Below are 70,742 nucleotides of genomic sequence, written 5' to 3'. Positions count from 1 at the left end.
AATGATTGACATGTTTTTTATTATACAAATAATCCTATTACACCATTTTAGTATAAAAATTCTAGTACAACAATATTAAGGCCTGATTTGGCATGTCTTGAAAAAGATAAAAAGTCAAAACGTTACTTAAAAAGTTAAAAAGTTATCACTATTCACAAAAAAAAAATACAAAAATAAATAAATTTACACAAAAAAATATAACTCAACTTTTTGCTGAAGTGATGGGTTGTCCGCGTGACTAGTTTGCTGTACTGATCTTAGAAATGATTGCCTCCTTCACGAGCAACCATTTAGACTGTACTGTTCGGTCCATGAGGGCACCACGAGTCACATTTTGATAATCTGAACCGTTCAATATATGTAGAAATCGTTGAGTACTATATGCTTGTAAAAAATCAAGTTGATTGGATATCGCTAACTATATGATCAAATCAGTTTTGCATAAAAAAAGGGATGGTGTTATAGTTAACTGGTGAACAAAAACTAATTCGATCAATGTGATTTTGACATCCGATCAATGTGATTTTTCACAAGCATATAGTACTTGACAAGTTTTACATATTGAACGGTTCAGATTATCAAAATGAGACTCGTGGTGGGTCCCACGGGCTGAACAACACAGTCCAAATGGTTGCTTGCGAAGGAGGCAATCATGTTCTTATCTCATACACTTTGCCCGGAAAAAGGTGTGTACAGCCTATTACACTTACTTCTCCTATACACTTATTTATACAATTTTTTATTACACATTTTTTTGTAAAAAGATAAAAAGTTAACTCAAACACCCATCTTTTTTTCCTCAGCTTTTTAGTCCAAAAAGACAAAAAGTAAACTTATTTAGGACAACCCAAACAGCTCTTAACTAACAAAAATAATTATAAACAAAAAATAAATAATGATTGGTAGAGAGGAGGGAGAAACGATTCACAAAATATAAAATACAAAAATAAAAAAATGGTCATAGATAAAAAAAGATAAAAATAAAAAATAAAACCAAGAAGAAAAAATGGTGTACCTAAAAGATAAAAGAATATGCTTAAAGAATACAATAGATTAAACATAAACTAATCTCCAAATTGTCTTATAAAAAGAAAGTTAAAAAATAATGAGTTTCATTATTTCATGAATGTAATATTTATAGAGCGAGGAAGATATAAATGGCTTGGAAAAAGTATAATGATGATGACTGGGGTTGGTTTGGGAAGTTGGTAAAAAGCTGGCTTTTGGCTTTTTACCAAGTTTTTTGGCTTTTTTGGAAGTGATTTGGGAAGTTGGTAAAAAGCTGGCTTTTTGCTTTTTAGTTTAATATTTATTTATGGTGTCAAATCAAACTAAAATGACCAAAATACCCTTACCCAACATAAGAGAGTTATTTTTTTATTTATTTTTCATAGGCCCTAATTTGTAATTTTAGGGCTGCGTTTTTAGCACTTGCCAAATGGCTTTTTTGGCTTTTTTGGCAGCCACGTTTTTGGACATTTTACCATGTTCCCAAAATGGCACTGAGATTTTTAGATAGAAGAAAGAATTGGTTAGGGTTTGTTTGGCATGAAGGTTTGGGTGGGGTTGGGGTTATTTTAGTCACAAAAAGACAAAATAGACTTTTTAACTCAATAAGACAAAATATCATATCAAAACCATAATCATTTTATTTTTTTTCTCACAAAAGTCAAAAAGTTCGTCCCAAACAAAACTTTTTAGCCTCAGGTTAAAATAGCCAAAAAATCAAAAAGCTAACCCATATCCCAAACGAAGGCCTAGAGAAAGAGTACACAAGAATAGTTTTTGTCATCTTTCCTTTTCTAAATTATAAATCATGGAATCATTATAAAAAATAATAAATTATGAGATTTTAAAAAAAAGTTATATATAGTGTAGATATGCTTAAATTTATTTGGGAATAAAATTGTGTTTAATTGTCGAATAGAGAGAATCTAGATATAAGGTTTAATTTTTATTTTATGTTAGGTTTAATTTTATGTTTATATAGATTAGACTAGTTGTGAAAGAGAAGATTGTATGAGATTTATATTCTTTTTAAATAAAAGCTTGAATTATTTTGAAAATGAGTGGAAGGTTGAGAATTGTGTGTTTTTGTTCTTTCTTTTTTTTCTTTTTATCGGCAATATATTTGCATTAAATAATTTTTGAAGGTTAATATTTATGTCATTGGAATAGCCAATAGATGTGTTTAATTTTTTTTTTATAAAATTCAAAAATTCAAAAAATTAGATTTAAGGTTTTGAAACACTTAGGACCTCTAAGATGAAAAGTCACTTTGGTATAATATATAGCATAGATAAATAGATTATGAGATTTAAGAAAGAGATAAATATTAAAGGAGAGATTTTTGGAACTTGTAATTCAATTATTTTTTTTAAATCTATAGTTACTTTATTAGCTAATAATATTATTTTTAAATATTTTTAAAATTACAAAAATTAGCAATTTTAGTTTTTTTTTTTAATCTATAGTTACTTTGTTAGCCAATAATACTATTTTTAAAATTACAAAAATTAACAATCGTGGTTTTACGTTGTTTATTTAATTTATAATTTTTTTTTGTAAAATATATAATTATTTTGTTATGAGATGAGATTTCTGTGTGTGTTTTTTTTAATATATAATGTTTTTTTTTTTAATGTATAGTTACTTTGTTATGAGATGAGATTTAGGAAATGAAAAAATATTGAGGGGGAGGGATTTTAAGAACTTGTAATTCAAAATTTTAAGTGAATTATTATTATTATTATTATTATTATTATTATTTTTAATTTATAATTACTTTGTTAGCCAATAAAATTATTTTTAAATATTTTTAAATCACAAAAATTAGTAATTGTTGAATGAGATTTTGGAGCTCTCACAAGTCTTTTCACTAAAAACCTCTTTGTCCTTATATAATAATAAATAGATATGGGTAGATAGATTGTGCAATTTTTAAGTGTATAAGTGTATATTATATACACTTGTTCAAATTTTTGCAAATATATATAAATTAATTCATAAAAATTATAATTTATATATATTTGTAATAACTTATACGATTTTGTGAAATAATTTATATATATTTATAAAAATTTACAGTGCATATGGATGTACTTTATATACCCAAACACTTTCCATATTAACATTTTGTTCATATTTATATATGAACATTCATCTTGATTGTTTAAAATTTTAAAAATATATTTTTATTATTTTTAAAAATACATTTTTTTTTCTTTTTTCATATACATATATATATATATATATATTTTTGAGGGGGAGGGCAGGGTGAAAATATTTTGTAACAAAACAAGGTGATTAATTAATGTTAGGAAATTATTTCATTGCTCTTGAAAATATCACGTAGACAATGTCAAATGTAATAAAAAAAATTTACGAGTAAAACATGTGTTGGTTACATATTTTGTATAAGCCAATCAAAACTTAACACGTAGCATGAGGAGGGTAATTTGGGTAGTTAATATAAGTTGCCAATAAAAGTCAGAGACGTGACAATTCGTATTGGTAATAATGGATCTGCGTAGCACTGGAACAGTCGAGAAACACAAGATGATGTGGCCTAACGGTTACTCATAAATTTAAATTTAAAATTAAAAGGGAAACCTAACTTCAAAAGTGGCATAGTGGGACTGACTGTGAGAGAGGATGTTCAGCAATCATAGGAGGACGCTTCAACGGTTGGAAGCTCACTTCGATGGTTACCACTGAGAAGTATAAATAGAAAAGAAGGCCCTCAAAATGAAGGACCCTGACTCAGATTCAGAAACCAGTTTATTTACTTCATTTTCTTTCCAGTTTTGCATTTCCAATTTTTTACATTTCTAGTACTTCAATTCCTGTATTGTACTTCATTTCCTAGGAGTAGTTTTTCAGTAGTTTGTTGCTGTAAACTTCGTCGAGACTGGGTTATTGTAACTTCATCGTAAGTTTTCATTTGCTTACCGAAATTCGATTTCTGAATTATATTTATTTGTTACTATTCATAATTTTCTCCTAAACAAGTCACTAGTAAAATTCCTCTTCATTGAGGCTGAAAGAATTTCAACACAATCGCTTGATAATTGGTTGTCAATTATAAATTCTGTAAGAACTAACTGATCCTTGTTGACACACTTAAATTTACATTATTAATCTTTGAAAGCCAAAAAAGCCAACATATATTTTTGACACGTCCAATGGGACTCTAAAATGGCTAGACGTATGAGACAAAGAGAAAATGAACGCCTGGAAGAAGGTGTGGAAGGAGAGGTAGAACTACCTAATCTAGAGAATAATGTAATAACATATCCTATGGAAGCACCTATCTCATCAGTATCTATGGTCAAACATACTGGCACCTCGGAACATGCACTACATGTTCAGAATATTGGACGAGGCTATAGAATTAGACCATCTACTGTTCCGTTTACCCAGCCAACGAATCCGTAGGGAGGCTTGGTAGATGCCATGTGATGGCAGTTAATGTATACAATGGAAAGATTGACAACATTCTTTATGGATTGAATGAATTCTCATCAACCAACTGTCACAAGACATATAGAGGAAAATTCAAATGTTCTTTAGCAAAATTGGCTAAAGATAAATAGTCTATGTAAATTAATAGACATACTAATGGTCAGACTACTAATCAAAATTATGAAAGACCATCACCTGTACCTTAGTCATGGTATGAGCCTCCTTTGAGGCCTTTGGTAAATCAAAATATGCCATTACCTAACAGCGAAGCCATACAAATTGGTGGGTGTGGGCCAACACAAGAAAATAGCATGAGAATGTTTCCAAATCCCATGTTCGAAACCATGCCTGGCACAAGGGGGTTCACTAACCCTCTGTTCGAATTCACATCTGGGGGGTTGGAAGGGTTTCCTGCGGCTGGGAGAGAAACAACACCTGTTCATTCTCTTGCAACACCTTTCGCAGGACAGGTCCAGAGAGGTCAACCATATCCTCAACAACAACTAGTACCACAAGGACAACCATTCTTAAATATACCTTTATGGACCAAGAAGACCTCAAGCACATGGAGTCCTGCCAAACCCTGTGTTTGCTCCTCCAGTAGTAGTCCAACAAGTACAAAATATGGTTCTTAGGAACCAAATTGCTAATGTTGTCAAAGAGATGTGTGGACCCATGGCTTGGGGGGTCCAAACTCCTGTATATAGAAAGTCATACCCAGAATGGGTGAATAGGGTACATGAATATCCAAGGGGGGTTTAGAATACCAGATTTTGCTCTTTTTTATGGAAATAAAAACCAGTCAACAGTAGAACACATTGCCAGATTTACAGGCCAATGTAGTGAATTCACCAATAATGATTATATGAAATTGAATCTCTTTCCAAATTTTTTAACTGAGGCAGCCTTTGCATGGTATATTAACTTTACACCTGGCTTTATCCAAACTTGATAGCAAATGAAAGAGGCATTTCATGTTCAATTCTTCCAAACAGAGCGTGAGGTTTCCATGGCAAATTTGGCAAGGCTGAGCCAAAGGCCTAATGAGAAGGCTGCTCAATTCATTACCAGATTCAAAAGAGCACGAAACAAGTGTAGAGTCCTTTTATTAGAGCCTGAATTTGTGAGATTGGCTCAAAATGATTTGGTTAGGCTTCGAAAGAAGTTCGATTCAACTGCGTTGAGAAACTTAGTGGAATTAACCTATAAGGTGTCTAGATATGAATCTTTATTTGAGGAAAAACAAGATCGAAGTAATGCATCATATAAGACCTATTATAGGAACCCTAATTATGAAATTGATGTAGTAGAAAGTGTAGGAAAAGAACCTATGACCTGTGAGACATTAATTCAGAAGAACAGTACAATAGAGCAGCAGTTTAAAAAGAAAGATTTTCATAGGAAGTATTCTTTTGATTTAACAAAAGTAGATGACATTTTTGATCATTTGCTTGCAGCAAATTTCCTAAAGATACCAAAGGGAGTTAAGATCCCTACCCCATAAAAACTTAAAGGAAAAATGTACTGTAAATGGCACAATTCTTAGTCTCATTCAACTAAAAACTGTATTGTTTTTCGGAACAGGATCCAAAAACAGATTCGAAAAGGGAGGCTAAAGTTTCCAGCTAAGGTAGAGAAAATTATAGGAATTGACACCAATCCGTTTCCAGAGATTGGGGAGGCTGCAACCAATGTTGACATGCCAGATTTCCAAAACCTGTCCTTGAAGGAATTAGAGTAGGTTAATGTGCAGATGTATGTTGCCAGCTAGACTACTTTCAAGAAAGATACTAGTAGTGCACCAGCAAATGGACAGAGCTTTACAGACCAAAAGGATGACTCTAGTGAGGAAGCACTGGATGATGATTCTTGAAGCAGCTGTCATGCAAAGGATGAGTCCCAGGTGCAGGTTAAGTTACAAATGGCTGAGAGGGCTCCCAATTGATGGGAAACAGCATTACAAGGATGTACAGAGACACCCTAAGCCAACCAACACCTACAACAGAAGGCCATACCCAACTGGTCCTAGACAGTAGCCATTTTTTGTTGGACCATCGCCGCTAGAATGCAATCCAAGGGTAAGAGACCTCTATATGAGTTCAGACCACCCAATTACTACAAGATGAAAGGCAATTATCCCGAGAGAATGCCTGAATTAGGCTCAAGTCAGGGAAGCAAAGTCAGTGATTAGCCTCCAAAGTCAACTTCGAATAAGATGCTGGGCAAATACCCTAAGAGAAGGCCTAAATTAGGCTCGAGACAGGGTGCTAGCGCTAGTGATTGGCCTCAATAGTTAACTTCAAAGGTGGCTTCAAAGATTGGGAAAGCAAGTTCAGCAACTGAACTAGTGAGTCATGGGTACCTGGGGTTCCAGATTGGTTTGTCATGTAGAACAAACCTAAGAAAATACCTACTTAGAGAAATATTTTTGGAGATAAGGGCAGGATGATTAAACGTCCCTTAGTGGCTCTAAATAATTGGATATTATTCAAGCACCAAAAGACAAAGGAACCAAATATGGTTCTAGTAATTTCTAGGTCTCAAAGGAGGAAGATCCAACGAAGGTACACCCAGTACCAAATGGATCTGAAGGAAAGTGGAGAGAGTTCTTCATTGGCCCAGTCAAAAGGCTAGACAAAGAAAAAAGAAAGTTCAAAGATGGCTTCTCAAATCAAAAGAAGCAACAGCAGAGAGCAGTTGGCTAAGGTTTACACTAAACTGAAAGCCAAGAAAAGATCCAACTTAGCAGGTCTTGAAAAGGCCTTGATGGAAAGCGACAGTGAGACAGAAAGAGAAGTTGAACTAGGCTAAAGGAAAGAATTGACTGAAGATGAGATGTTTGAAGCCTTCATGGCTGAACAGACTTTTTTGGTCGAAAAGCCAACATGAGCAGATCACAAGCGAGTTGATTCAAAGAAAACCACCAGTACTGAGGTACCAGAGTGTAGTATGGAGGATGCCTCCCAAGCTTCAGAACAGGCCCAAACGGAAGAAGAGCAATTGCAGCCAGTAGTACAGTTTGGCTCATTCCCTCCAGTACCAGTGAACATGGTATATGTGTTGTCACAGGAATTCCAAGCTGAAGAGGAAGACCAGGAACGTCAGGAAAATGACCCCATTCCAGTTTCTAGTGAAGATTCGCAAGTCAGTATGATTCAAGATAAGTCAGAAGTGGCCAAACCAATGGAAACTGACGAAGAAGGTGAGAAGGTGACCATTAACCTCTCATATCCCTTCGAGTATCGCACAATATCTATGACCTAGCACGTTAAGCCCTTGTATATTAGAGCTTACTTCAATGGGATAGAGATGAACATGGTGTTAGTGGACAATGGTGCAGTAGTAAACCTGTTTCCAAAGTCCTCTTTGAAGAAGCTGGGAAAGAGAAATCCTAGGTTGATCCCCACCAGTACAACCGTTGCTGGTTTTGCTGGAGATAAGTAAATGGCTCAGGATATTTTATCCATTAACCTGAGTATGGGAACCAGAGATTGCATGACAGCATTCTTTGTTATAGACAGTAATGCTAAGTATAATGCTTTACTTAGCAGGGACTGGATCCACACCAACAAGTGTGTGCATTTCTTTTTACATTAGAAGATGATGATAGCTCTGTGTCATGGGGAAACAGAGGAAATCAGTACGGATCTGCAGCCTTTTATTGCTTGTGCTGATTTTGCTAAGGCCAAGCTATACACTGAAGGGGTTGTACCACTCAGTGTGTTGAGGAAGCCTGATGAAGCAGCCGAAGTGACGGCTGATAAGAAAGTAACGCACCTGAAGCACTTAGTGCATGGGAGTGCTGAGAAGAGTTTGTCAATAAAGATGATGATGATGCCTGATTGTAGACAGAAAGATCAAGACCAACAAGCCAATCCATTGACTTTAATCGAATTTTCAGCATTGGACATAAAGGCAATAGTTCAGAAAGTACAGGGGAAAAAGCAAGAAGCCATAATAGTTGGCTATAGTCAGATGCACCAAGTGGTCAAACCTTTGGCTCTTGGTAAATACTATACATTGGACATTGAAAATAAAGTCCAGTAAATACAAGAAGATGTTTTATGGACAGATTTTGTCTATGAAGAAAAAAGTACAGATGTTGAACCAGAAAAGGTAGGAGCAGAACAAAATAGAAGGGTTGCTTCAAGGGTGGAAGAAGGTAAAGAGAGAGCATCAGTGAGTGCTCAAGTACAAGACCCTTTAGAATAAGTCAACCTGGGCGAAGATTCAGTGCAACAGCCCACTTACATCTGTGCTTAGTTAAGTCCTTGTGACAAGAACCAGTTATTGGTGGTCTTAAAATAATATAAGGATTGTTTTGCTTGGTTGTACAATGAACTGCCTGGATTGGACAGGTCATTAATAGAACATAGGCTCCTTATGAAGTCTAATTTCAAGCCATACAAGCAGAAACCAAGACAGATGAGTCCTGAAGCGGTTCAGAAGGTGAAAGAGGAGATTCTTAGGCTCCTTACCGCAGGCTTCATTAGAACAGTCAGATATGTTAAATGGTTGTCCAACATTGGCTCTGTTTGGTAGAGTTGTGACAAAGTGATTATAGATTATAGATTATAACTTAAAAACTTATAGTTGTGAATATAAGCTGATTTTTAACTTATAAATTAAGCTTCTCCTCTCCCACTCAAAGAATAAATTGATTTTTAACTTATAAAAAGCTATAATCTGTATTGTTAAGCTGAACCAAACACAGCAAAATAGCTTAAATTAAGCTAAAAGCTGAAATAAGCTTGAAATAAGCCTTACCAAACAAGGTCATTGTGCTTGCGGTAAAAAAAAAATGGTAAAATGAAGGTATGTATAAATTTTAGAAATTTGAATTTAGCAACCTCAAAAGATAAGTACCCCATGCCCATAGTAGATTTATTGGTGGACAGTTCAGCAGGACACAAGATTTTGCCTATGATGGATAGATATTTTGGTTACAACCAGATCTGCATTGTAGAGGAAGATGTCCATAAGACAGCATTTAGGTGTCCTAGGAATATTGGCACCTTTGAATGGGTTAAAATGCTATTTGGTTTAAAGAATGCTAGGGCAATATATCAGAGGGTAATGAATGCTATCTTCCATGATCTCATTGGAGGATACCTAGAGTGTTACATTGATGATATTGTTGTGAAGTCTCAGTCTATAGAGAAGCACTTGACTCACTTGACAGCAGCTTTCGAGAGAATGAGAAAGTTCAAGTTGAAGCTTAATCCTCTCAAATGTGCTTTTAGTGTATCAGTTGGCTTGGAGTATGTAGTGCACAAGAAGGGAATACAGATTGATCAGAATAAAGCCAAAGCCATCATTGAGGCCAAACCTCCATCAAGTAAGAAAGAATTACAAAAGTTCATTGGTCAGATTAATTTCCTTCAAAGATTTATTTTTAACACTACAGGAAAAACTAAAGTATTTTCTTCTTTGTTGAAGCTGAGAAATGAAGAAGAATTTGTGTGGACAACTGAGCATCAAGCTGCTTTTGAAAGACTTAAAGCCTACTTGGCCAAACCTCTAGTGTTGATGCCACCAAGGAGAGATAAACTCTTGAAGTTATACATTGCTGCAACAGAAGATTCATTGGGAGTTTTCCTAACTCAGGACAATGAAGAAGATAAGGAGCAAGCAGTTTATTACCTTAGTAGGTTTTTAAATTCTTGTGAATGTAAATACTCAGTTGTAGAAAAGTTGTGCCTCGCATTGTACTTTGCAGTAATGAAATTAAGATATTATCTTCTGCCTATTGTCGTCTTGGTAATTGTAACCACAAACTTGGTTAAATACCTATTATCTAGACCTATGCTAAGAGGAAGAATTAGCAAATGGATGTTGACTCTTTTAGAGTTTCATCTAGAATATATCCCCTAAAAGGTAGTAAAAGGGCAAGTATTGGCTCACTTTTTGGCAGATCATCCGTATCAAATAGAAAGCCAGGAGACAATGGATCTTAGCATGGTCAATGTTAAGCCCTGGTAAATGTGGTTTGATGGATCAAAGGCCAATGGTTTGATTGGAATTGGTGTTGTAATTAAATAATCACAGGGGGTAGAAACCACACATGATTTCAGAGTTGATGAAATCACTTGTTCCAATAACCAAGCTGAATATGAAGCTTTAATAATGAGACTTGAAATATTTATTGGATTACAAGCTCATGCAATTGACATATTAGGAGACTTTCAATTGGTAGTTAACCAAGTAAAAGGAATTTTCAAATGTCAAAGTGCAAGCATGTTGCCATATTATGTTGTTGCATTACATTTGCTTTCTCAATTTTAGATAGCAAATGTGACTTATGTCCCAAGGTTTATGACTAACAAAGCCAATGATGTAGCTCAGAAGGTTTCGAATTTCAGAAGAAGGGATGACACTCAATTGAACATAAGTCAAGCAACGTATCAAAAATTAATACCACCTTTAGTTAAAAGGGGCATTATGTTAGAAGTCAATCATAATGACTTACAAGATCAAGATTGGAGATATCCAATGATGCAGTACTTGATTGGCCCATCTTCGAAGGCCAGCAGAAAGATTAAATTATAGTCCATGCAATATATAGTGTATGGTAATTCTCTGTATAAAAGGGAAGTAGATGTGTTATTATTGGAATGTCTAGGGCCAAATGAGGCATTGATAGCTATGGCTGAAGTACGTGAAGACATTTGTGGTGCCCATCAGCCTGGTGTGAAGATGAGATGGTTGCTTTGAAGGCATTTCTATTATTGGCCAACCATCCTTAATGACTGTATAGAATATGCTAGAGGTTGTCAGGCATACCAAAAACATCGCATGATAAGACATGTGCTAATAACTGATTTGCATGCAGTTGTGAAGCCTTGACCATTTAGAGGTTGGGCTACATATATGATAGGAAAAATACATCCACCATTCTCGAAGCACCATTGTTTCATTCTAGTGGCCAAAGATTACTTCACTAAGTGGGTCGAAACTAAACCAGATAAGGCTGTGGATCAAATTGAAGTTATTGGATTTATTAAAGATCGGATTCACAGATTTGGCATCTCACAGACCATAACTATAGATAATGGGGCTATATTTGATGAAAAGTTGGTAAAATCTTTCACAGCAGAATTTGAAATTAGCCTTATTAATTCTACCCCTTATTATGCACAAGTAAATGGTTACGCAGAATCATCCAATAAGTTCTTGAAAAAAGGAATACAAAGAGTTATAAAAGACAATCCTAGGGATTAACATAACTTGTTGTTAGATGTATTATGGGCTTATTGGACTTCTCTAAGGTCAAATACAAGAGTCACTCTTTATGCCTTAGTGTATGGGCATGATACAGTTTTGTCTGTGGAAATTAACATTAAGTATTTAAGGCTGAAAGGCCAAGACCAGTTAATTTCTGAGCAATATCATCAAAGCATGTTCTTGGAAATAGAACATGTGGATGAGGTTAGAATCTTGGCATTGAACAATATCCTTTTCCAAAAAAAAAAAAGGCAACCATAAGTTATAATAAGAAAGTCAAGCACATCAGCTTTGATGAAAGTGACTAAATATGGAAGACAATACTTCCAATAGGCATTAAGTGCCATAAATTTGGCAAATGATCACCTAATTGAGAATGACCATATCGGGTTCATAGAGTCTTGTCTGGAGGAGCCTACCATCTAAGGAACCTGAATGGTTATGTGCATCCCAAGAAAATTAATGGCAGGTACTTGAAGCCTTATGATCCAACTGTGTGGGAGACACAAGGAGTGTAGAGAGTGCTAAATAAAATAATGAGAGAGCATGAGACACTCAGATAGATAATAAAATGTTTTCATTTCATAAAGAATTAAGTACATGTAGCCATAAATTCGCCTAGAAATCAGTACAATGCTTCAATTGTTCCTTTACAATTGATTCTTTACTCCTAAGCGATGGGAACAACTGAATGGCTATAGTCATATCCTGTTTACGATTAGCTAGCCCTTGATTGGTAATTTGCAACTTTTTAGCAGTACGATCTAAGGCTAGGTTAACTGCTGCTAACTCTTCCTCTAACTGGGCCTTTTTCTTCAAGAGTTGAGTTCGAGACTGAGAAGCAGAGGAATGTTGTCCCTTTAATTCAGATATCTCAGCATGTATATGGGAAACAAATTCCTTTTCCTTCAGTAGCTTCTCTTCTACAGCTTTAGCAATATGGTAGATATTGACATAGAAATCCATAGTAGCTGTTGCCTGGTATAAGTGGCTTGAATTAGCCACGTTGGATTGCTCAATAACTTTGCAGCATTAGAAAAAACTATTCTTAATAATAGTTATTTGTAAGGCTTCGAATGGAATCCTTCAGAATAATGTCAACAATTCCAAACAGGTGCCCAAGTCCACTGGAGGCGAAGGAACTCTGCTGATAGTAGAGGAACTCTAAAAAATTTCCATGAGGGAGTCAGCAAGGACTAATGGTTTAGCTTCACTGCTGGTTGATTGAACAGAGGAAGGCATGTCAAATAAGCTAGCTAGCCTGGCTTCAAAAGTATCCATCTCCTCTTTTGACATTGAAAGTACAGAGGAATCATTAGTGGAAGGAAGAGATGGTTGCACAGGGATTGGAGAAGGAGTGCGAGGTTTCCCAGCAGTGTCTATAGTCCTGGACACCAGCAGGTCAAGGGAAGAGGGGTTGGGGCTGGATGGTGGACAAGAAATTGGTGAGCTACTAGTATCTTCTCTGGGAGTTTCAGCTATCACTGAGGATGAGGTGACAATTAGGGCCCTCGCAGGTGATGAAGGAGCAGCCAAGACTATAAGAAGAGTAAATTGGGCTAAGGCAAAGGTTAGATGAGGTAGATATGGAGTTAAGCCCGAGCATAAAGAAAGAGGGATGCTTGGCCACAAAGAAGGTATGGAAAATGTAGGGCTGGGAAGTGGAAGTACTGTCTAGATGTGATCTACACTTAAAGGCACTTTAGTGTTGTTCTTTTTTCTCCTTTTTGAGGTTGCCTCTAATGACCTTTCATTTTCAAGCAAAACAGAAGAAGCCAGTGTCGAAGGATGGCGAAGTGGAATAACTGTTGCTGCGAATCAAAAAATAAGAAGCAATGGTGAGCTTTTATGCTAAAATCTTGGGAAAGGAAATTACCACAGGGATTACGAGAAATTACCAGCCTTAGAAGTGGTGGTGATGGTTGGAGAACTACGAAGAATATAGTGTGCTCAGCAGTTTGTTGCCTCATTGCAGTTTTCCTTCAAAGTGCATTGGCAGCAGCAGTTTCATCCCTTAGTATCTATTGCTGTCTCCTCTTCTCAGACCTCTAGAAGACAATTATTTCCTTGGATTGTGCTCTCTCCACTACCTTAGCAGCTACCTTATGAGTAGGGTCCTCAGTAAAATCAAAAGGGAAGACTGTTACCTTTTTCTTTTTTCTTTTTAATGGCACTTCTTTCTCCTCCTCTGCCTCCTCCTTGTCCGTATGAGTTGCAAATACTTTTTCTTCTTCAAGGTCAAACAGGAGTTTTCTTTTCTTTTGCTGTTGTTGCTTGTTCCTGAGAATGGTTAAGGCTTGAGCTCTCTGAGGAGAGCCTTCCGGAGAAGTTCTTGCATCAAATAAAAGCCATAAACAAATAAACAAAATATCATAAAAAGAAATGAGAAGGGAAAAAGGAAATGAGTACCTTTCTTCGAAGTAGCCCTAATGACTCTAGGAAGAGGAGCTGACATAGCAAGAGTAGGAGTTGGGATAGCATGGGAAATGAGAGTAGTAGTAGAAATCCCAGTCTCTTTGGGTTTAGCTTAAGAGGGCACATCTAACTGTACTAACAAATCCTGAGGGGAAATGGCCAAGAGCACCTCCATGTTGGCCGCCCACCAATTCTGGTACTTTTTCAGTGCAGTGCTTTGTGGGATGAAGGGAGTGAATTGAAATTCGATCAAGTCTTGAATCAATTTGGAGGTTGCTTCCTCCAGCCTGGTTCTTTGCACTTTTAGCTCTCTAGTAGCAAGATTGGGGTTAGTTTGGCTGCATAGAGGAATAAGGATCCCCTGGGTAAGCCCAAATTGCCTAGCAAATTGAGCAGCGCAGTACGTTTCTGTTATACATTTGTAAGCTCGAGGATGTAAGGTGCTAATAAAAAGCTCCCTTGGAGTTAAGACAAAAGCCCACATGCCCCTGTGTTGAAGTTGGGAGCAGTTTCTGTCTGCTAAGAAAGTACTCAACCATGTTGGGCTAACATCGGCTTTGGAGGGACATAAAAAGGTGCGAGAATGAGGGGAAGATGGAAGTTGGTGGAAAAAAGTGAATTAGTAAGCAAAATTGGAAGGGTAGAGTGAAGCTCTAGCGTATTTTACTCTATAAGTAGTAGGGTTTGGTACCAAAAATCTCAGACATCTAGAGTGTAAATCAATGAAGTAAGCAAAGACCCAAAATTGCAATATCTAGAGTGGCTCCCCTTGGTTGGTATTCAAAAGTTTTTTACAAAATTGGGAGCATGCTCTATATACGTAGCCTAAAACATATGGAGCTAGGGGTATCTTCTTCCCCAAAGCAAGAGCCTTGGCAAGAGGGGCAAATTCAGGCATAATCATCTGAGAAGAAATGCAAAATAAATATTTGCAAAGCCAACATAAAAGAAAAGAGAAGAACTCTCGGTCTATTACAAGGCCCTCCCTTTGGTTTTCAGAATTTGCGAAATCACTAAAGGAGGAGTTAAGAGGGGGAATGAAAAAAGACACATTAAGGTCGGGGTAATCAGGACCAAAAAGAGTGCTAATGGGAAATAACCCTAAGAGATGACATATATCAAGAACAGTAGGGGCCATTATACCACATCGAAATTAGAAAAAATTAAAAGATAGATTCCAAAAACAGAGTGCAGCAGGTATGAGAAAATGGTCTTCAGAAATAGAAAACCTGGCTAGTCGAAGGGAGTCGAAGAGACAGAGTTCTTGAAGGTCCAACATCCTAGTAGGAACAACTCGATCATACCATTCCTCCCATTCAGGCCTCAGAGTGGGCCAACAACGGTGGAGTCGGTTCAACCTCTAGCTCCCCCAATCAAGGCCGCTCTTGTAAAAGAGGCAATGATCCTTTAGACGCGGGTATAAGGCAGGGAGCTGAGCAAGGGCTTTCCAGAAAATGGGTCCAAGCACGTATTCTTCTTGAGCATGGTGACAGGGAATGAGGATGCGTCTATCGACAACACACTGTTTATCGGCTCTGTATTTGTCACATTCCTCATTAATGAGTCTCCTCAAAGCCACAGATGGGCTTACACGCTCAACGACTAGTGCTTTTAGAGAAGAAGAAGCTATTATCGAAGAGTTGAAAGAAGAAGGTGGATGAGGAGTGAAAAGTTGTAGACAAGAGCAGTAAGGGTTGAATAGGTAAAGAGTGAAGAAAAAGGGTTTTAAACCTTTCCATCCAAAAATTGCCAAGTCGACCCAATGGGTCAAATAGACCCGAAATAAATTATTTGATGGTTTTGACTCATGTGGAATTAAAACTCTAGTTTTAAAACACAAGAGGTCTCAAAATCACATCATAGAGAGTCTCTTTCAAGAGTAAGTTTTGGGAGAGAAATATATTTTAAATGTTCAGCTTGGCTTCGAAAACCTGTAGTTAGCTTCAAAACCAGTTTCCTTCCAAGATCTTTAAAGCTTATGCCTTAGAAAGACATTAGTTACGGCTTGTTCTCTTTGAATTTATAAGCTTACTCTTAGGACATCTTTATAAGGAAATATCCTTTGAAGGAGTCTCTAGAATGCTTATCTTATTTAAAGTTTTGGGTTCTGAAATAAGTAAGCACTACAAAACCAATTCTTGGTCAAGTAGTGAAGAAATCCAAAAGACTTACATTTACATGAAAATTTCATCCTTGAATTTTCTATCTGAGAGAGCTCTTCAAGCGTAAGCAGTGTAATTTCTAAGGAAAAATTCCATACTTCAAAGCACTTAAACTTGGTTTCGAAGCAAGATTAGTAAGTTCAAAGCTGTTATTCACACAGATTATGTTAACTATACAATTGGAACATAACACCAGACCATAACAAATGAAATTTGAGAAGCCCAGCTTTATTGATAAGTAATATTTACATTGGGGAAACTTACTTGGCTACATTCTCAATTTCGTAAAAATAAGGAATGAACAAAGTCACAAGATCATGGAACTTTGTCTAGGAAAATTCAATAAACACATATTCTTTTTCTAACCTATCTTCTATCATATTTAAATTCGGTTTATCTAATTAATGAGCCCTTAGTTAGAAAAAAAGTTGCTGGGCCTTCATTTCAAATTTTGTTTGTTTAAGTGTCTTCTCCATCTTGTTTATTTCTCCATCTTCAGGGTGTATCACCCATAGTGGCATCTTCCTCATACTCTGGTTCTTGGTTTTTAAAGTCTTCATATTCTTCGAGAAGATTTTCTATTTCATACTGAATTTGAATGCGAGTAGCAGAAGTATTCTCCAATAACTCACTGGTAATAAAAGCATTTGTGTACTAGTTGAGTAGAAAGGGAAGTTGATCTAGGAAAGCATGAAGTTCAGCTTGGACCACAGGATTGAGGATTTGACTTCGAGAAACAATATCACAAAACCATAATAAGTTCTTGAGAGGGATGTCATCTCGAAGGACTTCGAAGGATAAATGGGAGAATGCGGCAAGCAGAGTCTGCGCTTTGTACTGTTGGTAAGGAGTAGGAGGAACTGGAGCTTGGTAGGGAGCGAAATGCTGGCTCTCAAAAAGAGTGAATTTCAGTTCCTCAATCCAGTTAGGATTGGAGGGTAAGGGAGGAGCAATTGGGTTCCCTCCAAATGAAGGTGAGAATTCAGGCCTATTCATGCATTCTAGCCAATTAGAATAACAAAGTTTTGCTTTTTTAGCTAAGAGTGTAGGACTGATTCCCAAGGCTTCAGTAGGGTGTGGAGTCCTTCGCACTATTTTGGATGGCAAGGTAGAAGTATACCATGCTGAAAGCAGGTTGTTTTCAAGGCTGTGAAGACGGTCGAAGGGAACGTATGAATATACTACAGAACTGCACATGGTGGGGTGAATTGCAGTGGGATCATCAAACTCAGGAAATCGATGGTGTATTCGTTCTCTTGTTTGAGGTTGAGTGGGTGTGGGCCAAGCGTCCCAGCCAGTATTTTTAGAAGATGATGAAGCAACTTTATCCCATGCAGAAAGTTTTGGGGTGGAGGAGGAACTTCCAATATCCATTTTTGCAAGTTCTTAGTCCAGAGAATTGTAATTAGTAAATTCTTGGTCCAAAGGTTGATAATTTGTAAAAGTTTCCATAACTTATATGAATGGGGGTGGATAAATGCGGCCAATAAATGCATGAAGATTCTTTCGAGGGCGGTCATCATTGTCAAATGTCTCCTCGTATGCTCGATCAATGTAAGAAAATGTTGGTTTGGCTATTAGAGATGTATCAGTCTCTTCGTATTCGGAGAATATAGAGGGAATATTTAAAGTGTGGGGAAGGATTTAATGAAGGTCAATGCCTCGTTTCTAAGAAGATGGTTATACTTCAGCCAAGTTTATGCACGTCCTAAGATGTAGACAAATTGCGCTGGTCCACTAATATCACAAAATATTGGGTATATTAGTGCGGGGGTAATGTTGGCTACATATTTTGTATTAGCCAATCACAACTTAACACGTGGCATGAAGAGGGCAATTTGGGGAGTTAATATAAGTTGTCAATCAAAGTCGGACACGTAGCAGTTCGTATTGGTAATAATGGATCTATGTAGCACTGGAACGGATGATAAACACAAGATGACGTGGCCTAATAGTTACTCATAAATTGAAATTCAAAATCAGGAAGGAAGCCTAACTGCAAGAGTGGCGTAGTGAGACTGACTGTGAGAGAGCATGTTCAGCAATTATAGGAGGACGCTTCGACGGTTGGAAGCCCACTTCGACGGTTACCACTGGGAAGTATAAATAGCAAAGAAGGCCTCAGAATGAAGAACCCAGACTCAAATCCAGAAACTAGTTATTTACTTTATTTTCTTTTCAGTTTTACATTTTCAGCACTTCAATTCCTATACTGTCCTTCATTTCTCAAGAGTAGTTTTTCGGTAGTTTGTTGTTGTGAATCTCGTCGAGACTAGATCGTTGTAACTTCATTGTAAATTTTCATTTGTTTAATGAAATTCAATTTCTGAATTATATTTTACTTGTTACTATTCATAATTTTCTCTTAAACAAGCCACCAGTAAAAATCCTCTTCATTAAGACTAAAAGAATTTCAACACAATCGCTTGATAATTGATTGACAATTATAAATTCTGTAAGGACTAATTGATCTTTGCAGGCAGACTTAAATTTACATTATTAACCTTCGAAAGTCAAAAAGGCCAACAACATGTTAACTCATTTTTATCATATATATATTTTGATAGCTAAGTGTTTGGATAAATTTGTGCACACCTCAACTAATCTTAGAACCTTAAAGTTAATGACTAAACAAACCTCGAGTCGCCCCTTAAATGACTTATACTTGAAACCTTAGATCTTATTTTTAAGTTTTTACCACTCAGTCAACCCTTTGGGGTTTATTTTTGTCATATAGTTAAGAAATAAAAATAACTCACCCAATGTGTTACAATTTCTCATCAACCAAAATAAAATATCATATAAACAATACCACATGATAAATATCTAATAATCTTCCCTTAATGGTAGTGTTTAGAATATGAATATACGGGTTAGCATCCCCTAGATTTCAACTCACAATTTATTTCAAGCGAACATACAACCAACATAGGTCATAGTCATACATTAATTAATACCAGATTCACTTGATCAAATTGATCTGTCATTAATATTATGATGTTTGGCTGCTCATACAATAGCATAATCTTGATAGATGATTTTCATCAAAGAAACTTTCCTTCTCAAACTAAATTTAGAAACAAAATTTTAATAATATTAGCTCTAACCAAAATTGAATTTTACATCAAAAAAGACTACAGCCATTGAAAGTTTATCAGACAAGAAAGCAAATACCATTCAGAATTAATCTAACTTCACAAAAAGTAGTAACAAAAACTGACAAATGCAGCAATGCCACTTAGAATGCAAAGTCGGTCTAACCTGCTTTCATTCCTCATCTTCTCTTCCTTCAACTCGCTCTGCACTTTCGAGTACAGATGGCACGATTCAAGGGCTTCGCTGTAATTCTTGCTCCTCCGGCAGCTCAGCGCTTCTTTGAGGACAAGCAAGCTGTTTCTTCCATTAACATGAGCACCTTCCATGTCTCCCAACTGCATGCTTAGCTCTGTCAATCTGAGACTCGTCTGAACGTCCTCACCTTCTGTATGGACCACCCTGAACTTCATAAGAAGGATGCATTCTACAACCTGACATGGAAGAATGTCTTTTGCAGGAAGAATCGACCCAAAGCGAATCAAGAAATCCTTGTCTGTTGGCCAATGTCTTTGTCCACCAAGAGGGCTCCAGCTTGAAAGATTGGCAGCCTGATTTATTTTTCTATTCACTACAATCCAACTAAGCCTGAGTCCATTTCGGAGATCTTGCCAGAGCTTCCCATCTTTCCTCTCTCTTTCCATGGATGCAATTTGTGGCAGACCATCGGAAACTGAAAGGGTAACTTCACCGTCATGGTCATCGTCTCTAGCATAGGTAAGAAGATCAATCCGAAAAGGACAGTTGGAAAACCAACCATTGAATCCATTTGCATTTGGGATGCCCCAGAGGACTTTTGAGCAAATTGTTCTGTCTTTGTATCTGATATCGACAATAGAAACAAAATCTGAGGGTGAAATGCTTTCAAACTCATCCATGTCACCATAGTATTCAGCCTCAGACCATTCTTCGGGGTATTCAAGATAGTCATTCCATCTAAACTCAGGAACTTCCTTGTTTACAATAAGGGGGAAGCAATCTGCATAGAACTTTTCAAACCCGCCAATTGATGATATTAGACTTTTGACATCTTCCCTGTTGGTTGAAGGCCACATAGAAGAACACACATTTTCCCATAATCTTTCTTCTTTCGAGATAGAACGGAGTGCTGCACAAGTACATGCTGCACTAGCCAAAGTTGCACCATCAAGACGCCTCAGTATGTCGTAGAAGAGATCACTGCTCAATGATGACATACTTTCAACTTGTGCAACTAATGCCATGGTCCTTCGATAATCTTAAAAAAAAAAAAATCACAAGAAAAGTATTGAGGAAATGTACAAATGTGCACAACTGTGCAACAAGAAATATATTGACAATCACAAGAAAAATATGAAGAAACATACAAATGTGCACTACTGTCCAACAATAAGTATCTTGCAATCACAGTATATTCCAACTTCCATGTTGTACAATATGTTGAATACTTGGCACCAAACATAATATAATAATGGCTGGCCATACAGTTCCCAGTTTTATTTTCAAATTAGAAAACATACTAGAAGATCTTTGAGCCTTGCAAAATAATTGTTGTACATCCTACAACTTGGTCCTTGGGCCGAATGCCCAATGATATAATCTTCTCTAATATCATTTTTTATTTCTTCCTATAGCCATTTCAAGTAAATGGCCTTTGATAGAGCCGCGTGAAGAAGGATTCATGTAGCAGACCCCATTTGATGGGACTTAAGGCTTGGTTTGGTTTGGTTATAGCCATTTCAAGTAAATATAGCATGACATGGAGTAGAAATAGCCTCTCTTTTTTTTCCTAAGATGTAGTACTCAGGAATTAGGACCACAAAAATTGAGTAATAACTGCTATTGGGAGGCAACTAAAGTTCATATATTTTTCAGAATAATAGAGAGTCAGTTTTAAGTTCACTTTGAAGTAATGAAACCCAATCACAATCACTGCTATCTTGTTTCTGGGGCTGCGATTAGAATCTGATACCTGCTAAGAGGCTACATAGAGCCACTTGGAAACACCATCTGCAGCAGATAAACACAGATTTCTCTAAAAATCGGTATTATCAATTTATCATATTCATTTATTTAGGATCCCTCAAGTTCCAGTAGAAATTGTTATCTCAAATCTAAGTTGTAAACATGCCCACAATACCTTATGTTAAAACACTACGAAAAAAGATGAGATCAATGGAAAAAAATTATCGTGCGTACTCATGTACATGTGAAACTAGCAAAGAGGCCATTCAAAAAAAGTTTTCCTCATTCAAAGAATCTACCAAAGCTTTGAAGGTTCTGTTAATCAACATTCAAAAGAATGAGAACAAATTGTTTCCCAAACTTTTGACAATGGATAGCAGTGGAAGATACTCACGAGTCACGAGTTAAATATATGATTGGGCCTAAAAAAATGCTTGCATTTCTACTGGATAAAAAGTGAGGAAAGGATGTCAAAGGCAAAAAGTACATCTGCATAGGCCATAGCTGAATTCAATATGTGGGAGTTAAGGCTTTGTCGAGTTGGATGGCAAACCAAAATGAATTTCAATTGAGAAGAGAATAAGTTTGAATCTGGGGATAGTAGATCACAAAATTCCACATAGTCTGGCCCTTGATAACAAATATAAGAAACAAAAAGTCTTAAGAATAAATAGGCTATAATTTAAATAAACAAAAATATACCCAGTGCATGAAGCACTGGCTTACAGCAGGACCTGGGAGAAGTATAGATAGACAACCTTTCCCCCATTTATTAGCGGAGAGGCCGATTCCAACAAATGGGTTATAATTAAATAAAGAATTTGGAGATCTTTCAACTTTGTTGTTTAAGTGGGGTGGTACCTGAACAAGTTTTTTTTAGTACCTTATCTAGTAGAAGTGACTGCCAATTAATGTATTGGCAGTACAACTTAAGTAAAGTACAAAAAATGTTACTGGCCCAATTCAGCAAACAAAAATAGGCTAGCAGACTGCCTGCCAACCATCTGAACCACCATTGCATCTCACTCCGAGAGTCAGCTGATAAAAATCAACTCCTAGAGGCCATTCCTACTATTTGAACTTATAAAAGAAGTGTCAGGAAAAACTAAAAAGTTGAAAAACTACCCAAAGACATGCCAAATAGAGAAGTATAGTAATTCCTATAAGCTTACTATGTCACACACCCCTCATGCAGTTCTATGCTGATAGCGGCAAGAGGTCATCTTCTAGACTTGTAAGTTGTAACCAAATAAAGCCCAAAAGTAATCTGGAGATTTCAAGAACAAACGACAACAGCCAAGAGTTGAACCAATAAAGGGGGAAAAAAATGTGTGTATAAAATTTTCATGACTCACAAATATATCATGATTGTCTTAGACAGTAGAGAGGTGTATGTATTTCATTATTCTCATTCAAAAGAAAATATAAGAAAATCTTTGATGCAAAGAAAGGTATAAGAAAATAATACGAAAATTATTTATCAAAAAAATGAAAGTAATTATATTTCTAACGAACAAACTGAAGTCCCCACCAATTTATAATTCGTTGCAAACTCAAAAATCAAAATACAGTTAATGCCTGTGGAGTTCATGATAAGTCACAAATTCATTAGTACCCAAGAATTTACAGGCAATAGAAAGAGCTAGGAAATCTATAAACTGTATGCCTATAGAAACACGAGTACCCCAAATGTAAAATATAGAGAGCATCTGGTTGGGGTTTGTTTTGGAATTGAGTTTTTTAGATTTTTTTTTGATATTTTACAAAAAGACATGAAAAAAATAGAGGGCATAGATTGACTTTTTTTTGTTGTTGTTATTTTAGAGAATTGCCAAACATCCCCTTTATGTATAATGTATATACTATTAACACTAACAGAAACAAAGTACAAAATAACAACAGCAACCCAAATATTAACCACATTTAGCAAAAAACTATCATCACACAAACTTCTTGATTCTTGAAGAACCACAGCAAAGCTCATATGTGAAAATTTCACAAAAAAGATCAAGATTTCAGAACTAAGAATCAGAGAGAGAGAGAGAGAGAGAGAGATTGCTGACAGACCTCAGAGAATGGGTAACAGAAATTGAGGAAGTGAATTAGGCGAAATTGAGAGCTGATCTGAAGGAATTGGAGAGTCGAGAGAGTTCTGCTTTCACGAGAATCAGATTACGGGTCACTTTCCCATTGTAATTGGGAAATTTCTAAAGGAATCCATTGATGAAATTGTGAAGCTTTCTCGTGATTTGGGCTTTATCTCCGATGAAATGATGAGAGAGAGAGAGTAGATAATTGTGTGTGTGTGTGTTCGTCATTCTTGTCACTGAATACTACTTTATTATATGATGAAAAATATTTGTGACTTTTTTTTTTTTTTTTTTTGAGACCCCACCGTCTCCGGTTCGTGTGGATCAATGATGTGTTTGTATTATTTTTTTAAATAAATTATATTGACATTTTTTAAGTTTATATTTATTACAATTTTTCTTATCTTTTGAAAATTACATCCCCTCTCTGAAATTTAAAGTTTTATTACAAATTACCTATGAGGTTTAAAGTTTCAAAACAGTTCCCCCTTTACCGTAATCATCATCATACATAAAATTAAATTAACAAGGGGTCAGTGTAATTTCCCAAATATGAGAAGAAAAATTGTAATAAATATAAATCTCAGGGGTATCAGTGTAATTTATCCTTTTTTTTTTCTTTCTTTTTTTTTACTTAGACTAATTACAAGTGAGTAACGATTAGAGAGGTGATATTTTATAGAGATCTGAATCATTACTGTTATATCATATATATCTTGATTTATCAGGGTGAAGAGTAGGACCTAAGGCCCCGTTTGTTTAGGGTTATAGAGAGGAGATTGGGTTTGATAGTGAAGAAGGGATTGAGAATGAGATATTTGTTTTGAGAGATAGGGAGGGGACTAGTAATTCCTTGGGACTAGTAAGGAGGAGGAAGAGGGATTGGTAAGAATGAGGTAGACATGGTATTAGAAAAATAGTGAGGGAATTAGAATTTTTTTTTATTTTTTTATTTTTTGTATATTCGGATTTTTTTTTTAAATATTAATGTTTAATTTTTATATTTTTTATTATTTTATATAAAAATAATTTATCAATCCTCTCACTATTAATCCCCTTACTATCAATCTCCTTCATTCTATCTCTCAAAACAATCGAAGCCTGTGAGTCTTGCTATGTGGTATTGCATGCACTCGATTTCGGCCTCCTGTTTGACTTCTTGGAGAGAAATGTCTGGTTTCATTTTCACTCAGCTTTCTAAATTTTTTTTATAAAAAAAAAAAAATTCAAATTAATTTGACAAAAAAATATTTTTGCCTGGGAAAGGAAAATGTACATAAAAAGGGTGTTTTCTTTTTCTTTTTTTTTTTCCCATTACTTTCACCAAATAATTTGTTTTAAAAACTAGCAACAAATTAACGAAATGTGCCACTCTTGATTTTAGCCTAAAAATCAAGAAAATTATTAAAAAGGTCAAAAATCAACAAATTATATAAAAAATTTAAAAATTCTATTTTGGTTTTACCTTTTACCTATCTTTTTGTAAAAAATCATCCTAAATATATTAATTTTTTTACCTCGTATTTTAGTTAAAAAATTAAAAATTATTAAAATATCTTATTTTCAAATAAGGTCCAAGTGACTTGGGACACAATTCTTGCTTCTTTTTTTCACTAATAAGAGATAATTGCATTAAAATAGACATTTAAGGGTCCGTTTGGCAAGTTAGTTTTGGGCTATTTTAACCACAAAAGACAAAATAGGTTATTTTAGCCATAACAAACAAAACATCACATCCAATCCATAATTATTACACTCTTCTCTCACAAAAAAAGTTAAAAAAATCAAAAAGCCAAAAAACTCTTCCTAAACTAAACTTTTTAGCCCAGGTTAAAATAGTCAAAAAAGTCAAAAAACCAACCCACTTCCCAAATGGAGGCTAACTATCACATAAAGTCCAAATAAATAAATAAAAACACATAGTCCAACATATAACTACAAACACACAACAAATCTAACAAAAAAATGGGGGAGAAAAATTTAACACAGCCATAAACGTACAAACAACTCAATAAACGTAAAGCAAAAGTCTATATATACAGAAGATACTACACGCAAAATACATGTATGTAAGACAAAAAAATCATAATTATAAAAACAAACATCTTATTTACAATTATAAATACAAACATTGTAAATCACATCCATACCTTATTAGGTAAAATTCTTTCCGTAAAAGGGTAGCTATTTAAACACTCCAAACTAATGCAGAGAAAACGATACACATATCAATGGAAAGAACCGAACCATGACCTCAATGTACAAGATTTTTTGAAGAGCTAATCAATTGGTTGAAACTTTGAAGATGTGAATCATAATTGAGAACGCACAATTTAGAGCATGGCCAACACATCTTGACCCACACCAATAAACAAAAAAATAATGAGCAAGTTGCAACCTACAAAGTATAAAATGAGGAATCTAGGGGTTGGCTTAATAGTGCACCTTAGAATATAAGGGTGTGCTTCATTTAGGTTTCAAGTTTAATTCTCATTAAGCATTATAAATTTCTTGGAATTATATCTCCGAACTTTGTCTAAAATTTGTTCAATCCACATGGAATGGCGCTTTGCATGAGTCTTGAGATTGGTTGAAATACGTATAAACTAATCTGGATACTTGATCATATAAGTAATATATAATAATAGAAAAAATTGGTCGCAAATGAGGTCCTCACAAATATCATACTATTTAACAATGAATGAACCATAATGACAGTGTATTGTGCAGATGCAGATAGAGACTATACAAGTGCTTGGGATAAGGGCATACCTAGATTGGATCATTGATAAACTTTCTTGGGCTTCACTTCAACACCCCCCCCCCCCCCCAAAAAAAAAAAAAAAAAAAAAAAAAACTTTACATGTGTATTCATGATTTGGATGTGTGACCAACCCAGCCACCTGTTTCGTCATGTCCCTGCCATAATCAATTCCAATGCAATTGTAAAAGTTTATAAAATTCCATGCCCAATCGGATGAGTACAAGAAACCAAATCGTACAGAAAGACTCATTTTCTATTTGACTCACTTGATGTTAATATGTCAACCGTAGTAGATAGAGTAATCAAGATGAAGACACTATACAGACCAACTTAAAATTTAATTTATACTCAGTGGGTTGATGAGATGCATTTATTTTGGCTAGGGTTTATTTTAAAATCAAATGTGTAGGTGACCTAATGGGCACGAAAGGGACGAGCATAATATGGTTGGACTGGTCATATATTACCTTACGCCGTCTTTGGTTGAGGGATTTAAAGAGGGAATTGAAAAGGAAAAGGGAAAAGTTAGGTGAAATGTAAATAAAATATAAATACATTTCACCTAGTTTCACACACCTTTTCCCTTTTCTTTTCCAAATCCCTCCCCAAATCTTCCAACCAAACACAACATTAGTGATATTTTATATGGTCATACATAGAACAACATTACTAGAAACAAGATAAAACTACTACTTGCCTACATCCTAGGGAAAGGAAATTTCTGTAAGGATTTCATGACAAAACAAGAGTGTTTTAGCCAGTTGGTTAATGCCACTAGTATTCCCTTCATAAGACGTAGTCTTTTGGTTTAGTTTTTTTTGTTTCCTTGGTACCTAAAAACAACAAAATAAAATAAAAAAATAAAGAAAGGAAACAAGACAAATTATAGTGTAGAAACATAGAAGGCCTTGGGGCTTGGCCTACAAGACAGAACAGAGTAATTCTTATACAAAGCTTGTTTGGTTGGTTGTGCTTTTGGCTTTCATTTTGTGTTTTTTGTTTAAGGAACTGTTTTCAAAAGCTGTTTGGGTGATAATTTTATGAAAACAAACCACCTTTTAGAAACACCAAAAATTGTTTCTGCACAAAATAAAAACGATGGATGTTTCTGAACTTTTGGTTACTTTTATTTTTTATAGACTTGAAAGTTAAAAAACTAAAACACAACCAAATAGAAACTTAACCAAAGCCCACAAAAAAAAAAAACAGAATCACAGAACAAAAGAAACTACAAAACAGAGTCCGATTCTGCTAAGGTATCCTGCAAAAGGGCTTGTCTTCTCCTGCTTTCCCCTGGCTAGCTGCAACACAACATTCAAACAATCATAAAATATATTTTAATTGGCTAGAGAGAGCCCATGTAACAACCATGTGACTAGCTAAACACCTTAGAAATATAGTGTTAAGAAATGTACCAATAATAGTTCAGTCTTGCCTAAGAAGTGAAGAAACTCACATGAAAGGTTGGCCAAAGCCAATTAACAATCCAGGTAGATACTTGTATTGGACTTGTAACTTGTAAGTTTTAAAAACAAAAGATAATTTGAAATAACTTGTAAACACACACTTTAGTCAATCTTCTATGTAATACACAAGCACTTACCACTTTAAATTGAAATTTTGATTTTAAAAATTAATTTTCCATCAACATGCGAGCTGGGAAATGCTTCAAATTGTAATTCAAGGATAAGTTTATCTTTGACACTTTTTCTTAAATTTGAAATGCATATGAAAATTTTTGAGTAGCAGTTTTGTTGTCTTAGCAAACATGCAAAGAAGCAAATTACACAAAAACAATTCAAGTAACATAACTATTAAATGCACATCATTAAAACACAAAAAAGTACACTTCATGATTAAGATTTATTTTCCGCATAACTCACAAGATAAATGTACATCTTTTTGGATTTTAATTTTGTCCACTTAAATAATGCAAAACAAAAGATAATAGAGAAAATCAATCTACAACCATATGATAGTATTGATTTTATCACTTTAAAGCAGAAACTCATACACACACTCTCTCTCTATATATATATATATAGATCTGTCAAATTCATGTTTGTGAAAGTTAGTAAATGGAAATTGAAAGAACAGAGCTATTTATTGATTAATCACTTGACTTCAAAACTGTCTCACAGTACAAAACCCTAATAATTAATCATCAAAAAACAAAAACACAGGAGAGATATACGACACATAACACCTAGGGTTTTAAATTTGGGGCTTCAGAGTTCAGAGGCCTTCGTCGTCGGCCGTCGGCGATTTCTTAGTTGTGCTGTCGTCATCGGCGTCGTCGGGGTCTCGAGTCGGGTCAGACTTGGTCAAGGCGGCACGGGCCTTGTCAAGCCATGGCTTGAACGCGAGTTCAATGGCTAGCCACCCAAAAGCTAGGGCTCCGGCAACGATAGCAGTCGATTTCAGTGCGTTCGCGTTCCCTGATCTCGCCATTGAAGATTCTTCTTCTTCTTCCTTCCTATGCAAGCAAGCTTGTATTGAACATCAATAGTAACTGTAACGATGTATATATCTATACAATTCTTAGGTCAAACGAGTACATGTAGAGTTGCTTTGCGTGGACTAGACGACAGGGCGTGACTTGGCCAACGGGTTAACAAAATGGCCCATGAACTACGGGTTAGGGTTGCATTGACGGGTATTCAATCGCGGTCCGAAGCGACCTGTGTTATTAACAAAACCCTTGAACCATAATAATAAAAAACAGCCAAACAATTGTTTTAGATTATGGGTTTGTGGTGAGGAACAACGTTGTTTTAGATCATAGTCTTGTGATAAGGAATATCATTGTTTTAGCTCATGGTTTTGTAGTCATTAGTATATTAAAATGATACATCTAATCTAGGAGTGACCATTGTTCAATACAATATTTTTAATAATTAAAAAAACATATTTTTCTCATAAAATCGGATTGAGTTGAATTTTATACCTAATTAATATTCAAGTTGGGATTAGATTCTATAGACTCTAATCCCATTATTTATTGAAAAATAGGTGAATAAATCACATGTACATTAATTAATGTGAATTTTATTATTTTGTATCTAATAGTGAGAAAATGAAATAAGAAATGTGATTAAGTATCACACAGATTTGGAGGCTTTATAAAAAGAATTTCGTATCAAGAATAAGGAAAATGGATTAGACCTCAGTGGAGGTGCCGGGGGTCTGTTTTGATTGGCCAAAAAAATTTTTTTTTTTCTTTTTCTTCTCCATTGGCAGCCCCCCATGTGGAGGTGGGGGGTACTGGGAGTCGCTCAGTACTGGGGGTCCGGAGCACCGCCCCAAGAATAAATAGAGTGAAAATTTCTACAATCATAAATTTTATAGGCTTTGTCTGGGAAGCAGAGTTAGAACTATTTTAGTCACAAAAAGACAAGATAAATTTTTTAACTCAGTAAGACAAAATATCACATCCAACTCATAATTATTATATTTTTTTCTCACAAAAAGTCAAAAAATTCTTTCCAAACAAAACTTTTTAATCCCAGACTAAAATAGTTAAAAAGTCAACTCCCTTCCCAAATGAATCCATAGACTATTAGGCCCCGTTTGTTTTGGGTTATAGCAAGGGGATTAGGATTACTAATACCTTGGGATTAGTATATGGGGTGTTTGTTTTGAGAGTTAGCCTTGGGACTAACTAATACCTTGGTATTACTAATACCATGTTTGTTTTGAGAGATAGGGAGGGTATTACTAATACCTTGGTATTACTAATACCCTTGGGGAGGGGATTCATAGTGAGGAGGTAGAGATGGTATTAGAAAAATAGTGAGGGGATTAGAAATTTTTTTATTTTTTTTATTTTTTATATATTGGAAATTTTTTTTAAAATATAATTTTTAATTTTTTATATTTTTTTATTTGTTTTATTATTTTATATAAAAATAATTTAACAATTCCTCACTACTAATCCCCTCACTATCAATTCCCCACACTAACAATCCCCTCATTATTAATTCCCTCACTATCAATCCCCTCCATTCTATCTCTGAAAACAAACGATCCTCACTAACAATCCTCTCACTATTAATCCCCTCACTATCAATCCCCTCCATTCCATCTCTGGAAACAAACGGGGCCTTAGATTATGCAATGGGTGGAAGCACAACAAGATCATTGCAAGCAGAGGATTCAGATTCCCAATTCATAGTTAGACCTGACAACAAACCACTGGAAGATTACCTAGTTCTATTAGAATGAAACCCTACAAAAAGAAATTAGTGACATTGTTTTTTTTTTTTTTTTTGATAAATAAAATGTATGGTATGAACTGAGGAGGAACTTCAGAACGTGCCAACTGTCAATGATGGGCAAACCCTGCTTACCAAGAAGGCTTTTCATGTCTGAAAATGCGAGAAGAATCACAGTTATGGAGTCATTCAAAACACATCCATTCCTTTCTCATTAGAAAGTCTAAACAAACCCACAGTTACAGATTATATGAAAATGGTGCTCAAACTTATAACCATCAGGAAAAAAGATTCAGCTATTTCAAGACTAGATAGGAAACAGGAACTTCCACAATGCAGATGCTTTACAAAACCAAATGCCCCAAAAATTGCAATGACTGCAACATAGCTAACGGCCTCTGCCACGTCCGCGCCCGCGGCCACGGCCTCTGCCACGTCCCAAAGGCTTCCCTGAATTATTAGAAAGAGAAAATGCACATGAGATTAAAATAGTGGAACATAGAAGAAAAAGAAATTGACAACGAAATGCAATGAATTGCAGCCACAACAATAATGCAATACCTGCAGTTGGCTTCTTGGGTTTGACCCGAGGTGTCTCTTCTACCAACAAAGTCTCGAGATTCAAGCTGTCAGGAAGGATATAGTAGCGAATATTGTTACCCCTCACACTCAGGTGATCCATTGTCACTGGATTTTTACCCTTCAGTGTAAGTTTCACTGTCTTCAAATGTGTGTTCATACTAATATCCACACCTATATCAAGCCAACAAAGCAAGCAATCAAAAAGTGGGGTACATTCAGCTGAACATGTAACATGCAACCATGTGTTTCAAGTCAACAATCAGATTTTTAATTGGAAAACAAAACCCATCAGATAACTCTCTCCAACTGTATGTCATATGCATTAATAACATGGAAAGTCATCCAGTTAGTTTGACTCCAAAAAAAAAAAAACAAACAAACAAACAAAAAAGACAAAAAACTTGCAATCTTAACAAAAAGAACCTTCAACTATAAGGTAAGGTCATGTTGTATAAGTCAAACTTTTCATGGGCATGGAGAGTGGGCAAAAACACCATTCCACAAATACACACAAATGCACAATAGCAGGATCTACGTTGTAATAGTAGGGGAGAAAAAGCGTAGAAGGGTACTAAGGCACTGTTTGGTATCCCTATAAGTCAACTTTCCGGATTATAGCTTTTTACATTATTAGCTTAAAAGATTTAAAATAGGTTGTAAATCTGTTTGGTACAACTTTTCATTATAAATTTAAAAATAAAAAAAGAAAAGAAAAGAAAAGAAAGAGTTGAACCTGTTTGGTTAATTAAGTTGTCACGTAGTTTTTTTTTTGTTGTGCAAATATCCAAGATACCCTTGGGAGTTATAATTAAGACAAAAGACGAGACTCTTTTGTCCAAATGTACTTATGGGTTTCAAATAAGCTAAAAAAGCTACAGATTGTGGCTTAAAAGCCAAATAAGTTGAAAATGTCAAATAAGCTATGATCCAAAATTCCAACCAAACACCATTAGTCAACTTATTTTAATTGAATAAGCTAAATAAGTTGATTAATAAGTGCTACTAATGGAACCTGAATACCATACTATTTTGAAGCTCAAAAACCAAAATTCAAATGAGAAAGTTTCAGACATAAAAAAAACTTCCACAAAGGAAAGAGTGACAATTAAAAATCGAAGAAAATATCTCACAAGCAACCACCTGCCAGTAGTTATCCAGCTACATTGGGCACAACTAAGGGCAAAAAGATATATTCAACCTGGATAAATCCTAAAATTCAAGGAAATGTTACCAGTGGCAACAGAGGGGCGCCATGGCCCTCCCTGACCTCCAAAAAAACTAGTAGGCTGGTTAGCTTCTGCTCAAAAATCTTGGGAGCACAATGACCCCCCAAGCCAAAACCCTGCCCCAAACTTCTACCATACATCCATATACATTCACAAATATGTGTGGTATCTACACTATACACAGGCAAATTGTTCATGTTTTTCATTCGAGGTGCAGAGCCTTTTGGGCATACGAAGGTATGCCATTATGCTAATGCTCCTGCAATGCCAAACTGCAACATTCTGCTCACACCACAAGTATAAATGCTCTACAAAATCCTATTGAAAGAATCTGATATGGTTACAAACTGAAACAATTCTCGAACTAATCCCAGGATCTAGCTTTCATGTTTGTAAATAAAAAATAGTATTCTAAAAAAGTTGTACAAGTCTTTTTGAGTTAAGATAGAGAAACATGACCATCAAACAACATATGTCCTTGTTAGCTAATTGTGTAGTTTAGCCCCATTTTATTGGATATAAACCAAAACTTTTCTAATGGGGATGATTTTAAAAACATTTTATTAATTTAATTGGCTGCAGTTTGGAACCAAGTCTTGAATCTGTTCTGAAATATACAAACCAACTTGATAACTGAAAATAACGATATTTGATACCTAATGGAAATCACGGCACTTGTGGTTATTTGATGCAATGGAAAGTTCACTAAAAGATAATCACGCTTCGTGCAAATCTAAATTCAGTCACACGAGTGGTGTTCAGTTAGTACTGTTCTCTTGACAATGCTATTGAGAGAAAATAATATTTCAGCTCAAGAATCACAAACAGAAGGAAAACTAATAACAAATACATGACTAACACTTCCTCAATGGCTTGGGTTGTGAGGTTAAATGAAAATTGTCAGCCTGTATACTACCAATTGGGTTTTGAAGACGGTTCCAATGCTCAGATTTCATGATTGGGAAAGTGGGTGGGACTTCAAAGAAGCTTGATGGGCAGTGTAATTAATAATTTAACTTGTTACAGATTAAAATTTCATCTACAACATGTCTGTCTACCAATGGTGGTTTCTCAAATTTCTATTCATGCCAGTGATGCCACGCAAAATAGAAGAACCGTACATCCAAAAGGCATAAATCCTGGCTTACGATTTCCTTGGATACAAACGAGTGTTTATGTGATTCCAAAATGTCAAAGACAGGGCATGTGATTCCAATAAAGAAAAATCTGAATCACAATAGTCACGATCAAAGATACAAACGAATGTTTATGTGTTTGTGTGTGTATGCGTTTCAAGTGTTTAGCAATTGAATACATATATACACGAGCTTAGTCCAACAAAACCCTAATCCATTGTTTCATTACTGGTAAAATTTGAGCCAAAAAAAAAAAAACTGATTCCAAAATATTCATCGTTCGAGAACTAAAAAACAGAACGCGCCAGCTAACAGATCTCCATATAAATATAAGAAAAAAATGTATTTTTTTTTTAAAAAATTTCTTCTTCACTCTTTAGTTTCTCATTAGCCAAACAGAGAGAAGAGAGAAAAAGACAGACCTGTGATGGTGCCGTGAACAACGGTTCCGTTCTTGAGCTCAATCGACACGGTCTCGTTGTTCAACTTCATCAAAAACCTGCTCGTACAAAATCAAAGACCACAAACAAAGTATTTATTTATTTTTTTTAAAAAAAAGCAGATTAACAATGGAATTACCAGCATATTAAAGCAGAATAATAAAAAAAATAAAAGAGATAAAAAAAAATTATGGACCTAACGAGCTTCATCGTTAACAGGACGAAGAAGAAGAACGCTAGGGCTTTACGACCACAAGCCGCAGAGTCTCTGGAGAAGACGGGGTTTAGGGCACGAAGGCATGTAGTTGTCTACTGCACACTACGATACGGCGTCGTATGTGTGTTTACCAATTCCGAACAACGCTTCAGGGCCCGGGCTTGGCGCTGGCGGCCCAGTGAACGTTTTGGGCTTAACCGACACATGCGAGGTTGTAAACGAATTTAGCTTCTTTTTCCTTTTTCTTTTTTTATAGGGAAAATTATTGGGATATTTATCAATAAATCATATCTCACAAACAGTTTTATTGATTGGTCCTGTACAGGAAAGAAATAAATCTTCTCGTATAATCCTATTGATCAAGTCTGCGCTCCCCCGTACGTCATCGCTTTACTCCTTGAAAACACAAACGTGAGCTAGCCAGCGGGTGTGTGCCGGATACCTCTCCAAGGCCTAAGTCAGCAAAAATAGACAAATAGACAAAATTCTGTGTATTCGAGAATCAAAGTTGTGTTACCTCTCCATAGGTGATGTTATGAGCTTTTATAGGTTCTACGTAGCACAATCCTCGTAGGACTCTTACTTCTCCATGTAGAGTCCTCCTAGGAATCACATTCCTGAAAGATAATACTTATCCTTCAACACCCCCCTCACTGCTTAAATCAAGTTAGATGGTTTTACCTAGGTCGGATATCAATACGACCGGGATAACGTGGCCATGTTAAAGCTGCAGACTAGACCGAGCTCCACCTAGCTCGGTTCTTCTTTTCGCAGCGTGTACCTCGGTTCGATGTACTCCAACCAGGCTGTTGAGATCATGCTAACCATACTGAGCTAGGACCGAATTAACCCATAGCATGGTTCTGAGGAAGGCTTAATATACTTTGGCTCAATATGGTATGACCGGGCTAACTGTTATCGCGCCGACCGTGGTGATCGAGCTAACCACCAAGCTCTTTCGAACCGGGCTAACTGCAAGGCTCCTTTGGACCAGGCTAATAAGGCGTTCTTAGGACCGGGCTAACTCCAAGCCCCTATTTATCCAGCCCTTTTTACCGTGGCCCAATGAACGGCCCATTACCCAGCTCGGCCTAATTTATATATAAATTACCCTCTCAATTGCTTCTTAATTCCATCTGCATAGCATGGTAGGGATTACCTGTTACCAGCCGAGCTAAAAACTTACTATCGAGCTAAACTCTTTAGCCTTTCCAACCGAGCTCAAAAACCCTTTAGCCTTTCCGGCCGAGCTAAAACTCGTTAGCCTTTCCAGCCGAGCTAAATTTACACTGGGTTCTATCTGTCTGGTCAAAGTGTCTCTTCAATCGCTTCTTATTCCAAGGACACGTGGCATGCTCTCATTGGCTGAAGGCAGCTGTCACGCCGTCTTCGTACCTCGTGTTTTTTGAACAGTTCCCGCTTTTTCGTTCTTCCTTCTACACAAAACAGACCCTTGTTTTGAATCACTCTCATACTATTCATCTCTTTCTCTCTCTCTCTCGTCTCTGAGCCTCTTTTGTTCTTCAATCTTGTAACTGCGAAGCTCTTGCCTCCTAGTGCCATTTCCATCTTCCAGTGCCGCTTGTCCTGGTAAGTTACTCAAATCTCTCTTGTTTTTGTTGTTTTTTGCACTTGCTTTCTACAATCCATAGCATAGTGTTTGTGTTTTTGCAAAACATATTACTACCATTTTCTGCTTGGGCTTGCGTTTTCTGGAAAAAACTTAGTAATAGAATCACTTGTATTCATGAAATAATCTGAGAAACACTGGTTTCAATCCAAAATCACAATATAATCGAACTAAAAAGTTGTTTGCAGCTAATGTCAAACTAGCCAAACTAACCAACCGAACTAACACTTTATGTTATGCCACTAGTTTCAACAAGTAAATTCTCCTTTTGATTTTAACTTAGCCGAGCTAACAAACCGTATTAAGTCTGCGCAATAGTGTGCTTGGAAGTCTTAACCACGACCGAGTTATAACATGGGGCTAAACCAGCCTTCTTAGTTCAGACCGAACTAAAAGCACTGCCCCTAGAGGCTTAACCAGGCTAACAAACCCTTTGCACAACCGAGATAATAAACCCCTCGCACAACCGAGGTACCAAATCCCTTGCTCAAACCGAGTTATGACCCATAGCATCTTGCATAGCCAAGCTAGGACTTATTTATCTTGGCTTTATTTCTTTTAGCACGGTCCCATGATCTGTGCTTAACGCCTTTGTTTTTTACCTTGCAGACTTAGGTTGCCCAGGCATTCCCTTGAGTGCTCAACCGAGCTACTCAGAATCATTCTTCGACCGAGCTAACACTCGAGTTTAATTTATTCATAACTTAAACCACAAATGGGAAAGTATAGATTTTTAGTAAATTCACCAGGTGCCATGGCTGAATTTCGAAAAGACTATCAAATTCCAAACGACGTCCACCTTTCACTGGCCGAACTAAAAACCGTTCCTTGGGGTAAACAGGGCTTTGTCCCTTTTAATGTTATTTCCATTGTGGAGTGCGGTCTACGCTTCCTTGTACAGCCCTTACTCTATGAATTCCTCAGGCAAACCGAACTCTACCCTACCCAATTTTCCACCAATTCTTACCGCATAATAAACGGAATAGCCGAGCTAAACCGTCGGGCTGGCCTTAACCTCGGTCTCACCGAGCTCTTCCACCAGTATTCCATAGGATCAGCCGAAGATGGCTGGGTTTACTACTTACGAATAAAGCGCCGGTGTGAAAAAATAATAAAGGACACACCGGACAAAGACTTGAACGATGATGATTTTTTCTGGGTATCTGAAAATTTTGAAGACTACCAAGCCCAGATCCCAGGCCACAGAATAAACTGGAACAAGGGTGTAGTCGGTAGGGTTACCTCGGCTTTACTGCATTCTTCTTGTTATTTCGGTTTTCTGATTGTGAACCGAACTAAATGTTGTTTTCTTTTTTGCAGATAGGAACTTTCTTAAGTCCCAATACAGCTACCCCAACTTGAACGCGCTTCGAGCCGCGCTGCGATATCCAGACCGGAGTTGGACTGACCTGCTTAATTTTGAACCGACCTACCGATATAGTAGAAAACGAAGGACCAGGGTAATTGACTTTCTGCTAAAAGCCTCTCCTGAACCGGACCCATTTTTGCCTCAAATCAACCTTATCCCACTTACTGCTGAACAAGAAATGGCCAAGAAGAGAGCCGTGTGAGCCCTTCTCACCGAAACAAATCCAACCGAGGTACCACTAGCTAGTCAACCTCAGGAGACCGTGGTGGCCCTTCCATCTCATCAACCCTCATCATCCCGCTAAAGGAAGCGTGCCCGAACTACTCCAACCGAGCAACGTCTGGTTGATGAAGACGAAACCATGGTTCCTCAAACCACTCTACCAACTCCTCCACCGAGCCCACAGCCGGAGCATTCAGACTGAGTTAGCTCTTCTAAGTGGGCTCCAAAGATTTCTTTCCAAAACCGGGCTATCAAGGACACTGATTCAGTGGTCGCTGAAAAAGATCACTTAATGGCATTCAACCTCGCCAAGAGTGTTTGCCTTCCAGCAGACATGGAGCACCACAACCATTTGACCGAGCTAAAGGCCATCCGCTCGGCCACAAAATCCATGGTGCTTGTAAGTAGCTTTCTTTGCTGATTTTTCTAATTTGCACAACTTTCTACTCGGTTTTACTACAAGTCTCTTTCCATTCTTTTTCAGGCCATGCAAAAGAACCATATTGCTCATAAGCGTGTGTTGGAGCTTCAAAAAACAGCAAGGCAAGCCATGGCCGAAGTAACCAAGAAAACAACCGAGCTAGAACAGGCCAGGAAGCAGATAGTCGAGCTAAAAACTGAGAACGGACGTCTGACCGGTCTTATTAGCTCGGCTGAAGCAGACAAACAAAAGGCTGCTGCCGTGATAAAAGACAAATACCTGCGTGAACTAGCTAAACTTGAAGGAAAGAAGAACGCCGAGATAACAAAGCTTGGGAAGCAACTGGAGGATGCGGAGACCCGCGGCTTCAAGGAAGGCGAAGCCCTCTATGTCAAGTAGTGTGAAGCTGCGAAAGATCTCTTCTTTAAGTGCGGTTGGAGGGGGGCCGTGGTGCAGCTCGGTCATGGACTTGAGACCGAGGTCTTCAATCCTCCTCCATACTTCATTCCGAGCTCACTATCAGAGTATGCGGCGACCCTTCAGCAACAATTTCTTGATGATTCGGATGATAAAGAAGAAACCGTGCCCAACGATACCCCGGTTGTCAATGAACCTACCAATCAGTCAGCTCGGGTGGAGCCAACGGTGGAAGACTTGACTATCAAACTACCAACTGAAACCGTGCTTCCAACCGAGACCATACTTCCGACCGAAACCGAGCTTCTAACTGAAACCGGACTGCGAGTTGAACTTGATGCTGATCTTGATGATCTGTTTGCCTGACTTTGTATTTCTCTTCTTTTTGCTTGATTTCTGTATTTTCTTTTCTTTTCTTTTGGACACAGATTGTAACCGAGCTGAGGTCCCATCCTTTGTACTTGCTTTGAATTTTTAATGAAGTCTGCTTTTTTGTTCCAACTCTTATTTCGATTGATCTCTATGCTTATACTTTACTTTCTAACTGAAGTCTTGGATGAGGTACAATATTCTCTTGCCGAGATACTTTATCTCGGTCTTAACATTGCAACTATAAGTATACCTGCCAACCACTCTTTGGCCGAGATCTTTATCTCGGCTGAAGATTACCAAGAGTTGGTTTAATCCGGCCAACCACTCTTTTAGCCGAGATTCTTACTTCGGCTGAAGAGTACCAAAAGTTGGTTTAATCCAGCCAACCACTCTTTAGCCGAGATTCGTACCTCGGCTGAAGAGTACCAAGTGTTGGTTTAATCCAGCCAACCACTCTTTAACTGAGATCCTTACCTCGGCTGAAGAGTACCAAGAGTTGGTTTAATCTGGCTAACCACTCTTTAGCCGAGATTCTTACCTCGGCTGAAGAGTACCAAGAGTTGGTTTAATCTAGCCAACCACTCCTTAGCCGAGATCCTTACCTCGGCTGAAAAGTACCAAGAGTTGGTTTAATCCAGTCAACCTCTAAATTGGTTATTCTTGCCAATTTAGAATAAAATGTTTGGTTATTCCGACCAAACGTCATGCAGCCTAGATCCTTACCCTGGGCTTAGAAGGGGTGTTGGTTTTTCCAGCCAACCTTTAGATTGGTTTTTCCAGCCAACCTAGAGTAAAGTGTTTGGTTATTCCGACCAAACGTCCTGCAGTTTGGATCCTTATCCTGGGCTTAGGAGGGGTGTTGGTTTTTCCAACTAACCTCTAGATTGGTTTTTCCAGCCAACCTAGAGTAAAGTGTTTGTTTATTTCGACCAAACGTCCTGCAGCCTGGATCCTTATCCTGGGCTTAGGAGGGGTGTTGGTTTTTCCAGCCAACCTAAAGTAAAATGTTTGGTTATTCTGACCAAACGTCCTGCAGCTTGGATCCTTATCCTGGGCTTAAGAGGGGTGCATAGTTGGTTATTCCGGCCAACTTTGCTTTCAATGTCCCTAACTCACTAAAACGATCTTTTACAGAAGGAAACAACTATACTGAAAAGAAACTACTTATTTTAATGAGAAAGGAAAAAATTACAAGTATTCTGAAAAAATGCTAAAAATAAAATAGTTTGAGATTGGCAGTGTTCCATGGCCTGGGAATTGCTTTGTCGTCCTCATCTTCTAAATGGTATGCCCCTTTGCCAGCTAATCCGACCACTTTGTAAGGTCCTTCCCAATTAGGCCCTAACTTGCCATCTCCTGGTACCACGGTGTTTCCCATCACTTTGCGTAGTACCCAATCTCCGATTTTGAATTGTCTTGGATGTACTGTTTTGTTATACTTTCTGGACAACTCTTGCTGGTACGAGGCAATGTGAACCAGTGCTCTTTCTCTTCTTTCTTCGGCAAGGTCGAGCTCCAATGCTATGGCTTCTCCATTCAAGTTTGGATCAAAATTTTCGCTTCTAATTGTGGGAAGGCCAACTTCCAGTGGGATTACTGCCTCCATGCCATAGGCTAAAGAGAATGGTGTCTCTCTAGTTGATCGCCAAGGTGTGGTACGGTAAGCCCACAGAACATGAGACAGTTCCTCAGCCCACTTGCCTTTTGCTTTTTCTAACCTCTTCTTCAATCCATCCAAGACAACCTTGTTTGATGCTTTTGCTTGGCCATTTGCTTGGGGATATGCCGGTGTAGAATTGTAGAACTCTATCTTGTATTCTTCACAAAAGCCTCTAAAGATTCTGCCATCAAACTAAGTGCCGTTGTCTGATATTAGAGCTTTAGGTATGCCGAACCGAGTGATGATATTCTGCCAGACGAACTTCTACACATCTTTTTCCTTGATTGATGCCAATGCTTCTACTTCCACCCACTTTGTGAAGTAGTCTATTGCTATGAGAAAGAATTTCCTATTTTCGGGTACTGTTGGAAGTGGTCCTACTATGTCCAAGCCCCATATTGCGAAGGGCCATGGGCTGGTCAATGGTAGGAGCTCTCTGGCTGACTGATGTATTTGGTGTGCGAACTTCTGACATTTCTTGCACTTTTTCACATACTTCTCCGAGTCTGCCTGCATGTATGGCCACCAGTATCCTTGCGAAATGGCTCTGTAAGCTAACGATCTTCCTTCTTGGTGACTTCTGCACACCCCTTCGTGTATCTTGAACAAGAATGCTTCCACTTTGCTGGGGTGAACACACTTTAGATAAGGTCTTGAGAATGACTTTTTGTACAATGCCATAGAAGGGGAGAGCCAAAATCGCTGCGACTTTGCTTTAATTTTGTTGGCTTCTTTCTTTTCTTTTGGTAAAATGCCATTTTTTAAGAATAGTATGATGGGATCCATCCACGAGGGGCCTAGTTCGGCGCAACATACCTCTTCCGCTTCGGGGTCTTCAATGCTTGGTCTTGGTAGGTGGTCGATTAGCAGCGAATGAGGATGAATGTATTTGTCATTGAAGTAAAGCCTGCTAGTTCGTCTGCTCTGCTGTTTTCCTCCCTGCCAATCTGTTCTATCCTCACTACTTCAAATTTCATGATCTCTTTTCTGGCTAAGTACTTCTGACAAAGTCTTGGTACTTAGCCATCCTGTCATCCTTTGCTTCGTAGTCGCCTGAAATTTGGTTTACCACCAGTTGTGAGTCGCTGTAAACCATTAGCTTGGTGGCCTTTATGTAGAATGCTGATTTGAGACCTGCAAGAAGTGCTTCATACTCTGCTTCGTTGTTTGATGCTGGGAAGCCAAGGTTGACTGCTTGCTCCACAACTAGGCCGTCTGGTGAGATGAGGACTATGCCAAGTCCTGCGCCATGCCGGTTGGATGCTCCATCTACGAAGAGCTTTCACATCTCTCCAACGAACAATTTCCAGCAAGTGGAGGGGTCAGATGATGCCGTGGGGTCAAGAATGTTACTGGTGTTTTCTTCAAGGTCCATGCTTGCTGTCTGCCCCTCGCTATCTGATTGTACCAAGTCTTTATTTGTTGGTGAGTCTTGGCTTAGTGTAGCATGGTTTGCTTCTTCCTTGCTTTCGTTACTCTGGTCTGCCTTGGGGTCTGACAGAGTATCCTGCACTAGGGATTGCGCTATTCCGGCGTTAACTTCTATCCTTAGTTCAGTTGCGTCAGTCAGGTCGACTGGGCAGATATGATGACTTCCTGGGGTGAATTCTGCGACAAAGTCTGCCAAAGCTTGGGCCTTTATCGCGGTTCTGGGTTGGAACTTGATGTTGAATTGTCCCAACTCTACTGCCCACTTCAAGATTCACCCAGAAAAGTTTGCCCTCTCAAGCAAAGCTTTTAATGAGAAAGCTGTGAGGACGACTATGGTGTGGGCGTGAAAGTAGTGCGATAACTTCCTTGAGGCCATCATCAAGGCTAAGGCCCGTTTTTCCAGTGGCAAGTACCTTGTTTCGACGCCCAGCAATGTCTTGCTGACATAAAAGATGGGCAGATGTTGGATTCCTTCCGCACGGACCAACACTGCGCTGATTGTATACTGAGAGACGGCCAGGTACAGGAAGAGTTCTTCTCCAGGTATTGGGGTGACAAGCAGTGGTGGAGAAGACACGTATTCTTTCAAGTTTTCCAGAGCGCGGTCGTATTCTTCGTCCTACTTGAACTTGGCTTTTAATGCTTGAAAAAATGGTCGTAGCCTGTCTGACGATCGGCTAATGAATCGGTTGAGTGTAGCTGCCATACCGGTGAGATGCTGCACGCCTTTTACTGAGTTAGGCCTCTCTAGATCTTGAATAGCTTTGATCTGGGAGGGGTCTGCCTCTATACCCTGGTTGGTCACTAGGAAGCCCAGGAATTTGCCAGATCCTACACCGAATGCGCACTTAGATGCATTAAGGCGCAACTTGTGCCTCTTCAGAATCTGGAACATCTCACATAGGTCCCTTAGATGGTGGTTCTCATCCTTGCTCTTGACCACCATGTCGTTGATGTAAGCCTCCATTGTTCTGCCTAACAACGGCTCAAACATCTTGGTGACCATTCTCTGGAATGTTGCCTCTGCGTTCTTTAGGCCAAAGGGCATGACCTTGTAGCAATACAGTCCTCTTGGAGTTGTAAAAGACGTGACCTCCTAGTTTGGTTCGTACATGGCGATCTGATGGTAGCCTCTGTATGCATCAAGAAAGCTAAGTCGGTTATGCCTGCCGTTAGGTCTATCAGTTGATCTATCCGTGGTAGGGGAAAGTTGTCCTTTGGGCATGCTTTGTTGACTGTCTTATAGTCGACGCAAACGCGCCATTTGCCATTCTTCTTTGGCACCACGACGGTGTTGGAAATCCATCTGGGGTAGTGCACCTCTCTGATAGCTCCTGCTTCTAGCAGATTTCCCACTTCTTCCGCCACTATCTCGGCGTGGTGGAGTGTCGATCTGTGAGTGCGCTGAATGATTGGTCTGGCGGATGGGTGGACATTGAGTTGGTGACAGATGAAGTTTGGATCAATGCCTAGCATGTCGTAGGGTGTCCAGGCGAACACTTCGATGTTAGAGGTCAAGAATTCCAAGACATCTAATCTTTCAGTGCTGGACAACGACGAATTGAGCAAAAAAAACTTATCCGGATTCTTTTAATCTATTCTTACCTCTATCAAGTCTTCTACCGCTTTCTGATCAGATGCTTTGCCGACATCTGTAAACAGTTCATTGCTCTCAGATTCTTCCACCGAATGAACATATCCTTGGCAGCGCGGCTGCCATTAACCGTGACAAAGCATTGCTTGGAGATAATTTGGTCTCCAAAGACCTCTTCAATTACCCTGATTTCGTTAGAGAATCGCATTACTTGATGGTAAGATGAAGCTACTGCTCACATGGCATGTAGCCATGTTCTTCCCAAGATTATGTTATAAGTGGAAGGGACCTTTAACACCCAAAATTCCACTTGTTTTGTCACGCTTCCTGCCCTGACTGGAAGGATAATCTTGCCGACTGGCCACTCTGGCATTGAGTTGAATCCGATCAGGGGGGATACAACTGGTGCCAAGTCTTTGACTCCAATTTCAGTTGTTTGAAGGTGCCGTAGTACATTATCTCACATGAGCTCCCTTGGTCAATCAAAATCCGCTTGACGTTAAAATCCTTGACTCGGAGAGTGACGACCAGTGCATCATTGTGAGGGTAGTATATCCTTGCTAAGTCTCTATCTGAAAAAGATATGACGTTCGTGGCTTCTGTTTTCCCCTTTTTAATGGTGGGCTGCGCACCTAATACCTCCCTTAAGTGCTCAGCCTTCTTTATCATGCCCCTGAGCTCACATACTCGCTCAGGCTCGAATACGCCATGTATTACGTTTATCACGCCTTGAGGTGGGGCGTCGTTCGGTGTTCCGTCTGGGTGGTCGTGGTTTTGGGGGGCTGGCTGCGTCCCTCCTTCTATATACCGGTCTAAGTGACCTGCTGCCACTAACTTCTCCAGATGCTGTCTTAACGGCGTGTAGTTTTCAGTGCGGTGCCCCTTTTCTTTATGGAAGGTGCACCGAGATCTTTCGTTGTAGTCCTTCTGTGCCTCTCCAAATTTAGCTGGCCATTTGACGAAAGGTTCATCGCGTATCTCACTGAGAATTCGGTAGATTGGTTTCTTGAATACCGTGGTAATGGCAATGCGGACTCTCAACTATCTTTTATCTCGGTCCTCTTCGTTGTCTCGCCTGCCTCGTCCATTCTTGTTTTGACGTTCTACCGTATTGACCTTTGCTGTAGTCTTCTTATCTGGTGTTGCTGTTGCACCAGATTTTGCTTTGGCACGGGCGCCATCATTCTCCACCCGAATATGTTGGTGCACTCTCTCCATCAAGGCTTCCATCGTGAGGGGTGGAGTCATTGTAATTGAATCCCTCAATCTGTTTTCGACTGGAAGTCCTCTTTTGTATTGTGCGATGGCGAGATTGCTGGGGCAGTCCCGTATCTAGTTGAACGTCTCCCAATAGCGGCTGTTGTAGGACCTCAGTGTTTTTTTGTCGCCCATGTCAATGGAGAGTAGCTGATCAATCTCCACTGGCGTCTTGGTGTTCGTTCTGAATCTTGCCACGAACGCCTCCGCTAATTGCGCCCAGGAGGCTATGTTGCCTTCTGGTAGCCTTTCGAACCAGGTTAAACCTAGGTCGCCAAGGCTGGATGGGAATAGGATGCACATCAAAGCTTCGTTCCGCCGGTATACCGCCATGACTTGGCGAAAGTGGATTAGGTGCATGTAAGGGTCTGTCTTCCCTTCGTATGTGGTAAATTTAGGCTGGATGAAGCCTGAGGGTAATGGTGCGTTCTCAATCGCCGGAACGAACGGCAAGCTATGTAGTCTTGCCAACGCTTTATCTGTTGGTTCGTAGGCAAGGTGCGGTATTGGCATTCCAACCTCGACGCTTCCATGTGTTCGAGGAGCCAACCGCTGAAGGGCTGATATTCTGTGCGGGCCGCGTGCCCTGGCATCCTCCTTCTGTTGCGCCCTTTCTTCAAGCACAGTCCGTAAGTCGGACGATCTAGGTAACTCCATTTGCCTAGATGATGTCTGGTGCGTATGTGAGGGCCGATAGGTACTTCCCTCAGTGTAAGACCTCAATGATCTCGTTCTCTCAGACCTGGAGTAACGAGTTCTGGAGGTCCTTGATTGAGTATCGCCTGTCCTGAGGCTTCTACTCTCTGTTTGCGATGACGTGGTATGCCTACCACGATCTTTTGAGTGGCGAGGAGGCGTATTGCCTTTGCGCCTCTCTCCTGTCACCACCCATTTTCCCTTGATCTGGCGCTTCATGGCCTCCATGTCCGCCGCCAGCTTCCTTATTAGTTCATCTTGCTCTTTTACACGATCCTCCAGAGCTTGAGGGTCGATTCTTCGCCTTTGCTTTTCAAGACTTTGTGAGCGAGAGCGACAGGGGCTGTTGTTCCGCCTCCCCCTTGCATCCCTCCGAGGATTCTGTCGCTGGGGCTCTAAGTCCGCCATGGGAGGGATAGAGGGCAATCCTTCGTGCCTCCCACCCCTCTCTGGGGTTTGTTCGTCAATGGCAGACTGCGGCAAATCTTCGTTGTGCGCCATTCAATTAGCGAGGGAAACTTGATCAAGAGGTTTTGTTCTTTGTCTGGTATTCCCACAGACGACGCCAATTGTACAGGAAAGAAATAAACCTTCTCGTATAATCCTGTTGATCAAGTCTGTGCTCCTCCGTACGTCGTCGCTTTACTCTCTGAAAACACAAAAGTGAGCTAGCTGGCGAGTGTATGCCGGATACCTCTCCGATGCCTATGTCAGCAAAAATAGACAAATAGACAAAGCTCTATGTATTCGAGAATCAAAGTTGCGTTACCTCTCCATAGGTGATGTTATGAGCTTTTATAGGTTCTGCGTGGCACAATCCTCGTAGGACTCTTACTCCCCATGTAGAGTCCTCCTAGGAATCACATTCCTGAAAGATAATACTTATCCTTCAACACCCCCCTTACTGCTTAAACCAAGTGAGATGGTTTTACCTAGGTCGGATAGCAATACGACCAGGATAACGTGGCCATTCTAAAGCCGCAGACTAGACCGAGCTCCACCTAGCTCGGTTATTCCTTTCGTAGCGTGTACCTCGGTTCGATGTACTCCAACCAGGCTGTTGAGATCATGCTAACCATACTGAGCTAGGACCGAATTAACCCATAGCATGGTTCTGAGAAAGGCTTAACATACTTTGGCTCAATATGGCATGACTAGGCTAACTGTTATCGCGCCGACCGTAGTGACCGAGCTAACCACCAAGCTCTTTCGGACTGGGCTAACTGCAAGGCTCCTCTGGACCGGGATAATAAGGCATTCTTAGGACCGGGCTAACTCCAAGCCCTTGTTTATCCAGCCCTTCTTAACGTGGCCCAATGAACGGTCCATTACCCAGCTCGGCCTAATTTATATCTAAATTACCCCTCTCAGGTCCTAAGGTTATTTATATTATTCTGATTAGTCCTATTAGTGGGGAAATATCTTACCAGTTGATCCTATTTCTTTTGTTTGGTAATATTGAGTGGTCAATTATACCCTTCCGTGTGTGTGTCACGTGACATACATCATTCCAAAGCAAAAAGCATAAAGAGCCGTAGTGTACTTTGTTGATGTGTGGCACCCATTGTGTGTGTCACGTGACATACATCATTCCAAGGCAAAAAGTATAAAGAACCTTAGTGTCCTTTGTTGATGTGTGACACCCATTGTGTGTGTCACGTGACATATTGTGTGTGTCACGTGACGCTCCAAGGCAAAAAGCATAAAGGGCTTTAGTGTACTTTGTTGATGTGTGACACCCATTGTGTGTGTCACGTGACGACATATTGTGTGTGTCACGTGACACTCCAAGACAAAAAACATAAAGCGCCTTAGTGTACTTTGTTGATGTGTGACACTCATTGTGTGTATCATGTGACATATTGTGTGTGTCACGTGACACTCCAAGGCAAAAAACATAAAGCGCCTTAGTGTACTTTGTTGATGTGTGACATCCATTGTGTGTGTCACGTGACACTCCAAGGCAAAAAGCATAAAGGGCCTTAGTGTACTTTGTTGATGTGTGACACCCATTGTGTGTGTCACGTGACATATTGTGTGTGTCACGTGACACTCCAAGGCAAAAAGCATAAAGAGTTTTAGTGTACTTTGTTGATGTGTGACACCCATTGTGTGTGCCACGTGACACTTCAAGACAAAAAACATAAAGAGCCTTAGTATACTTTGTTGATGTGTGGCACCCATCGTGTGTGTCACGTGACATATTGTGTGTGTCACGTGACACTCCAAGGCAAAAAGCATAAAGAGTTTTAGTGTACTTTGTTGATGTATGACACCCATTGTGCGTGTCACGTGACACTCCAAGCCAAAAAGCATAAAGAGCCTTAGTGTACTTTGTTGATATGTGACACCCATTGTGCGTGTCACGTGACATATTGTGCGTGTCACGTGACACACCCTCATAAAGAGCATGCATCTAATAACATCTAAATGAGGGCATTAAGGTCCCTCAAAATAGCCAAGGACTAAATGGTTTATTAGCAAAAAAATTGGGACCAATTGGTTCATAAGTTTAACATTTGGGATTTATTGGTAAATCTCCCAAAATTATTTATAAGTCCTATTAGGGAGGCTTATGCTACATATGGTCCTACTAAAAAACTTATGTTCCTATAAGTCATGTGGGAAGTTTGTTGACACATTTACGCTCAATATTAGTTGTTAATATCATAAATAATAGTAAAACCATATATAGGAAATTGCATGTTACCATAGATCATATCTACATAAACGTAACGTAACGTGACACGTACATGAACGTAACGTGACACCTATGATTTATAGTAACATTCAATTTCCTGTATAGGAAATTGAATATTATCATAGATCATATCTACATAAACGTAACGTAACGTGACACCTATATAAATGTAACGTGACACCTATGATATATGGCAACATTTTCTTATATAGGAAATTGAATGTTACCATAGATTATATTTTTATGAAATGTAACGTGACACCAATATAAATCAGCAACATTTTCACATTCAATTTAAAAAAATAAAAACTCATTAAGTTTGCGAAACGTAACATAACATGTTACGTTACGTTTATGTAGGTGTCACGTCACGTTGTGTTTATGTAAGTGTCACGTCACGTTACGTTTATGTAGGATCTTGTGGAATACATTTCTATCTAAGTAGGACTTGAGACTCTATAAGAAATTACACAGGACTTAGCCTACCATAAGTGTCTGAAAAATGACTTATAAATAAGTCTTCATTTTTTATAATCAAATCTATTTTTTTTAATATTTCATAAATTTAAATAATTTGACCTTATTTTACAAAATGGTTTTTTTTTGAAATTATATTTTCAAAAACATTACTTCAATTAGTTTTTATTACAAAATTGTATAAAATGAAGATTCAAACAAAAAAAACAAAAAAAATTCTAAACACATTAAAAACTACTGGATTTGATATATAAATGTGAAACTATGCACATACATGAGATTGGTAAATAAATGTAAATTCAATATATAGTGGTAAATTATTTAAGTTTAATTTAAAATTTGATAGATTATAATTTTGTTTAAGTACGAATTATAATTTTCAAATTTAATATGAGAAACGAATATTCATTTTGGTGTAATCTTAGAAAAAAAATAAGAAACTAAAATTTAGCAAAACTCTTCAAATTCATTGAAAGTTTAAGATGCTATATTTTTAATAAAAAAAAAAACTATAGTAATAAATCAAACCTTTTTAATTGTTTCAATTAAAATTCTAAACTTTTAAAATTGTATCAATTCTAGCTATTTGTCCATTAATTATAAACTAAAGAACAAACACGGTTTAGACAATCAAAAAAGAAAAAATCCTTCCCCCCCCCCCCCCAAAAAAAAAATCTCCACTTAAAACTATAATTCAAGATAGTGGATTCTTTTTATTTATTTTCTTTTTTTCTTGGAGTCCTTTCTTTTTTGGTAAGCCTGGTAATTAGTTCAAGTAGTTTCTATTGAGTCATAGAAGTCTTGTCTATGGGATTAGAATAGGAATAACCAAAAGTCCTATTTTGTTTAAACTTCAATTTTTTTTTTTATTATAAATATCCATTGAATGATTGTAGTTTGATAACTTTGTTCTTCTTTCTTTAATCTCTTTCTCTCTCAAGAAAAAGAAAAAGAAAGAAAGAAAGGAAAAGAAGATGAGTAGGGGAGTTTCACTGGAAGCTTTGGCCATGGTAGGAGTTGATTATTTAGAATGCAGTATTGATATTGAAGAATGGGAGCGCCAACATATATTCCCTCCACCGCCTTATTTACTAGCAGAACCCGACGAGATTCAAGACCCAGATAAATTTCCTACCATTATCAAGAATTCTAAACCAACTGAAAAAGTAGTCAATCAAAACTTTGCATCCATCAACTCTCTTCTTCATTCCCTTACTTCTTTTTATTTTTTGCAGGGCTTAGGGCCTTCAAAAGAACTTCCCCAACTGTCTCAAGTCCCCCCAATGAGTAAAACTACCCATCATGCAAGAGAAGAAAAAGAAGCACTACACCGTGCAAGGAAAGAAAACGGAGAAAAAATAATCACTAGTAATTGATTTTTATTTTTAATTTTAATTTTAGTGAACACATTTCTTTGCTTTTTGAGAGTGTAATTATATTAAACTGGTAAGGCTTGATATATATTTTTTCCAATTTTCAAGGGGAGTTAATGTAATTTACCAATATATATTGTATTAAAAATTGGATTTTTAATAATTTACTCTTTCAAAGATGTTTAAAAGTGCAAGGGTTCTTAAAAGATCAATTTGAGCGAATTGTCATTGAAAGATGTTCAAAGGTGCAATTGATCTTGTAAAATATTTTTCAATCAAATTGTTCACTAAAAAAATGTTCAAAAATACAATTCATTGCCTCCAAGTTGTTCAAAAGTAAAATTCCTATTTTGTAATGTGTAAGATCAGTTAGTTAATTGATCTTTTAGTTCAACGTGTAACATTGTTATAATTAAATTAGATTCGGAGGACAATTTGCTCCAATTGATCTTTTGTGGCCAATTTCACTTTTTAACATTCTTTAAGAAACAATTTACTTTTTTTCTTGTGACCTTTTATTCATTATATTAGAGAACTTCTTAATTTTTTATAATTTTATTTGATAGTGTATTTCTTAATTTTATTCTTTATAATAGCATGTGTATATATGTTTTACAAAAAGTTGACATGATATTCAAAATCTAGGTGTGCTTTTTCTGTGGTGTTAGAAAAATTTTCATTGGATTATTTAATAATTAGTGAAAATACGAGGTGAAAAAAATTAATAAAATATATTTGTATAAAATAATATAAATAGTTAGATTTTTATATGTAAATTATGAAAATAAAAAAAATATTAAAACCTACAATTTAAGTTTCACAATTTTATCACAATTTATGTATTAATTTTTAATTTGTCACAATTTTAATCATGCAACTTTCAACTCCCTTGTTAGAGTTGTAAATTTGGGCGAGTTAAACCCAAACAACTCGAGTCAAATATGTAAATTTTTAAAGATTGGGTAACATAATTTTTAATTCGGTGAGAACTTATGTAAAATTTAAAAATTTGAATAAATTTGAATGGACTTGGGTAGAGACACCAAATAATCTGAGTAATCGAAACGAAATTGTATATATAAATATATAAAATTATTTGCTATTTTTTTTTTTAATAATATATAAGATTAATTAAAAATTTAAAATTAATGAACAAAAGCAAATACACATTTTAGAAAGGGATCATCGAACAAGTTAATATTAAAAAAAATTATAATGGCATAAAATAATTTAAATATGATTTTTCAAAAATTATTTCTAATTTAAATATAATAAAATTAAACTTCTTACAAAATAAAAATATCTGTATAAAAGAAAAAGGTAAGGACAAAATTTAGAATGGGATTCTCATATATGACCAATAAATTATCACATCATTATAATTTTAAATTTATACTGTGTCAATTTTAAATTTAAATCAATAAATTGTTTTCCATATTTAATCACCCACAAATTTGAATTTTGAAATGGATTAATATAATTTCTATTTTTTTTTAAATTTGATATACTTTTCATTTGAAAATCATAAATCAAGAGAGATTAATTTTTATTTCTTTTGCTTCAATAAGAGCTACCCAGTAGAAGATTTTTTTAACTTTTAAAAATCAAAAAATTATGAAATTTAAATTGAGAACTTGGACAAATTTCTTAGAGACCTTATGGGTTAGAAATTTCCTTTTACTTATATAATATATTAGTGAAAACCCGTGCTATGCACGGGATGTGAAAAAATTAATAAAATATGTTTATATAAAATAATATAAATAGTTAGATTTTTTAATGTAAATTATGAAAACAAAAAAAATATTGAAACTTACGATTTTAGTTTCACAAATTCATCACAATTTATATATCAATTTTTAATTTGTCACAACTTTAATAATATAACTTTCAACCCCCTTGCTAGAGTTGTAAATTTGGGCGAGTTAAACCCAAGTAAGGCGAGTTAAACCCAAGCAACTTGAGCAAAGCCTGCAAATTTTTAAAGATTGGATAACATAATTTTTAATTCGATGAGAACCTATGTAAAATTTAAAAATTCGAATAAATTTAAACAGACTTCAGCAGAAATACCAAATAACCTTAGCAATTGAAACAAAATTATATATATAAATATATAAAATTATTTGCTAATTTATTTTTTAATAATATATAAGATTAATCAAAAATTTAATATCAATGAATAAAAGCAAATACACCTTTTAAAAATGGATCATCGAATAAGTTGATATTAAAAAAATTACATTTTATAATGGTATAAAATAATTTAAATATGATTTTTCAAAAATTATTTTTAATTTAAAAATTACAATAAAATATTTAAATATAATAAAATTAAATTTCTTACAAAACAAAACTATCTAGATATATATATATATATATATATATATATAAAAAGAAGAAGAAGAAAAGACAAGAATAAAATTTAGAATGATATTCTCATTTGAGCTGAAAATAATTTTAGATGACCAATAAATTATCAACTAGAACCCACATTTTTTTAATAAAAAAAGCTATTTCACAAATCATCATTTTTATTAAAGAAATAACATTTATTTATATTTGTTTTTAGCAAAAGTCACTTTTTAGCAATTTGAACCAAATTTTTAATTTTTTTATTATTATTTTAGTTTGTTTAATTGACACTTGAGATCAAAACAAAATTTACCATATTTCGCAAGTGCTAAAAAGTCTAGATGAACAATAAAAAAAATGTTTGAAACTCATAAAAAAAATACCTACAATTGTACCCAAAGTAATATGGTATCATATGTATTAACTCTTGATTTTCTATACACTCAATAACATAGGGCCCAACTTCCTTGTCATATCATTGTGGATAAAAACGTGGATCTGTAGCATTGCTGAAATAATAAATCATCACGTGTATTTTTTTATTATGTAAAAAAATAAATTTCATCAACTATCACTTTTAATAGAAAAAAAAAATTATTTATATTTGATTTTAGCAAAAGTCAATTCTTAACTATTTAAGCAAAAAATTTTTTTTCTATTTTAATTTGTTTAATTGACAATTGAGATAAAAAAAAAAATTAACGAAATCGATTATGTTTGGCAATTGTTAAAAAAGTTATTTATTTATTTTTTATCTTTTGTTAAAAAAAATGTTTGTATTAAAAAAATTTATTGTTTAAGTCCTTGTAATTTAAAAGGATATAAAAAAATTATAAAATTTAAAACAAAAAATGAAAAAAATAAAAATATAAACTTTTAATAGCGATAAATAATTTGAACACATATATTTAATAACATATTATGTTTAGACCAATAATATTAGGGATAATTACATTTTACCCCCTGTGGTTTAACGCTTTTTCACATTACCCCCTGACGTCTATAAATATATTCATAAACACCTTATAGTTTTGACTAAAGTGCAAAAGTGACGGGGTGTGACAGAATGATGGAAAAGACTAGAATACCCCTATATATTTATATTGCTTACATGCTACAGTCCCTTCAGTTATTTGACTACGATTTTCAAAGAGAGAGAGAGAAAGAGAGAGAGAGAGAGACATACATGGGTTAGGGTTTCAAAGGATTTCAAAGGTTTTACAAAAAATCTGGGTTAGGGTTTCAAAGGATTTACAAAGAATCTTCTTTTCGAAATTTTACTCCAGGAAACAATCAACAAACCATACAAAAAATCTATTAGTTTGATTGCGATTTTGTAAATTTATTGTATAATATGTTTGGAAAATGACTTGTTTGATGGTTGAGGTTTTCGAAAATTTTAAAAAAAGGCTTTATTGGTAGGGTTTTTGCTTTACGATGTATGTGTTGGCTTGTTGTTACCTCTTTGTTAAGGTTGTTGTCTGATTGTTGGTTTTTTTGGTAGAGTTTGTATTTTGATGCATGACTATGATATTTGTGCATGGAGGTGGGGTTCATAGTGGTCCTTCTAACTGTTTGTTGTGTATATCTGGAATAATAAATTGAGATTTTTTTTTTTTAATTTTTGATGCAACAATGGCCACAGATTTGGGGTTTTGTTGATTTTGATGCATGACTATGATTTTTGTGGTCCCCTAACTGTTTTTTGCGTATTGGGAGACAATATGTCTGTTTAGTGTTAGTTTTTTTAAATTTTTTTTATTTATTCTTTTATTCTTTTTCCTTTTTTTCTTTTGTGTGTTGTAATGTTGATTTATGTATTATTTTTGTCTTTTGTGTCTTGGATGATTAATTAGGGTGAGGTGATGGCAACAAAGTTTAGTGTTGAGTTACATCATGGAGGTTACTTTACTAAGCCTTCAAATAGAGTGTATAAGGGAGGGAAAGTTAATTACTTTCAGTACTTTGATACAGATAGGGTTGGGTTTTTTGATTTTCAGAAGTTGTACTTGAGCCTAGGCTATCCCTCTAGTAGCCAATTATATTATAGAGTTCCTGGGGAAATACTGGACATTGGTCTTAGGGAGATGAATTCAGATGGGGATGTAATTAATATGTTATTCCATTATATGGGTTTGAATGTGGTTGCCTTGCATGTGGAGGAAGGTCATAAGGCACTTCAGATCTTAGGTCCAAATGGGAAAGTCATAAAAGGGCCACAAATTCCACAAATAGAAGCACAAATAAAATTGGATGAAGAAAGGATAAATGGGCCTGAAATGGAAGAAGATGAATGGGGAAATGGGATTGAAATTAAAGAAGAAGAAGGGGGTGATAAGGAAATGAATGATTGTGATAGTGGTGATAGCACAAATCCAGAGTGGATAAATGATGGGTTAGAGAGTAGTGAAGATAAAGATATATATGCATATGTTGATAAAGATGTGGGCAGAATCAAATGTGGGTGTTGAGACAAATGTAGGAAATGAACCAAGTGCTTCAGGTTCTAATGAATGGTATTCAGATTAAGATTTTGAGATGCATACTTTGTATGGATCATCAGATGAGGGGGAAATAGATGATAGGTTTGCAGAATTCAAAGAGGATGTGGATATAGTGAAGCTTGAACTCAAAGTGGGGATGAGATTTAGGAATGCACAAGTTTTTAGGAATGCATTGAAGGAATGGCAAGTGCAACAGGGATATGATTTGAAGTGGGTTAGAAATGAAAATAAGAGGATTACTGCAGTGTGTAAACAAGAGTGTGGGTTTAGAATTCATGCATCTCCAATGCAAAATGAAAGCACATTTCAGATCAAAAGCTTAAAACCACTTCATTCATGTGGTAGAACTTATGACAACTATCTAGTTACCTCAAGGTGTTTATCACAAAAATACCTTGAAAGATTGAGGAATTCTTCTAACATAGAGATCTCAGCCAAGCAAAAGAACATTCATAGAGAACTAATGGTTGATGTAAGTAAGAGTCAAGTGTATAGAGCAAAAAGAAAAGCAAAGAAAACAATTGAAGAGGATTTGAGGAAGCAGTATGCTAGACTATGGGATTATTGTGAGACAATCAAATAGCATAATCCAAACAGTTGTTTAGTGATTAAATTGGACAGACCTATAGTTGATGAAGATGATGATGAAGTAGAAAGGCCTAACAGACAACTTACACCTATTTTTAAGAGGTTGTATATCAGACTAGATGCATAGAAGCAAGGTTTTGTACAAGGTTGCAGGCCTGTTGTTGGGTTAGATGGTTGTTTTTTGAAGGGCATATATGGGGGCCAGCTTTTAGCATCCATTGGTGTTGATGAGTATAACATGTTTCCCATTGCCATTGTTACAGTAGAGGCTGAATACAAGGATTCATGGGTATGGTTTCTGACCCAATCAATAGAAGACATAGGAGCTGGCAGTGACATTGGGTGGACATTCATTTTAGACAGACAAAAAGGATTGGTGCACACCTTTACACAGATTTTGCCTAATGTTAAGCATACGTATTGCTTGAGGCACTTCTACACTAACTTCAAACAGAAGTTCAGGGGCAAAGAGTTTAAGGTATTGATGTGGAAAGCTGCAAAGGCTGGGACAAAAAGAGAGTTTGATTATCACATGAAGAAGTTGGGGGAATTGGACAAAGAAAACAAGCCAAATGAGTGGTTGATGCAAGAGAATCTTGAAACATGGGCCAGGTCTTACTTCAGCTATAGACACCCCATTTTTGACCATCCTCAAGACTTGGATATGCTTGCAGGTACATCGGATTGGAAGTTTGATTGCTCGCTGAGCGCTCAACTTTCGCAATGGAACGTCACAGGTTTGAGCTTTCCAAACATTGTATCATTTCTGCCCCATTTTTAGACCATGTATTGGTCCTTTCAACATGCTTCTTATGGTGCATTGCCGGCCACTTTTTGGCACTGCCGGCCATGCACTTAGCCCTGCTGGCCATTGATGAGGCCTGCCGGCCATCGATGAGGCACTGCCGGCCACCACTGATGGCCAGCAAGACACTTTGTTTCAGCAGATTTCATGCTAGATCTTTTGAGCCAGTTGTTTTTCACTGAGCCATCCTCCATACACGTGTATGGAAGGATGGAGGCCATTTCAAGCTTGTTAAACAAGCTTTGCATTGCATTGCTCTACATAAAGGGAGTCTCCTCTCCCCTTTTAGAGCTTCAGCATTTTTAGGGCTAAACATATCCCTCTCTCTCTATATGTCTCCCTCTCTCTCTCTCTCTCTCTCTCTCTCTCTCTATTTGTATTAGTTTGTGCCTTAAAGTGCATTTTCTCTTCACTTTTGCACTACAACACCTAGTAAAGCACCATCACTTTGTTGCTGAGGTATCTGAGGGTCTTGTTTGGACTCAAAAGGCTGGTTTTGGCTCAGAAAAAGACCTGTCTTGCTATGGTACTTCAAGGGTGAGCATGTTCCTCTTTTAGGCATATTTTTTGTATACCTTGTTAGCCCTCCTTGCATGCTGTTTTAGGCTTAGTTGTTAACTACAAAAAACTTTATTTTCAAGTGTTTAAAATGGTTGTTTAAGGTCTCTTTGGTGTTGGGGGTGTTTTACCCCCTCGTGTGCCTTATTTTGCCTTGCTTTATACCATCTCTTAAGGCCTTTGAAATCATCTTTGTTTGGCCTTTTAGCCACTAAAATTCAGTGAATTTTCAGTGGTAGAAATGTGATTTTGAGGTCCAAAATGAGAGGGGGTGGTTCCTTCTCCACTTGTCTTGGTTGCATGCCTTGTTGGCCTAATGATTGAGCATGTTTTTCTAACATGTGTTGACTTATTCTCAGCTTATTTTTGGCCTTATTTTAGCATGGCATAACACTGTTTTGGCCTGGTTGAGTCACCTCTTGCATGCTTTTTACACTTGTAGTATAAACCTTGCTCACTAGCCTAGTATACTTGGTGTTTTGGCCAATTATTCTAGCATGTTTTGGCTCCACTCTAGCAATTTTTTACTCATGTTTTGACATGCTTTAGCTCTGTTTTGAGGCTTCTTGGTCGTATGATGCTAGTTATGCATGCTTGTAGTGCAACAGCCTTGAATAGCTTTGAGTTTTGAGGTATCTTGTTGGCTTGAGGTATTTGCATGTTTTGGCATCATTTGACATGTTATTTCAGAGCATATAGTGTTGTCACACTTCCATATTTTTCACTCTTTAAGTGCTCTTGAGAGTTGTACCTTTATGCCTTGTTTGTGGGTCATTGCATGAGCATCATTTTCTCACCTTTCAAGCCATCATCTCAGTTCATTTTGGCCACTGTTTTGGCATGCATAAGGTCTATTTGGGGTTGGTTTGGCCATTTGAGCATTGTCTAGCATGCCTCTAGTGTAATACACTTCACTAGCTTTGATGCTTAGGCCTTTCAACATGCATTACACGGGTTGTTTGCGTGATTTTAAGTCATTTAGCATGACATTTCAGCACTGGAACATATGCCATTGCACTCCATGTATCACTCTGTCAATGACTTTGAGAGTTGAGAATTGTGCCTTGTTTGTGGCTCAACATGTATGCATGTTTGTCTAGTCCTTTGAGCTTCCATTTCAGCATGTTTTACCACTGTTTTGGGCATGATGTTGTTTTGAGCTGGTTGGGTTGTTTGAGCATTGTGATGCATGCTTATAGTGTTATTCTTTTCACTAGCCTTGGTGCTCTTGGCCCCTTAACAATGCCATGCATGCATTGCTTGCATGATAGAGTCTCATGCATGCCATCTTAACATGTCAAAATTAGCATCATTGTTTGCATAACATGTTGCTTGCTTCGCATTGTGTTCAATCGAATGTCGTATTGAACACGAGGAAGATTGGTTCGTTTCATACTTAAAGTGATAAAATGAGCCAATCTCCCTTGGTCTCCATTGCCTTTAATCTCTTATGATAAGGAGATGGTCTAAGTGTCTTGTTTGTCATGCATTTATTGAGTTTGTACAAATTGGATCTTTGGCCATCACGCATTGTGATACTCGATTGATGGTCTTGGATCCAATTATGCCTCTCCCTTGATGTTTTGAGATGATATGGAAGGGCATAGTACATACATGTTCTAGGGAGACCCTTCATTTTCTCTATTTTGTGCTCTATTGCAGTTTGGTGTCACAGCATACCAGTGGTCGGCACCCTCTCACTAATGGCCGGCACCGTTTCATTTGTGGCCGGCAGTGTTCATCCTTGGCCAGCAGGGGGGTCGGCAGCCACCATTCATGGCCGGCAGGCCACTGGTGCACTTCCCAGCACTGTTTCGGTAAGTTTCAGCAACAAGAACTGGAAGATACCCTGCAAACAGAGCCTCAAGAGAGCATCCAGAGAGCTTTTCAGGGTGAGAAACCGAGTGCATGCATATTCATTTTCCAAACAGAGCTGTGGCAGCACATTTTAAAGCTTTATTTGTTAAGTTTAATTGGCTTTGTAACTTAATTGATTTGTTTAATTAGTTAAAGTTTCGTAATAATTAATAAGCTTAGCATAGTTAATTAGTTTGGTTTGTAATAATTAGTTTAATTAGCGTAGCTAGTTAGTTAAATTCATTCGGACCTCCTGCGAGAGGGGGCAATTTTGTAATAAGGGTGCGTATGTGTGTGCATGTCTTCCAACCCCATTTCTTTCTCCCTTTTACTTATCAGCTTTCAATGGTTAGTTTTAGAGCATGTTTCAATTAGCATACTTATGCTTTGCATGTGTGCATTATTCATTCGTATTGAATGCATCGGGCTCGGCGCATCATTCAAACTGCATTGAATTTCGATACATTTACTTGAAAATGTGTTTTAAAGCATGTTATCGAGTGTTGCATTCATATGCCATCTTAGATAGCCGAGCCTATTTAGTTGCATTTTGCATGTGTTGCATTAGGCATTGTTGACATAGCTAGGATCATGCATGATTGCTAACTAGCTTTTGTTTTGGCTCGGAGTACACTGTAAGTGTTTATGCTTTAGCATCCTTGCATGGCTCGGAGTACACTGTAAGTGTTTATGCTTTAGCATCCTTGCATGCGTGTAAATGACTGCCATGATAGCATGCTTGCCATGAGACTATTTGTTTAACTGCTATAACTGCATGAATGCCTGTGGATGAAGGCTTCATTACTTGAATTGGAATAATTCATCAAAATGTGCGTTTTAAGTCCACTTTGCGGAGTGGCAAACTCATGTTGTTTTCTAAGCCCACTTGAGGGTGAAAAATCCGCGTCTTAGCTTACTTGCGAGTAGCACTTTCAAACCATTTTCAAAAAACAAGCATGAGATGTTTTGTTCCAAGTTGAGTGATTTAGTCCATACTTGTGTGCTGTGCGCATCACATAGTAATGTTAGCTAATAAACTGGAATAAGAACACATATGTTTACAAAATCAACATATCATGTTAGTAGAGGCCGATCTTTGATCGGGCGAGCGGGGGTGCTCATTGTAGGACCTTTTCCTCTCGTACCCAAGTTCCCGAGCCGAGGCAACTTTGGTGATGACAGACACGTGGCCTTAGGCACGAGTCAGGATTTCCTAAATTTCCCAAAAACAAAATATTTAGTTGGCGACTCTGAAATATGGCAAAACAGTCTATGTTTGGCGCTTTTTGATTCAAAATCAATTTTCCAAAACGATTTGCCGAATTTGGAATCTTTGGTGATATATTAGTCTTACATTGCACTTTGTGAGATTAGATTCAGAACCGTGATAGGAGTCCGAACTGTAGTAGCTAGAACTACAATTCGTGCCCTCGCGCGCGGAGCGGAGTTTGGGCAGTCTACATCAGCACAAGATCCAAGTGTGATATTAAAGTGAATAATCTTAGTGAGTCTTTCAACAAGTACATTTTGCCAGCAAGGGATAAACCAATCATCTCAATGGTAGAGTGGACTAGGAGGAAACTAATGAACAGAATACAAGTGAAAAAAAATGGAATGAAAAACATGGTGGCACTATTTGTCCAATTGTGCAACAGAAATTAGAGTCAAATAAAGAGGATGCTAGGAATTGCTTTGCTAGCTTTGCAAGTGAGTTAAAGTTTGAGGTGGATTGTTATGATACAACTCATGTAGTGGACTTGAGGGCAAGAATATGTCGGTGTAAGGATTAGGATCTAACAGGTATACCTTGTAAACATGTGTAGACACCCCATTTTTGACCGTCCTCAAGACTTGGACGTCATCGTTTGAACACTCGATGATCATCTATATTCGTGTTCGTTTTGAGTTCCCGGAGGTCTCAGCCGTGCGCCTTGCCTCAAGATCTCTTAACTTGTCTGTTTTGTGCTTGGTTGTGGACCAAACACTTGTGTTTTTGCTTTTAAGGGAAGATGGTGGCTTATTGGCCATTTCTTCAACCCATTGGCCAAGGCATGAAGCCATCGGCCCCTTTTTCTCACCATCGGCCAAAGGTGTTGCCGATCGGTACTGTTTTTGGTCGACCGGCCACCTTTGTTGGTCAATCGGCCATATTTTCCGGCCGACCCTTTTCCATCTGCTTTTGGCAGATATTTTATGCTAGCTGTGACAGCTGGCATGCACAATTCCTTCCCTCCATACACGTATGGAGGGATTTGCACCTTGTGTTAGCTTCTCCATGAAGCCTTGGAATTGGATTCTTATAAGAAGGGAGCTCCTCCTCCCTTCTCAAGGGTTCAAAAAATCTGAGGAGAAGTGATATATATCTATCTATCTCTATATCTTCCTCTCTCTACATTTGTGTGTATATTTGTGTTCTAAGTGCATTTTGTCCATACTTTTGCACTAGAACACCTAGAGTTACACCATCCTTGTGTGCTGAGGTACTAGGAGGTTGGTTTTAAGGTTCTTGAGCTGGTTTTGATCAGAGAGGGTTGCTGGTTTTGTGTTCTTGAAGTTGTTCTTCAAAGGTGAGATTCTAAACTTTAGATACCCCATTCTTGCTTAAGCTTTTACACACACTTCTATATTGTTTCAAGCTTGACTCTAAACTACAAAAAGTTTTGATTTTGTATGCTTGTTATAGTTGCTTAAGGTCACTTTTTGGTTGGGGGTTGTCTACCCCCTCTTAGGCCTTGTTTGGCCTTGTTTTGTGCCTTTACTTTTGAGTTTTGGGATCATCTTACTTTGACCTTCTCACTACTGAAATTCAGAGGATTTTTAGTGGTGGAGAAGTGGTTTTGGAGTCTTGTATAGGAGAGGGACACCCCCCTCTTCTTGTCTCTCATTTGCTAGCACAAATGGCTCATAATGTTAGCATGTTTAATTAGCATGTCTTGGTTCTATTTCAGCACTTTTTAGTGACTTTTAGGACCTGCCTTAACTCTATTCCATGTTGGCTTGATGGCATCTTGCAGGCTTCACATACTTGTAGAGTAATCTTGCATGTTTGCATCACATGCATCTTGTGTTTGGACCACTATTCTTGTATGTTTTGGCTCGACTCCAAGGAGCTTTCCCTCATGTTTTACCATGATTAAACTCTGTTCGATGTTGTCTTGGTCATGCATGCATTGTTTTGCATAGCCTTGGTTCATTCTAGCTTGTAAGCTTTGTGCCTTGAGTTCATTAGCATGTGTTACTTGAAGTATTTTCATGATTTGGCATCATGTGAAATGTGATTTCAGTCTATGTTTCATGGTCACACACTTGCATTTATCAACTATTCCATGCTTTGGATAGTTTGTGTTTCATGCCTTAAGAATAGGTCATTGTGCATGCCATCATACTTAGGCCTTTGGGATGCCGTCTAAGTGGGTTTTTGGGCTCATTCTAACATGCCATAACTCTGATTTTATTAGCCTAAGTCATGCCATGTTTGGTTGTAATAGGTGTAGTGCAATTGCCCCTTTTGGCTTTGTATGCGTCTTGTTTTGTGCTCTCCTTTCTAGCATGTTTTGGCCTCATCCCATGCATGTTCTAGCCTTGTTTTGGCCTGCCTTGGGACTGTTTTGGGTCACCTTGGTCCTTTGGGGCTTGGTTGATATGGCCATAGGGTGAGTCCCTTGGTAAACCTTAAGCTTCGAGCCTTCTTGCATGCTTTGCCCGACTTGTTTGAGTGGTTTGGCACCACCCCTTGCATGATTACAGAGCTTATTGCATTGCCACATTCTCATGTTTATCACATCTCTCTCATGTTTAAGGATTGTGCATTGTTGCATAGTTTATGGACCAATATGTGTACATGTTTGTTTTGCGTGTTGGTGCCTTCATTTTAGTATTTTGGCCACTGATTTGGGCATGGCTGAGGCCTGCCCTTTTGGTTTAAGTCCATTTGAGCATGTTTGCTTTCATGATATTTGCATGCTTGTATTGTATCATGTTTGCATATTTGGTATATTGCATGATGCTTAGCTAGTTGCATTACAAAATATTGTTGCATACTTGACATGCTCATGTTACATTAGCTTAGCTTGCATGCTTAGGTTGCATTGCATTGCGTTAAGTTGGTATGCTCATGTTGCATTACATTGTTTGCATGCATGACATTGTATTTGGCATACTTGCATGCATTGCATTGTGTTTGGTTTGGGGTGTCAAACCATACACGAGGATCAAGGGACGTTTCGTACTCGAAGTGATGAAACGTGCCTCAATCCTTGGTCGCCAGTGCTCTTGATCAAACATGATAGAGTTCTAGGCATTCGTATGTTTTGGTTGCATTCATTCCGTATTGATTTGCACACTTGGCTACTTTGGCCATCACGCATTGAAATGCGCGATTGATGGTCCAAGGGTCGAGAACCATACTCCCTTGAGTTCATAACATGATAGGGAGGGTGTTTTGTGCACACATTGCTTTGAAAATGCATTGCCATGCTCTGTTTATCCTTTGCTGTAGTAAAACAGCATTCTGCAGGAAGAGATGGCTGGTCGGCCATCTTCAGTGCCGGTCGGCTACAAATTTATGACCGAGAGCCCAATTTTTGGTTGATGACCAGTTCCCCTTGGCCGATGGCCTTTCCACTTGGCCAATGGCCTCTCACAGCACCCAGAAGGTGATTCAGAAGCATCCTTGAGACTTGTGCAGTTTTCAGAGGTGCAAAGTAGTGTAAACAAAGGCAGCATGAGCATGGCGATAGATTTCCGAGCGGAGCCGAGCATGCATGCATTTGTCCCTCTTTCTGAGGCCTCTTTACCGCTTGGTAGCTTAATTAATTGGTTTAATTAGTTAAGTGTTGTGTAATAATTAATTAGCTAGTTAGTTAGTTAATTAGTCAATTTGTATTATTTATTCGGACCCTCCGTCGAGAGGGCGAATTTTGTAATAAGTGTGCGTGAGTGTGTGAATTTCTTCCAACCCCACGTCTTTCTCCCTTTTACCTACCTGCTTTCAATGGTTAGTTTTAGGTCATGTTTTGATTAGCATCCTTATGCTCGCATGTTTGCATTGTTCATCTGTATTGCATACACCGGGCTCGGTGCATCATACTAACTGCATTGTATTTCAATTCCTACTTGAATAAATGATTATCAAGTTGCATCTCATATGTCATTTTAGAATAGCCGAGCCCATTTCTAGTTGCATTTTGCATGTGTTGCATTAGCCATTTTAACATAAACTAGGGTCATGCATGATTTCTAACTAGTTGTTGTTTTGGCTCGGAGTACTAGGTAAGTGTTTATGCTTTAGCATACTGCATGTATGTTAGTGTTGCCATGATAGCATGCTTGCTATAAGGCTAACTGCTTAAGTGTTTAACTGCATGAATGCCTGTGGATGAAGGCTTCATTGCTTGAATTGGAACAATTCATCGAAATGTGTGTTTCAAGCCCACTTGAGAGTGGCAAAATCATGTTTTCTAAGCCCACCTGAGGGTGGCAAATCCACGTCTTAGCCTACTTGCGAGTAGCACCATCAAACCATTTTCAAATAAACAAATATGAAATGTTTTGTTCCAACTTAGGCGATTCGGTCTATATTTGTGTGTTGTGCGCATCACATAGTAATTTTAGGCTAATAACCGGAATAAGAACGCATGTGTTTTCAAAAATAAGATATCATGTTTAGTACAGGCCGGTCTTTGATCGGGCGAGCGGGGGTGTTCATAGATGACCTCCCTCAATCGTACCCAAGTTCCCGAGCCGAGGCAACTTTGGTGATGACGGACACGTGGCCTTAGGCACGAGTCAGGGTTTCCTAAATTTCTCAAAATAAAATATTTAGGTAGTGACTCTGTATCTGGCAAAACAGTCCATGTTTGGCACTTCTTTCTTAAAAATCAGCTTTCCAAAATAATTTGCCGGATTTGGACTCTTTGGTGATTTATCGGTCTTCTATTGCACTTTGCGGGATTAGATTCAGAACCGTGACATTTGAGTCCGAACTGTAGAAGCAAAGCCCGAGGGCGCGTCTACGACATGCCATAAGTTGTATATACCTTACTAGAGAGAAACCTGAAGCTTATGTGCATAATTACTTTAGCAAGGAGACATACTTGATGACATATTCTTTTATGATAAATCCTGTGCCAGGGGAACATGACTGGATTGAGACTGGATATGATGCCATAGCCTTTTCTTACTATAGAAAACCATCAGGGAGGCCTAGAAAAAAAGAGGAATAAAGCTGCTGATGAGGCCAAGAATGTACAGAGGGTGTTAAGGAAGTACAAAACAGTGCAATGTGCAAAGTGTATGGGTTTTGGACACAACAGAAGATCATGCAAAGTACACAAGAAATCCACAATGTTCAAGAGGAGGGGTGGACCAACCACCAGTTCCAAAAAATCTGCAAGTCAACCAAGGAAGGCAAATTCATTTCAATTTCAGTAATTTCATTTGTATACAAACTAAATTCATTTCAATTTCCGTAATTTCATTTGATGCATTTCAATTTGAATTGAATTGTTATTGCAGTTCTCAAATGCTTCATCTCAACAAGCTGTAAGACACACATCTTCATCCCAACAAGCTGCTAGTACTCATCCATCTTCATCCCAACCAGCTGTCACTACTCCATCACAACCAACAATGCCTTGTGGAGCAAGTGGAAGTGGAAGTGGAAGTGGATTTGCAGCAGCTGGAATGAATTGAAACAGAAGAAGTTTTTTGTAACTGAAATGTTATTGAATTGTACTCATAGCATCTGTTCTTTTTGTTTAGGGTTTAGATTGTTATCTTATGTTGGAATGCACAAGTTTTTGTAATTGATATGTTGGAATATTGTTGACATTAAAACAGGTTTTGTAATTCAATTGTTGGCATGTTGGTCTTAGGGAGCAGGTTTTGTAAACATATGTTGATATATTGATGCTTAATGAACATGCTTCACATGTTGGAATGTTATACAGGTTTTGTAATTGAATTGTTGAACTGTTGGTCTTAGACAGTTAAACAGCATAATGCTTTAAAAATATATTTCATTTATGGCAAAAATAGTCTTCAATATTACATATCTTCCTTCCTCATATCAGGTAAATAACACTTTTTTTTTTTTTTTTTGTTTTCATTTGAGAGTACCTGCAATATAGCATAAAAATAGTATCCAGCGTCCTAGTAACATTCTTTGATACAACTTTTCTTTTTTTTGAGCCTTTTCCACTTCTAACTTCATATGATTTATTCGTTGCATGAGTCTTGGTAGTAGATCACGTGTAACAACCCTCGTCACGGTTTACCGATTAAGCACTGATTACTGCTAAACTGAGACTGATTATGATTGGTAATTAAATTGATTGAAGTACTGAACTGACTGACTGAAATCTGGAACTGAATTGATTACGTATATCTGTTTAATTGTATGTCTATCTGTTGACTGCTTGCTTTTCTGTTCATGCCTTTGTGTTTAAATTGCGAATTGAAGGCCTTATCGGCGGCCGAATCTGAAATTGATTGATGTTCTGTGTTAATTAGATTTTATATGATTTTATGGTATATTTATCTAAAATGTGATTGGTATGATTAAATTAGATTGAATTGAGCTAAATTGCAATACTTGGCTTAATTACCGTAATGCCATGTTAGTGGACAATGCTAGGACTTATTGAATCACATGTACAACACTTGACCAACACTTTTCCTCAGCCATTTCTTGAGTTCTCACCGAAATATATATATATATATATATAGAGAGAGAGAGAGAGAGAGTTAAGAGAGAATTTGGCTTCATCTTGGGAATTGTTTGGGGACTTGAAGAAATTGAAGAAGAAATTTCATATTTGAGCTTCCCTTCCTTGAATTGGAGACTTAAGGTAGAAATTCATCTTCTCATTCTTGTGTTTAGATTGTTTCTTGCATGGTTTAGACCAAAGTTGAAGACTAGAGCCAACTTATGGTTCAAATTGTTGTGTTGAAGCTTAATTGTTGCATGCATGTATATACATTGAAGTTTTGAGGTTGTAGTTCATAATTCCTCACATGCATGTCCATGTTTTAAGAGTAGTCCATGATTTTATCATGTTTTTAGAAAGAATTGGCTCAATTGAGCTAGTATTTGAAGCTTTGAAGTGTTTAAATTCATGCATGTTCCATGTTCATCTTGTTCATGAAATGTTGTTTGAAATTGGATTTATTTGAACTACCATTGGGCCCTGATTTTACAATTGAGCTTTGGAATCATGTTAAACTATGAGTTTTGGGATGTTTTTTGGAAAATTGGCCCAAGAGGATCGAAATTCATGTTTTAAAACTTGGTTTTGAGCTTGAGGTTCAAATCTGGAAATTCCAGATTTTGAACTTACGCTCGAGCGGGGTGACTGGCGCTCGAGCGTGGAAATCGTGCTCCCAGCATTTTGTTCTGTTTTGAATTCCGCTCGAGTGGAATAACTGACGCTCAAGCGGGACATTGTGTCTCATGCTCGAACGGGTGTCGAGCGCCCAATCGAGCGTGATTTTCACCTATCCAGCACTTTTGACTGTTTTGCAGAACGCTCGAGCGGGTAAGTCTACGGTCGAGCGGAAACCTTTGTCTGCATGTCCGCTCGAGCGGAGTGACCTACGCTCGAGCGTGACCCCTGTTTTCTGAAAATTCTGAAAATGCTTTTAAAGTGCATCTTTGCATCCTCATCCCATCCTAGGCATTCTTAGGCCTAGTTTAAGACATCTTAACGAGGATATAGATGTAGAACACACCGAGGCAAGTTAGAGATTAAGTTATTATCTTTCCCAACTGTGTAGCTTAGTGTGTGTTCAATCTGTAACTGTGTAGGGTTGGCAACTGGGGACGCGCTCTAGCTTTACTGTAGCCCAGAAACTCTGTGAGTAACAACTGTGTAAAGATATGTTCAAAATGATTATCTTCTGAACAATTGAACTGTACTGCTTTCTGAACTGATACTGTTAATTGAATGAATGTATGTCCTATATTCTGAACTATATTGTGGTATCCTTAGCAACTACTGTTTACTGTTACTGTTACAGAGATCTCTGTCGGTTCCCTTGTTGGAACCACTACTGTTACTGATTAATGACCATCATTTACTGTTCAGTCTTTTAAGACCTACTGTTTACTGTATTGTTATGCTAATGGATGTACCACATATGACTGTACTGACTGAACGACTGAAATACTGATTTAATGAACTGTTTTCATTACTGTAAGGACATCCATTCTTAACCTCTTTATGCATTGTGTTATTCACTGGGCTTTAGCTCACTATTCATATATATATGTAGGTGTACAGACACCAGATCGTGGTTAGAAGCGTCAGGGTATACTCCAGTTTTGTCGAGCCAACCTATGTGCCTCACTGCGAGGTTCCGAGCCCGTCAAGTTATGGCTTAGGGGTGTTTTAGTTCCCCTTCTGTCTCTGTAACCGTTTTGTTTACGGTACTGCACTGTACTGTTTAATAGGGATAGGTCCCTGAACTGAATGATTGTATATATGTACATACTGTTTTGTCCGACTGTATATATTTGTATGAAAATTCTTTTTGGCATACAGACTGTCACAGCTCATTGGGCATTGTTTATTTACTGTTTTGGCTTCCGCCATGCCCCTGTACTTTGTATTACTGTTCTTCTGTTAAGCAGGCCTTCGGTAATCTCAGATTACTGGCCGGTTACGGTACTAAACCCATAGGGGCGGGTTTGGGTCGCGACATCACGTGAGTGGCGGCACAATGGTGGGTCAATCCACTCAAAATATTCACAAGTGGCATGAATATGAAATTTTTAATAAATAAGTTTAGATTTTTTTTTTCAATATTATATACCATAACAAATTAATTAATTAATTATTAAATATTGAAAGTGATTACCCCATAATTTGCACATCCTATAAATCTTCTTCTCATATTTGCATTTGTCCAGGCTGTTCTAACAGGAGATCTTTGGCCACAGTAGCATGTACGAGCTAAACTTTGTCCACTATAGTGGGAACCTTGAGAGGATGACATCTTTAATAATGGAAATGGTCCTAGAAATTTTTTGGTTGGAAAAAGTGGGTTTGGAATTTTTTTTGGTTGGAAAAAGTGGGTTTGGAATTTTTTTTGGCTGGAAAAATCTGTTTGGTTGTTTTATGTTTATATAAATTGGGGGCAAATTGGTCATTTCACACATGCATTTTGGCGCCAAAACACTTAAACCAGCGAAGACACGCTTCTCTGGTGCGTGTTCCACACGCGTTGTTAACTCTACCGGTTCCTATCACTTTTGCACTTTAGTCAAAACCATAGGGTGTTTATAAGTATATTTATAGATGTTAGGGGGGTAATGTGAAACAAAAATGATACGGACCCCCACTCAAAACCACCCCCAGGACCCCCTCTGAGGTGACACCTGCTTGAAGCCATGTGAAGAACAATTGCATTGTGACGAAGGTGTGATACACGCACCTGTGAGACCAAAAAAAAAAAAAAAAATATAGGCTGAAAACAAAGACAAAAAAAATAAGCGGGAAGCCCTAAACTTGATATTTCCTTCTTCCCCGCCCCTGTCCCTCTTCCCTCTTCCCTCTTCCATCGTCCGTCCACTATAGCTTTCCTTCGTCAACGGCCATAACTCTCTGTCTCTCGCTCTACTGATCTTCGATCGCATTTTCTCAGGTAATGTTACTCCAAAGCCCCTCATTCTCCCTCATTCTCTATCTACATACACTGATCAATTTCTGTGAAATGTCTGTATATAATCTTATAAATATGTGGGGGTCGGAAACATTTTTGTTATTTTAAACTCTTCACTCAAATTTATGGTGGCAGATGGCTAAAAATAATTTCCCCAGAAAATTTTTCAGCTGAAATTATTATCAGTTGAAATTATTTTTCAGTTTCAAAAGAGCTGAAATTATTTTTTAGTTTCATAAATGTAGAATAATTATTATGAACTTATTATGAACTTTTTAACTGACTTTAATATGTGTTCTGTGATATACTATGACTATGTGAGGAATTGAAGTTGCTATAATTTAGTTATACCATAAATTTAAATTATCACAATGTAAATTTGAACATAACAGTTTCAAAGTTTAAATTTAAATTTATGAGACTGAATATGTAATAGTGTTTGAACATGTCAAATAATTTGAACATAATAGTTATAATGTTTGAACATGTCATAACAGTTATTGGAACATGTTATAGTTTGAACATAACAGTTATAGTCTATGACGGCAATAACTGAAATGAAATATTGTTGGAATAATTTATTAAATGAAGTTGCTATAATTTATTAGTGTTTGAAAACTAAGACCTACCCACAAAACACAAGTCCAATAATCTTATAAAATAATCATTCTGAAATCATTCTATTTGAATTTCATTTTTGGAATTGAAAGGATGGAGGTTGATTCAAATAGTGGTGATAACCCTTCAGCCAATAAGGGTGAACAAGTTGAAGAACCTAAGAAGGGTATGTGTTTTAGCTCAAGGGAAGAAGTGTACACATTTTATGCCAAATATGCTAAGCATGTTGGCTTTTCTATAACTCATAGAGCAGAACATTTTGGAGATGATGGCCAATTAAAAAACTTTGCAATTGAATGTTCTAGAGCGGTTGAGAGAAAAAAGAAATCAGAAGTGAACCCTTTGAAGCCATTTTTGTCCACAAAAATTGGTTGCAAAGCAAGGGTACGAGGTAGTCTATAAAAAAATGGGAGATATATGTTAACCACAGTTAACCTTAAGCATAATCCTGATTTGATTCCCACTGACTCTCGTCATTTTGCAATGAATAAGAAAATTCGTACTCCTGTGAAGAGAAGATTAGAAATCAATGATCATGCAGGGATTGGGGTGTCTAGGAACTATCATTCAATGGTTGTTGAAGCAGGGGGATATGAGTCATTGACATTTGATGAGCGAGATGTAAGGAATTACATTAATAGAGCTAGAAGATTAAGGCTTGGTGAAGGTGATGCCGAATCACTTCAAAGTTATTTTATGAGGATGCAAGCACATAGTGAGAGATTCTTTTATGTGATTGATGTTGATGAGGAGCTTCGCAGTAGAAACTTATTTTGGGTTAATGCAAGGAGTCGGGCTACTTATGAATCATTTGGAGATGTTGTTTCATTTGACACAACTTATTTGACGAACAAATATGACATGCCATTTGCTCCATTTGTAGGAGTTAATCACCATGGACAGTCTATTTTGCTTGGTTGTGGATTGTTATCTAGTGAAGACACCGACACATTTGTTTGGCTATTCAAGTCGTGGTTAAATTGCATGTTAAATCATCCTCCGAAAGCTATCATAACTGATCAGTGCAGAGCTATGCAAAATGCTATAGAAATTGTCTTTCCACAGCCCCGACATCGATGGTGCTTATGGCATATAATGAAGAAAATACCAGAGAAGTTGAAAGGTTATGCTCAGTATGAACCCATAAAGTTGGCTATGCAAAATGCAGTTCATGATTGTTTGACAAGAGATAAATTTGAGAAAA

The 70,742-nt window shown here is 37.4% G+C and overlaps 2 protein-coding genes and 1 long non-coding RNA gene across 6 annotated transcripts; all 3 read right to left on the bottom strand.

The window, feature by feature from the left end:
- Nucleotides 1-12,248: 12,248 nt before the first annotated feature.
- LOC145807383 (uncharacterized) lies at nucleotides 12,249-17,630 on the bottom strand. Its single transcript, XR_014350425.1, has 2 exons — nucleotides 13,587-17,630; nucleotides 12,249-13,499 (listed from the first exon to the last, which is right to left on the bottom strand). It is a non-coding gene; the product is annotated as an uncharacterized LOC145807383 (long non-coding RNA).
- Nucleotides 17,631-19,337: 1,707 nt separating this feature from the next.
- On the bottom strand, nucleotides 19,338-27,457 carry LOC114287692 (F-box protein At2g27310). 4 transcript variants are annotated; one of them, XM_082905406.1, is made up of 3 exons: nucleotides 26,786-27,457; nucleotides 26,165-26,623; nucleotides 19,338-20,595 (listed from the first exon to the last, which is right to left on the bottom strand). In XM_082905406.1, exon 3 carries the CDS (start codon nucleotides 20,579-20,581, stop codon nucleotides 19,460-19,462), a length of 1,122 nt encoding a protein of 373 aa, XP_082761532.1. In that variant the 5' UTR covers nucleotides 20,582-20,595; nucleotides 26,165-26,623; nucleotides 26,786-27,457; the 3' UTR covers nucleotides 19,338-19,459. The 4 variants fall into 4 exon arrangements, with proteins under 4 accessions (XP_082761532.1, XP_028086939.2, XP_028086944.2 ...); XM_028231138.2 differs by lacking the exons at nucleotides 26,165-26,623; nucleotides 26,786-27,457 and adding an exon at nucleotides 22,487-24,430; XM_028231143.2 differs by lacking the exons at nucleotides 26,165-26,623; nucleotides 26,786-27,457 and adding an exon at nucleotides 23,370-23,634.
- Nucleotides 27,458-30,550: 3,093 nt separating this feature from the next.
- LOC114287684 (small nuclear ribonucleoprotein SmD1a) lies at nucleotides 30,551-34,197 on the bottom strand. The gene is made up of 4 exons (XM_028231131.2): nucleotides 33,951-34,197; nucleotides 33,737-33,813; nucleotides 30,932-31,123; nucleotides 30,551-30,820 (listed from the first exon to the last, which is right to left on the bottom strand). The coding sequence occupies exons 1-4, from the start codon at nucleotides 33,962-33,964 to the stop codon at nucleotides 30,759-30,761; spliced, it is 345 nt and encodes a 114-aa protein (XP_028086932.1). The 5' UTR covers nucleotides 33,965-34,197; the 3' UTR covers nucleotides 30,551-30,758.
- Nucleotides 34,198-70,742: the final 36,545 nt, after the last annotated feature.

The sequence above is a fragment of the Camellia sinensis genome, chromosome 14 (assembly GCF_055761805.1).
Source record: "Camellia sinensis isolate YWXY chromosome 14, ASM5576180v1, whole genome shotgun sequence".
NCBI classification, from domain to species: domain Eukaryota; kingdom Viridiplantae; phylum Streptophyta; class Magnoliopsida; order Ericales; family Theaceae; genus Camellia; species Camellia sinensis.
Note: the sequence above shows the minus strand (reverse complement) of the source record. Positions and strands in the feature narration are given on the sequence as shown.

Coding starts and splice junctions, on each gene's coding strand:
- LOC114287684 (XM_028231131.2), bottom strand. Junction 31,124..33,736: donor TGTTCACGGCACCATCACAG/GTCTGTCTTTTT, acceptor GGCTTGATATAG/GTGTGGATATTAGTATGAAC. Junction 30,821..30,931: donor ACCCAAGAAGCCAACTGCAG/GTATTGCATTAT, acceptor CTAATAATTCAG/GGAAGCCTTTGGGACGTGGC.